Raw genomic sequence first — 72,089 nt, forward strand, 5'->3', positions numbered from 1 at the left:
TATATTGCACAATTTTATTTTTGACTAAGTTTGATTTTGATTTCTGCCCTGCAAAACAATCAAATCAATGGAGCTTTTAAGAATTTGTAAGCTTATGATCAACTTAGATGCTCTTTTTGTTTTGTGAAGTAAACACAGAGTAATGCATGATAATACTGTTCTCTCACCTACAATAAAGGATAGAGAAGATTTTGCATACATTTGTTTTAAGCAGATTTTACTCCCATATCCCACATTTTGCCATGTTACATCCACCAATTGCCCTGTATTTAATTTAGTAGATTATATACCAAATACAAGTTTTGGTTTTATAAGGGAGAAGAAAATAATAAATGGATTTAAAATTATTTTGCAAACTATTACAAAGTGTATCTTTATATAAACTTTGATAAATCTTAACACAAACCTGTGATTTTATTATAATCACTATAAAAATAAGTTTGATGAGATAGTTAAAAATAATATTTAAATGTATTAAACCTAATAAAGAATCATATTAGATTTAAGTACATAATCTTCCAAACTGAGTAAATCTAGACCATAAAAGCTACTTTGGTTTGGTAGCAAAGTCAGTTTTATTGATAGAAATAATGTAAAAAAAAAAAAAAAAAACTGATCAGCTCAGAATCATATCAGCTTAATCAAAGTATTTTTTAAATAAATTTGGAGACTCTGATTTATTTTTATAAAGCTGTCTTTCAAAGAACAAACAGAAGCTTGGAAGTAAGTTTGCTTGAATGAAAACAGAGGCTTATACTGGTATCATGTGTTATTATCATATTGCTGTCTTTTCTGTGTATTACTCCAGAAGTTGGGTGATGAAAATTAACAGAATCATCAAATAAAATCCAAAAAGATTAAGAAGTAGTTAAAAAGAAGTAGTTAAATACCATTCCATTTCAACTGGTGCTATATGTCGAATTATGTGCAAATTATGAGTGCAGCTAAGCTTGAAAGGTCAAGTCTTTTAATTAAAAAATGCTTGTTAGAGGAAAAAAAAATGAAGTTTGTATTCAGCTTTGGCTACTTTAGCAGGCTCTAATCCTGATGTCAAATTTGCTAACAGGCGGAAACCAGAGGCTGTTGTCCAAGTTATTAGCTGTGGTTAAGATAATAAAGATTGAAATACTTTTGTATAAACTGTTCTTTAAGCTGTTAAACTCATATTATCAGCTCATTAACATTAGATCTAAAGGCTATATTGTATTTTTTTTTTTTTTTACGATTAAGTAGAAATGTCAAAAGCAGCATTACAGATATTCTGTGACAGTCTCAGGGTTTTTTTGTTGATAGACTTCAGGAGAACAAATATGACTAAGACCTAGCAGCAGGACAAACTGTGACCAGGTTCACGCTTCCATATACCTCATTACAGTGACTAATTTACAATAAAAGGTATGCACTGTGGGATGGAAAAGCTGAAGCAATTAATCTCAATGGCCCTCCAGTGGCTCTAGTTTATTCTAGATTTATTTAGACGACAGTTAAATATTGTCTGTTCTCCCCTTTTTTCCTGCAAAGAGATAGCCAATTTCACATTCTATGTTAAGATATAATACAACTTATAGCTCTGTGTCAGCAGTAGAAATGCTCTATTCGCTGCAGGCACTTTTATATGTTTGAATTATCAGCCCATTACAGCTACAAACTTGCACATAAGCTGCCAGTATACCTACAGGCAGCTGCGTTCCACTGAAAAGTGAAAATGTCAACATGCACAGTCCCTGCTGCTAACACTATATTTAATGGCAAGTCTGGCTTTCAAGGAGTCTTGAATCAAAGTATTGACAATTTTGACATGTGAAAAGCGCTAAAGCTTTTTTTTTTTAACTAAATGAACAGAAACTGAAATTTTATTTAATCTTTGAAATGAAAATGACGGAACTGTTCAGTGGATCAATATTTGTTAGGTTTTTACACTGAAGCTGATGAGAATCCGCACACCCACATCTCTGTATTCGGAGTAAGAATATTTTAATTCTAAACACGCCCTATGCATTTATGGGGAAAGGGAGAGCAGAAATGTTGCAGCAGATTTAGCGAGACTCGTCATAGAGTCAGCAGTCAAAAGCAATTTGTCTGTTTCCTTGTGCTCACACATTCTGTCAGACCTCTTCCTGCCTGCCTTTTTACAGCTCCCATCATTCCCAGCATGTGCCTTTTAAAATGGATGTGCTTTTATTTCCTGTTTCTGCATTGCAATTACTGCTAAACCAAACCACCAGAAATGGAAACGGAATCTCTCAGGGTTAGATGTTGGATATTTAAATAACTTGGGAGAGAAATAAAAAAAGAAATTTTTTCTCCCCTAACTTTAAAGTAGATGGATTTGTAATCTTCAAATTACTAATTGATGTTAATTAGATAACATTTGTTTAATGGAATGTTTTAAATATATATTGTAGGGATGTACCATTTAAGCCTTTAGATATCTTTAGATATTCATGTCTTCTGTAAAAAAAAAAAAAAACTGTGTAATGTTTGAAAAGTTCATAAAAGTGGAGCTTTTCATAAACTATGATCATTTTTGTGTTGTTGTAACAGTTTAAATTCGTTGAATTCCACTTTATTTGTTCTTGGTCTCTCTGAGAACCCATTAGGGCTTGTTCACACATCAAGATAATTAGCACGATTCTTTCCCAGATCTGCTCCCTCCAAAAATTGTGAGAAGGCCCTGGTCATCATAACGCCACTTAAAATAATCTTTAAGAAAATCCTGCTTGATGTGATGTGTTAAGAGTGATATTGTCTGCCCAGAAGGACGCCCTAACTTCTTGGATTAAGATATCAAATGTGCTGGATGGCCTTGGCTCCATGTCATACAATATGTGGTGTCCCCTGAGCAGAGACAAGGATGCAACTTATTCAATGTGACATTACAGTAAGCCAATCAGAAAGCGTTCCCAAGTTTTTACTGGAATAGCAAGCCTGTATTTCTATTAAACAAAGATGCTAGTTAGATTGATGCTAAGGTATTATATGACTTCCAGATACCTTTCCACACAATTTGACTTTAAAAATGTAGATTTTTAAACAACTTAACATTTTCCGCAGCCTACTTTCTCAGTATGGGATTTCAGAATTTTTTTTTGTAAAATATCAACAGATTAAGTCTATAATAAAAAGACAGAATCCAGATTAATGAAGCAGGTTTTCAAATTCCATCAAATGTAAAGGGATTTACTTATTGGACAGTGCACAGTCTTTTGGGGATGTGCCTCCGTGGACATGGGTTACTGGCCTGGCAGCTGTCATACCACTGTGAATCTGGGGTGGGCCTGGAGGGACCAGGGGTCTATGGAGTGGCATGCCTTTGGGCGGGGTCCCTACTGGGGGTTGGGGACTTGGTCCCAGACCAATGTGCTGCCTGGTTTGTGGACCAGTGCCTGCCTTTTTGCTTGGCCTTCTCTGGGGTCTATTTACGCCTCTGCAGGGTCTGAGGCAATTGAACTGGCAATGAACATCCTTTATACATCGTCCTGCCGGTGCTCTTCCCTAGAGGGGACACACTGTTTAAGGAGATCGAGGGAGGGTGGAAGATTGCGAAAGCAACGCAACCCAAGTGCCCTAGTGACGTTGTTGGTGGAAGCTGCAGCATGGGAGCGGGCATTACTTTGGATATTTCAGCTCTAGGGTTGGCTCTGTTCCCCTACTGCCAGGTCGGGATGCGGCCACCTGGCGGGAGGGCTTTGGGCTATGTGCAGAAGTAAGTTTGCTGCTATGATAAAATCCGGAGGAGGAGACGCTATGGCCTGTGGTTAGGGCCCTTGGTGGTCGGACCCCACAGCTCTCATTCTGCTGTTCTCTGGTAGGTGTGACTGTCCTCATTTCTGCCCTCCTTATGTGCCAGTGATCTGGGGTGCCATTAGATATCTGGGGCTCCTGTCTTGATTGATCCTCGGCCCTGTAGGGCAAGTCTGGGGCCCTCCTACACCTGCTATTGATGATATTTTTCTTCAGAAGAAGCTTTGTTAATCCTTTATACATCAGCATGCACATGCATACATACCATGGGAGTTTTGTTGCAGACGTTTCTGGATACACACTAATACTGAATACTAAGCTGCAGCTTAGTACCCTTAATAATATTGTGTAGTCACCACAGGTTTTTCCTTCCACACACGGATATCTAAAGGATACCTGCTGCTCTTAAAGGTTTTTTGGTATGGAAGCAGACTTGCAGGATGTTGCTATAAATCTACTTTGTTGTCTATGAGGGTTGGGTCGAGAGGAGTGAAAACCTATTCAAAAGGTCAGAAAACAATTTGAACAAATAGGGCAACAGAAATCAGAGTAGATGGATACTGAATGTGGAGTGCCACAGGGCTCAGTATTTTGTCTTTTTTTATTTATAATCTAGTATCAAAATTAAGTTATGAGCTATAAGTTATTTTATTTGTAGATTATATTTTAATGTGGTATATTCTGTTCTGGGGGTAATTTGCAGCAGAATTTGTAGGAGATAAAATAAAAAAACAAACTAAAACTGTGGTTCAATAAGAACAAATTATCTTTAAATCTGAGTAACCAAAGATTTTTGGAGGCAGATTCAAAGAATCACATGATGAATTGATGACTGAAAAGGCACAAATAGAGAAAGTAAATCAAATACATTTCTTGGTATAAATCTAGACCATAAAATCAATGGGAAACTGCATTTAAGTTAACTAACATTAAAACTGGCAAAATGCGCTGCATTTTTTAGAAAATGAGTTACATGTTGGATCAAAAATCTCTACATATTCTTTATTCTTTCTGTTTTTACCATACAGTATCTTTCTTACTGTGTAGAAGTCGGGAAATACCTATAGAAGCCCTCTGTAGCCGACATGCGCACTTAAAACAACAAGTGAAAAAAGCAATAAAGGCAACAAGCAAAACAGGATTCAGGGAACATTGTAACCAACTGTTTTATAAAATCTTGTATATTGAAATTTATGGATTTAGTAAAATGTAAAGCAGCTCAAACACTGTCTAAAGCCAGAAAAAATGTACTACCAAGAAAGGTCCTTTGTAGATTTAACGACAGAGAAGGAGGGTAAAATCTAAGGTGAAATTTAAAAAGAAAAAAAGGAAAAACAACAATGAAAAGCATTTGCACATCAATATGTGGTGGGACTTTATGGAACAGTGTAGTTTACTTGAAAAGTATATGGAAAAGGAGGAAACAAATAGCTCTACATAAGGAAACTGCTAAATACGAGTGTGTGTTTGTGTGTATATATATATATGTTTATTTATTTACACATGTTATAAATGGCCAACAAAACATGATGTGTAGTAAGGGGTAGGAACACCTAAAAAGTTTAATCCTCTTCCCACTACTTTTTAAAGTTGTTAATATTATTATTTCACTATACAATATTATCGATTTATTCATTTTTTCTTCTGGGTCTTTTAAATCATGTTTTTGGTTATATACGTTTCCTTTTTACAATTTTCATTCATTTTCTCTTTTTATGTGCTCTGTGTCCCCTTAGTTTTTAATTCTCTCTTTATTTCTCACCTCCCTATCAGTCTCCAACTATTTTGTATACTAAACAACTCCATAAATCATTTTCAATTAATTTTCATACACAATTACAAAATGGATCCTTATGCCAACAACCATAATGGTCTGCCTTTGAAAGCAAATCTGTTGGAGATCAGATCTAGCCCTGGGACAACGGTTCCCAGAGCTTTATTAGCAAAACAGGATATAAAAATAGAAAAAAAATTGTTGATCTTCCCCTCCCTGCCATAATTAAAATTATGCTCCTTTTTCTCATTTAAATTTACCTAAAAATATATGCTTATTTTTAATTTCATAATTATTAAGTTAGTTATATTTCTCCCAGTTTTCAAACACAAATCCATTTGTCTTTACCTACTTGCTCAAACAGTCGGTAAGGGGTCTGTTATCCAGAGGTCAATGAAGAGGAGCCATCAAACATCCAGGAAAGGTCGCTTGTCAACTGCAGCAAGGCAAACACAACAAACAACCATTTTAACACAATTTAAAGCATAAAATCCTCCTAGCATTCTTGTCTTTGGACACGGTCTGATTTTGAACCTCATATGTTCTAGCTGCTTGCTAACCATAAGAAGTACATAGACCTAATAAGTATGTTTTGTCAGAGTTAGGATTGCTTTCTGGTAAAACACCTATAAAAGATAGATACCCAATTAACTCAAGCTGGATCTACCACACTGCTGAGGATTTAACATTTTACGTAGCTTATATTTCAATATTTGGTTCTAAATTTTTTAAAAATCCATATGTGATTAAGGCAACAAGAACTAAAACAAACATTTCTCAATTTTTATATATATACTGTATGCTTAATCTATACATCTTTAGTGTTATGTATTGAAAAATAAATAAATGTTAAATTTGATTCTAATAACCTTTTTTTGGTAACAGTAGTTGCCATTTTTGTCAGACCTTGTTACAGAAGATTAGTGCCAAATATTTTTAAGTAACATTTGGGTCAACCCTCTATGTTTAGATCTTAATAGTGCAGCATTTTCTTTTTCCGAGTAATCAGTTCAGTGCTTATGTACCCAAGTAATCTGTAAGTATTTAGATATTTATGTAAAAGATGATGCTTTAGGATGTGTAATTAGAACTTAAAGTTTAATTGAAGTCAGGATGAAATACCCTTTTATATTGGTTTGAATTCGCTACTATTGAAACAAAAAAAATCTCTTTTATTATTGTATTTCCCCTTTAAAAATTATTTAGTTATGTTATATTATTTTCTTTTACGTGAAACTAGGAGTGGCTGAGAATATTATGCCTCCTCTACAGAGAGCCTTTGCACTAATTGGAAGAGCCTTTTTCCCTAAATAGATGATTGGTTTCCTGGACTGATTGATTACTGCCCCCCTTTGTCTCGCTACAGTTTCCTCTATGAAGAAGACATGCCGTTTGTGCTTGGGGTGGATCAATGTAGGGACTAATGATATATTCCGATGCATGTGGTCATTTTGAAGATGGATTGAGGGCCAATATGGAAGGCAGAAAGAAAATCGTTCATCAAAAAAAGCAAACATGTTAAAGCACGAAGGGACATCGTTTTATCTTAGGTGAGCTTTGCAAAGTATGTTATGCCTCATAACCATATGTGCTGTCACTCCTATTAGATTCATTAGCACTACAGAGGCCATCAATATTCACGTTAGCCTTCATTAATCACTACCAAACATTAAAGTCCTGCTGCAAAATGGTGGAAGTGCCACCTACAGTGATGGACCCAGCATAAGAGCAGGCTTTTTCACTAAAGGCACGTTAACATAATATTTCACTTAGCTCCACCTGTAAAAAGGACCTCCTGTAGATGTTGCTCTCCATTAGGCAGATAGAAGGTCTGAAGGGGAGAAGCTTAATAGTTTTTCATGCTAGTTATGGCACATCTTTGAAGTAAAGCATGCTGCTTTCCATGCATCTGTAATTTATGTAATGAATACCTACTGAACTGCTATTTTCCAAAGCATGTATAAAAGCCAATTAACTCAGTGGTAATTATGCACTGGCCAAATGGATTGAGCATCCACGGCAAATGTCACAATCTATCATCTAACCAGGGTAGCGTTTGAAGGTGGGAGATGGAAATGATGGGGGTTTCGGAAACTTTAACCTCAATGAGCTAAACTTTCCTGTGTGTGGGAGATCTGGCCTTTTGGGAAAGCAGCAAGAAAATGAAAAATGCTCAAAGAAGTGCCAGAGGAAACATAAAAGACATGACAAAGAGTTTCTCTGATTTAATTAAACCAAAATCCAACATTTTAGCCCACAGGTGAAAGGCTATATATCGGCTCTGGTAAAACTCGGCAGTGGCAGCATTATGCAGTGGCAAAGTTTCTGTTGCAGATCAGGGGATGGAGATAAATACAGGGCAGATACAGGAAGATAATACAGTAAGCTATTGGCAGCAACAGAAGAAAAGTGGTCAAAGTTTACCCTCCACGGACTGCAACCCTAAAGATAAAGCTAGGTTTTGATAATGATTTTGATCATCTGGTAGAATTGTACAAAGTTTGGATCTGAATCCAGTTAAGATTTTCTAATAGAGAAAACCCCAAAAAAGTGATATGTAATATTTACAGATATTCTTTATCCTGTCGGATTAGGCTTAATGTATTTCATAAGTAACATTAAGCATAAATTCATTCTTGGTGTGCAAAGCTGGTAGAGATATAGTTCCTACCCGACTTGCAGCCGGTATTACAGAGTTATTTCGTTTTATACATGCAATTTCACTGGTTCTACGCATTGATGGCTGGCCTGATACACATTTCATTCACCTGCCTTGATTCGGCCAGTTAAGGTCGTCATTACAGTTCTTCTGATTCACCTGCTCCAGTCTCTATTTAACCAACTTTCAACCAGTCATCAGGGCCAGATTATTCAAGCCTTTGATGAGAGTTCTCCAGCAAACCCGAGTGTTTCTGATTGCCTGATCATGACCCGTTTTGCCTCTGGACCTCTTAGCCTGCCTGTCCCCATTATGATCGGTTTTCACAATGTGTCTTCAGACTCCTGCTGGATTACGCTGTGTACCGAACCGGGTCCTGACTCTTGAGCCCGTCCTCGACACAGGCTTTGTCCTCTGGATTTTACCATCTACCTTTGTCTGCTTGGTTTTAATCTCCTACCTGTCCCCCGACCTAAGAGACTTCAGTGTCTGCAACTCTCTGGGCGGCTCCCGCCGTGTCTTGTTAGCAGCCAACAAGCTGGAACTAACCTCGTTCTCTGGGCACGAACTGAGTTTAAGACCTGGTTACATTCATTATCATCATCTGCCAGATAGACATGGTCACTAACCTGTGCTTTCTTCCTGCAGAGGTTCCTTTTTTTTGACAACGGCGCTATTCTCTACAGCTCCGTCTTAAATTAACATTTTGTGTAACCTAACTATCTTTCTGCCTCTAAAACTGGGTGCTTTATATATATATATATATATATATATATATATATATATATATATATATATATGCTTAAGGTTAAAAAAAAAAAAAAACAACAACTCTGTATTAAAATAATAAATGACATATTTCCGGTTGGGTTAAACCAACTAAATTTAATCGTCTAAACAATGGCGAAAGTGAATTTATACATTAGAGCACGGGTGTCAAACTGGTTCAAGAAAGGGGCGTGTGGCTGCAGGTTTTTATTTTCCAACCAAGCACGAAAAGTCGCCATAAAAATAAGTAGTAAAGTAAAAATATCAGAACAATGTACTTGAGTACAGTAAAGGAGTATTTGTATTTCGTCGCTTCCCATCTCTGGTAATAGCACACCAGACTCCAGTCATCTCATCATGTGAGTCCAATCTGAACATGATGACTTGATGAGATGACTGCAGTCTGGTGTGCTATTACCAGAGATGGGAAGCAACGAAATACAAATACTTCTTTACTGTACTCAAGTACATTTTTCTGATATTTTTACTTTACTACTTATTTTTATGGTGACTTTTTACTTCTACTCCTTACATTTTTACACAAATATCTGTACTTTCTATTCCTTACATTTTAAAACTTTAGTTTTGAATCATTTCAATGGAGTTACCGTTATTATTTCTCACGTCATCAATACCAAATTCAATCTAATTGGATGGGAATCTACGTTGCATTTGACACACTACTACAAGATGAATCGTTAGATTCAGCGGTATTCATTCGCGGCAAATCATTGCAGCTTGGTGGCGGTGGCGTTAGCATAGTAGCATGGACGACGAGATGATTGAAAATGAACACAACGGAGATCTAGTCCTATTGGCAGACATCCATTTAAAATGTAGGCAACGGCATGAAAAAAGTGGTTTCTACTTTTACTTTTATACTATAAGTAAATTTACAAGCCTGTACTTTGTTACTTTTACTTGAGTAAAGAAGTTTAATTAGTACTTCCACTTTTACCAGAGTATTTTTTAACTCAAGTATCTGTACTTTTACTCAAGTACGGAAAGTGAGTACTTTTGCCATCTCTGGCTATCGGTTGGTTGGAAAGAAAACCTGCAGCCACACGGCCCTTTCTTGAACCAGTTTGACACCCCTGCTTTAGAGGAAAAGTGATCTTGTAGTATAGATTTCCATATTGAGCTCATAATATTGTTATAGGAGCAGTACATTCTTTGGAGCTCCAAAGCACTCAAGGAAATAGTTATAAACACACGGAAGGCTTTAGTTGTTCTGATCAATTAATCAGTCAGTTAAGTAATTAATCAACCGTCAAAGAAGTTTTAGAAAGATTTGAGGAAAAAAATAATAACAGCAAAAAATACTTTCTTCACCTAAATTTAATTTCTCTCCTTTTGTTATTGTTGGCAGGAGGTATTCAAGCTGTGTTTATCAATAAACAGAAGCACAAAATCAAAAAAGTGGCCTTTTAAAAAACTAAGCAATTAGTTTAATCTTGTTTTTTTCTTCCGACTCTACAGCTCTGCTCGGCAACATTCATGTTTTTTGTTTTCTCTGGTCAGGTCTTTATACTTTTTGTAATCAAAATGTCTAATTTAATTGTTTTGCTCTTAAAATCTACAATTTGAGACTCCTTAACAGTTTTTGTATTTCTGTGATTGTCGTGGAAAGAGATTAAACTAAAAAAACTGAGTGAAGTAAAAAAAAGTGTGGTAGGAAAATTCTCTGGCAACCAAGATAACAGCAGCTTTGCTAGGTTAAGCAAAATCTAGTTTCGAATTTAAGAGCTCCAAGCTTAAAGATCAAATAGAAAGGAGTGTAACTAGAACAGTTTTATCGTGTGTGATGTTAGATGATCCTTTCTTTTCTCCATATGGCTGGTCTAAATCGCACAAAAAAAAATGCCCTAATTACTAAATATTGAGGGAATTTTACAGTATGCTGGGTGCCTCTAGCGCCTCTAGATTAGTGATGTGACAAAACACAGCTGTGACGTCATTGTAGTCAAACGTCCTCCGAAGGGTGTATAGAAACACTACTTCAAGCATTGTTAAGCACTCTGAAATGACCGTTAAAACATCATTACAATGATCTATTGTAATGCTGCCAATTGTAGGAATGGCTTTCAGTCGGTAAGAAGAATGTTTAATTAACTGAAGGATCCGGTTTTGCTTCAAATTTCGATCTGAAAAGTAAGTAGATTAGACAAAAATAAACCTGACAATCTGTGGTGTCCAAGCTGATACAGCAAACTATGTTCGGATCACTTCACGGCGGATTATTTTATCATCATTTCTGCTGTCACAGCATGAGTTGGGTTCAATATACAAAAGTATAGACGGCTTGTTTTCTCTGTTGTATAGCTTTGATAAATTGCCTGATGGCAATAAAGCTGGTTCAAAGCATTGTTTATTTTTTTATGAAATATTTTATTTCATAAAATAATGAACCCTAGTTAGTTGCACAGTTGAGTATAGCCGCAGCTCCAGGTGGATTTCCATATTATTATGGTCCGGGCTGCAGAGCATCAAGAACAGCGATGGATAACAGTCAGTTACTGCAGGTGCGAACCCACAGCTTGATCCCCACCAGCCCAGAGGCATGAGCCAAAACGGGTAAAAACCAAATCTGAAGGGCAATGTTTCCCACCTGGACAGCACAAAAGACCCAGTGCTTGGACCGCTCGCTGCAATCGGGTTACCGAGGGACCACTTTCACCATCCAGGCTCAGAAGCAGAGCATAGCATCCAGAACTGCCAGCACTGCACACAGGGCTCCAACACTGACCGCCATCCTTCACGTCTGGAGCAGCAGCATGCTGCCAACTGAACCAAAGTCAGCCACAGAACCAATCCAAAGCTGTGGTTCCCTCTTCAAATAAAAGGTTAGACTCTGGTTTAAACTAATTAAAATACAGCAACATCTGGAAAATGCGTTATCTGTATACATCCAGATGGATTACACCGCATTCCTTCGCCTGTCTGGTCATGATCTCCTGCCTTTCCTCCAACCTCCGGGACTTCAGCGTCTGCGCCTCTCTGGGCAGTGTCCGAGAGGCCTAATTGTCAGTCTTTCTGGTAATATGTTTACATAAGGCCATCCGTCTCACTTACTGGTGGTGAAAGTGACATGGTGGAAAAAGTGCGAATCTTTTGGAAAGTAAGCTTGTATGAGTGATGCAAACAGCCATTTATAAACGGTGCATGCACAAGGAGGAATGGGCTTGTTTTCTTTGTGTAAAAGTATTTGCTTTAGAACTGCTGTAGTCTACTGGTTAAAAAAAGACACTTTTTTAAAACAGTCAAACCAATCCGTAAATGGCTATCAGAAGTGGCATCTCTTTTGGGCTTTATAGTGATCTAATAAGAAATAGTGTGGTAAAAAGCTAACCCACCCCCGTAGGTTTCAGTAAGGCAATAGGGGCTTTTTAATTAACATCTTCTTCCTCCTCGCACTCTTATTTCAATCATTTTTGTTTTCTTTCCCTTTGTCCTTGTGGACTTTAAAATACCTGTTTTAAATAATTGCTTTTTTTTTTTTTTTAGCTCACACGGTCTCTCATCATCAGCTTCTTTTAAAAAAAAAAGAAAAATAACAAATTGAAACTACAGTTCTATCGTCATGATTGTGAATACGAATATTAATATGAACAATCCAACCAGGTCGGCTATTTGTATTTTATCTGAATTTGTCAAAAAAATCTAAGAAAACCTCTTATCTTCTTTTTTCCATGTGGTAAGTCTGTTACCTAAAAGCAATCAAAGTTGGAGGTTTGTTGTAGAAAAAGTTAAAGTGATCCTTAAAGTGCTGTATTTAAAGATGACTAAGTCTCATAGGAGCCACTGAGCTGTGGAGCACCTCCAGTGTCTATGCCAGCACTCAGCCATGCATGCTTCAAATTACTCTTCATTCTTCCACTCGGTGAGAGCATAGCAAGCAGATTTATACCCAATACTCATCAGTTTAGTTCTGTGTTCAAGTCTTAATGCTGATGAAGCAAGTGAAAGGAAAAGACAGTGTGACTGCCTGCTGCCTGCCAGGGTTGTTTACACCAGCGGTTTTTTAACTTGCTCCCAAAATGAATACACAAACTACTGCAGTCTACCATCAATCATCCTCACCAGCCTCCTGGTATGCGTCGGATGGCAGCTCTGTGTGATCCCATACACTGTGGAGCGGCACGCGGGCCCCACCGTAATGTTATGCAAAAACAACCATATTCCTTCAGTTCATTACACGCTTCCCTGGAAACTGGAACAACAATAACCAAGGCTGCGCGTTTGATCTTCATTATCGCTTTGATGAATCCCCTTTACTCTTCCTCTTGTTTGTCACTGATATTTGTCGTTTTTTTTCCCTCCGCTCTCCAGCATGTTTGCTCTCATCTGCAGATAAGACAAATCCACCAGTTTGGATTAGTCCACCACAATGTCAGATGACCATTTCACATTGATGATAATTGTGTGCTACATCAATTATCCGTCTAGATTGTATGAGGAGCGAGAGAATACAGTCCCTCAATCTACTTTTGACCGTAATAAATTCATCCAGCGTGATGTTTCCAGTGAATGAAAGCTGTTCATCTGTGAAATAATAGGAACTTAAGGGACCTATTAAATTGTCTTATGTTAATCTGGGAATTAGCAGCAGGCTTTGCAATGCCATCACATCCATTATTGTCACAGTAGCCAATTATTCTTTCTGGAAGGCATTTAGATGCCTTTGACTCTCTTGACTCCTTACTGTATTTTGGGGAAAAAGTTAGTTTTTGTTGTTGAAATCAGTAAAATCGCAAAGGAAAAATAGTGTCTGGCAAAAATTTAAGTGACTAAAATATATAATTTAATGATGATTCACATGTGTTGGCATTTTAAAAAAGCTTTAAAATTAGACAGCCTTGCAAGTGTGTCAAAATAATTTGGATGGTAACTAAGAGTCAAGCAGGGTCTCTTGATTCTTGCAAGCCATTTGTCAAAAAGGGTGCTCTAGATTTCGATTTAATGACAGAAAAAGTTTTTAATTGCTTTTTCATTGAAGCTTTGGTTTCTGATGATGCATAAGCAAAACAGGAAAAGCTACAAGGTATGCAACTGAACCAGGTCAAATTCACAAAAAAAAGAATTTTATAATATGTTTTTAATCAAAGTAGAGGGTTCGCTTATTGAACGAGGTGTAAAGCCAAGTTTAGAGACAGTCATTATATTGCAACTCTAGCAACACCAACTTAATATGGTAATCAGAAGACTCTTCTTTGAGGTGAAGAAAACTCTTCTCAAAGCTAACTTTCTAAGTATTACATGAAAGAAGTCAGGAAAAATGTAAGGCAACAAAGATTTCAGAGAATAAAGCCTAAACATACTGTACATTTCAGATGTCAGTTCGAAGAAGAACATTTTATTCTTATTTTCCTGTATTTTAATGCGGCTCTGGCAGCTGAGTCAGAGCATTTCCTGGTAAAGGATAAACAAAGTGTGGAAAAGCATAAGACAGTTTTATTTCAAGAAATTTGTAAAGGTTATAAGCAAGAGTCATCACAGGAAAAACCATGGAATGAAAGATAAGAATATTCCTAGTAACCCTCGCAAAACATTTAAGATCTTAAAGGCCAAGGTGTGTTTACCCATAGTACCAAAGAAAGAAAAAACATTCTTCAAAATATGGACTAACCTGCATGGATTTGCAGTTTCACCTTAAAAAAAAAAGAGCTTTTCAATCTCTTCAGTCTACCGTATCACTGGGAAACAGCACAGTTCAAACACAAAGGCTCTCTAAGATCTTTATTTGTGTTTAACTGGTGCCTGATGTAGCATACGCAAGTGGTTAAAAGCATGAGAAACATGTTTGTTGAATCGTCTCCAATTCATAAAGGGGTGAAGTTAATGAGAAAGATTTAATCAAAGGAAAAGGGTCAATTGTAGAACAAAGTGGCATTTCAGAAATTAAAGAGGAAACTGACTAAAAACAAGTACAACAACGCAGATTAATAGGAATCAGTACACTCTGAAGCTCAGTTAAAGACCAGAGAAATCCAATGTTTTGGCGTTTTATTAGGACTTTGGTGGCTGATTCTATTCCATTTCATGGCATCACCCTACAGCCACAGCAGTACATATCACACCATTTCTGACCATCAGGCTCCTCTTTACAATGCATTAACTAAGTCTAAAGTATCTCACAGCTAATTAAGACATTTTCCTGTTAAAAGCATTGGATTGAGAAAAACACTCTTGCTCATAAGCAGCAGATAAGGTGCACAAACACTGCCCCCAGATCAGAGAAGGTGGGCATGTTGTTTGCTTGGCAGGCGCACCAGATTCAAGGTGCTTCCTAGAGTTGATGTGTAATGACAACTTTATGTAGAACTGTCTTGGCCAATCATTTCTCCTGGAAGGGGATAGGCAGCTGCTGAGAAAACAATTTTCATGAGGATTACTCAGCATAAATCAAGAGAAATACCTGTCTACGCATATTTTTTAATTAAGGACTAGCATCATAACATTGTTAGAAGCCCAAAAATGGGGATTGTGAGTGATATAGGACCCTTAAACAAAAATATGGAATGTGTAAAGTAAATTACAACATGTGCCAAGACATTGAATAATCTCCTTACTAAAAAGACAACCACAAAAACAATCATCTCATCAGACCAAAGTACATTAGTTAAGCCAAATAACTTTTTCAAATGATGATTTCACTTTATATGGAAAAGTGTATCCAAAACAACCTGATCCTATATGAGGAAAGAAACTGCCATAATTCTAATATGTTATAACCCCCCAGTAATCCTTTACATTACTGTAGAGGAATCCTGGCCCACCTTTCTTTATAGAATAGTATCAACAAGGCTAAACGGAAGAGACTCTCAATGAAAAGTTTATTTAAAGCATCTCAATTCGATTAATGTATGTCTTTAACTTGACCTCTCCAAAAATTGTCAAATAACAGGAAAATGCATCCAAGGTCGCAAAAGAAATTCTAGAAAAAAACGTTTCCACACAAAGACAACTAGCAAAGAACCTCAAACAATAAAACAACAAATATTCCAGAAAATGTACCTCAGACTAGTGCTTCTACTGGTGCCTCGTACAGCAGGTTGATTTGTTGTCATCTCTCACCCTATCCAGCAGCAGCATATTTTCAAACTTCAATCGTCCAAATTGGATATTGTTTACGATGCACGATATTGAAAGCTGGCAGACTCTGCGGGGAATTGTGACAGTCTCGACAACTGAGTGAATGAGCTAACAAACAGTTCCAAGTGACTTTCTGTTGATGCTCCAAGACATGCGGCTCCTCACGGCACAACAAAGGGACATTCATTCTATATTTATTCCCACCACTGAAGTGTCAGAAATATTGATGACCCTGGGCAGAAATTAGCCTGCTTGTCAAAGCAGAATAGTGCAAATGCAAGAAGATTTTTTTCCTTGCTTCCCCTCCCTCCTTTTCATCCAGTGCAGCACTTTCAGCCTCTCATCAAGGAAGCAGAAATTGTGACTGAACGAGCACAAAGCCCTGAAACACTGAATCATTGTCAGGCTAAATTTAAACTGAGAACGTCTACCACTTTTTCTAACTGATGCGCCATAATGCTCATAGGTTATGCAAGTTACTTTCTGAATTTAAGTGTGAAAACTTTTACTTTATTGCCTTTAGTAAATTATGATTATTGCATCTGTTGGTTTAACATCATCCAACCACGTCTTCTAAAGGAGAAGGTGGAGAGGTCAGAAGTGGAGCACCAGTTCTTGCAGGAGATACTGGATTACCTTAGTGGTCAACCGCCGTATGTTACTGTAGGACATTGTCCTGTGTTTCTCACAGGTTGGTCTGCTGCACAATTGCTCCACAAGGAACTGTGCTTCCGATGTATTTGTCTAACCTCCATACTCAGACCCCTATATATGACTTTAAGGCGCAGGTCATCTTGCTTCCTCTACTTCTGTTCCATTGTTAAAAATATAGAGGAGAATGTTCTTTTTTGGGGTGGATCATCAAAATAAGTGGTTCTCCTTATTGTCAGTTATTCTGGTGATATGTTTCTGCACATGCACACTGATAGGCATATATGTTTGGTGAGCTACGGTTTCAGACAGTCATTGAAGCTCGCCTTTCTCACTGCGATCATTTAAAAATGGCCGAGGGTCATAAGAGAAAAAGTATCTCTGAAGTGAGAAGAAGAGAAAGGTCTCAGATGAGGGAAACAAGATCAGAGTGCTTTTGGGAGATTCTTTCACGCAATGGTGTACACTGAAATCACAGGTCGGCCTTCCAACTGATGTGTCGGTTGCAAAGTTTCTACTCGACAGGTAAAGTTTGGCATGCTATTTGGAGAAATCCATTTCACATCACTGCTAGTAAGATGAGGAGAAATGGGCTTGTGCATGCTCTCGCACATGTTTAATGGGCGTTTCCTCTCAGGAGCAGGTAAAGGGTTGTGCATGTTTATTTTTTCTAAGTGGAGAGGGCAGTTCCTTTAAAAAAACTCTATGCCTTTAACATTGAATTCTATTGCAGCTGCTGTATTCCCATTTTGTATCATATTACTTATAGCCTAGATCATGAAGTCACCTCATAACTGTTAACAGATGCCATTTTAGGGTCTTTATACACACTAATATTAGGATGCAGCACAGTATATATAACTCTGCAACATTCCTTACTACAATAGCCGTGTGACCACTTTGCAGCCACTTTGTGGCTTTGTAGTTTACCAAAGTCATACTAAAAGATTTTGGCAGAGCTTGCGTACCTCACAAAATCACTTTGAGGCCAGAAGCACAACCAAAATGAATCCATGAAAGAGGCTCTTCGGATTATAAGATGCAATGTCGATGTTGATCAAATTGAAGCCTTAAAGTTGAACTTTACAGTGCAGAAAATTCAGTACATAATATGGTGGCTGCAGTGAGACACTCATTGAAAATTCCATTTTGTAAAGCCCTGATTTGTAAGTAACAGATAAAAACAATCGATTCCCATTTTGAGCGATTCTTTCATTTCCTCTAGTCAAAGTTTACCATAAAATTCCTAACCACAGACAGCTGAGCCAGGTGGAGAAAACAATCAAAAAATAAACAACGAAAAACATGGGAGCTCACAAAAGACAATGGCAATTGATCAGGCATTCGGTAAGAGAGGTGCCATCTCTCCTATCAGATTCATTAGTTTCCCGGCCGCTCTGACATTTCCATTTGCACACTCCAATTGACAAAATAAAATACCCGCTCTGCTCTCATCCCTCAGCTCCACAGCGGGTAATCACTCCTACCCCCCCCACAGCACCATGCAACCCCCACCCTCCAACACATGCATTCCACCAGTGAGGACTCATCATTTTATAAAAATATTAAATATATACTGGAAACACATTTCTTTTTCGCAGAGGAGTTTGATGGTCAAGAGGTTTTTCTTTAAATCTGGAGTCACGAGTACAAATCAAATCAGGAAAGGATTACCCTTCAGTTTCCTATGTTCTTCTCATCACCACCTCTTTTGGTACTTTCCCTTTCTGCACCAGACTATCTTGGCCTTCCTGCATACCTAAACAAGGAAGCCATCTCCTAGGATCACCGTCAGCAGGCTATTGACTGGCTGCACACTCTAAAAGGGAGTCTCTCGGCCATTCACTTCAGTTAGACATAACTTTGTGACTCCTTCACATGAGAGGTCAAACAGGCTCTTCTTAAAAGAGACTTAGAACACAGGTAAATTATACAAATTGAGTGGCAGGAGGGAAGGGAGTGTGGCTAATCCCCAGCTGCTCCATGAACCCAGATGACCTTGAGATTTCTTAATGATGTCTTTGCCAAGCTAGACGGAGACACATTGGGTGATTATGCAGCAGATCTTTCTTTCTCCACCCGTGCCCTTCCAACCTTTCACAGCCCATCTTTTTCTACTGCTTGTTGCCTTCTGTCTACCAGCTTTCTGTCTTCCGCCAAGCACGTATCTCTCTCTATCTCTCCAAATATCATTTTCCTGCTCTCCAACTTCCTGAGAGCTCGACTCATTTGGAGCAGAGACAACATGCTGAGAGACATAGGTAAAATAGGTTCATGCTCCCTTCCAACGTTGGCATTTAATCAATGTAAATCTTATTTTGGTGATGAGCAAGGAGGAAGTTGTTTTTTTTTCATGAGCGGCTCCATAATAGAATAACGCAGCAAGAAGGCTGGAGACCCCATCAGTGAGGACTCTGTAGATTCAGGTGATGAAATTGTTTCGGCATTAATGTTGAATACAGACAATGTTTCCTACATAGCAGAGAAGATATGCTCCCTTATAAATATATATATATATATATATATATATATATATATATATATATATATATATATAAACAGAAAAATGAATATTAGAGATCATGAAGCAAATCATATAATTTGCTAAAACAAATCATAAAATTTGCTTTAGGGAAATGTATTGTTTTAACTACATTTTTAACCAATATATTTGGGTAAAAAGTAGTTCTGTCAAAGATTTGCGTACCTAAAACTTAAAAAATACCATAACAAACACATTTAAAGCCCAAACTAATAAAATTATAAAGAATATCTTAATTAACTGCAGCTATTGGGGGGAAAAAAACGAGCTTGCTTGTGATAGCAGATGTTAGTGAAGGTATTTCATGTTTGTACTTTAGATCATATTTTACAGTTAAAGGGGGACTATTTAAAGCACGATCAATAAATCACTTGTACTGTATCCGCTTGTCTATGAGCACTTAGATTAAGTTTGCTAACTCTTAGCTTTAAGTGCTCTTAATGAATCAGGTGGTTTATTGGTTTAACTTGACATGTTAGTTCAGGACTGGAGGACAAAGCATCTTTATCTTCAATTGAAAAGACTATTCAGTAAATTCTGAGGGTGGTGACGGTAATAGAATTATTCTTCAATTGGCAGAGGCATGGCCAATTCTCCAGCTGAGAAAATAAAAAGGAAAGTGATTTTTTTTTTTTGCAGAAAAACAGACAAAACAGTCCCCTCAGCCACACAATAATGTGTCCTTAAGCAGTGGAAGTTTAAAATCACCATCCATTCATCTATCCATAAATGTTTCTTCTATCCTTGAATAAACAATTGATATTTTGTCTTTGCTATGCAGTGACACTAATTCCGTAAAAACCACTCACTCAGGCACTGATTCAAAATTTTCATATAAGAGCAGAAGTGTTTGTAGCACTAATTACCTATTGATCGAAGACTATATTGATTTGACATATACACAGTTCATTAAAGCTTCGACATTAGCTTAAACTCTTAAACATGCAGAGTCAGGTTTCTATCCTTCCGGGTTCAATAACATACAATGTGATATTTGTCTGGAAGATGAGCAATCATTAGAAAATTATGTATCTGATTTTATTTCAAGCATATAAAGTCAATATAGAGGAGATATATGGTTTGCTAGTACTCATAAATGTTGCCTTCAATTGTAAAACATTCATGGATTTAAAAATGAGGAGAAGACATTTTAATGATTTCTCACCGATTCGAGTTATGGATCCGGGAGGTTTCAGGCTGTGGGTTTTGAGCTTTCCATCAGATCTGCCATCTGACAGAAGATACAGTCTGAGCCTGTGAAAGCCTCCACAACAGATGGACTGATGATCAGGTGTCATGCACGGACAATCTCAATTCTGCTCTCACAATGTCAGATTCTGTTTCATAAAAGCTGCATGGTGTGTGTGTGTATATATATATATATATATATATATATATATATATATATATATTTTTTTTTTTTTTTTTTTTTCTTATGAGTTATTTTTTCATGAGTTAATTATTTTTTAAAGGGAAAGGATTTTATTTTAAATTTTGCAGGCAAGTGAAATTCATAATATTCACCATTTTTTTCATCCCTACCCTTCTATATTACTACATACAATTATCAAAATGTTGCAAATGTATGTATATATGGATATGTATGTATGTTCAGTTTACCTCAGTAAGCTAAAAAAGAAGCTAGCTAACTTTGCCAAAAGCTAATGTTGGGTACGAACCTGATAAGTACATTTAATACTGAACTGTCTCCAAAACTGTAGTAAAAAAAAAAAAAAAAAAACTTCCCCAAGTTTTGGATCTCACAGTAAAAAAAATATTTATATACTGCAAAATAATGACAACTCTAGGTGACTTTGCATAAAGAATGTTTTGATCAAAGGCTGTTGTCCTAACAGCTGAGATTTTCCAGTTTTGTTTTACTTTAACAGACACCAAGTAACACTTTGCATAACAAACAAGCCCACAGTTGGATGAATTTATTTGATGCGAACAATGTACTTCAATCAGATAACCAATGTATCAATGTATCGTTAATATAGTATAAGATACAATACATTGGCAATTACTTGATATTTCCATAAGTAAAATCTGGTCTTTAACATTCTTTTAAACAATATACTTTTGCTTCAATACAATCCCAAAGCAAAGGGCAACAATGGAGAGAAACCGTTCATTTTGTTGGCAAACACAATTGGGTCAGATGCACGATTTTTCTCAACCTTGATTACCTACTGTAATCAATTGACGTACCTGCAGCAAACATATGAATAACACATAAGGCTACAGACCTGATTGAACCATGCTATGGAGAGGAGACCAATGCTATTGCTGAGTGTGTGACTGACTATATAACAGGTAGAACTGTTACAAAAACATATCCTTTATGGAGGGGGACAGGGAATTATTAAGGACAGAGTTAAGATAAGAGAAAGCAATGATGTATACAGGAAGGAGTTTAGGGCCAGACTTTAAGAAGAACAATATCAGAGATGTGTGGTCAGGGATAAAGAGTATGGCTTCAAGCAGGAGGAGGATCAGTCAGATAAAAGTCAGGCAGGGCCAATGAACTGAACACATTATTCAACAGGTTTAGTTCAGGAAAAAGCTCAGCCTCCTTCTCTCATGCACAAGGTCAGACAGACCATTTGCCTCTATTCCTTTTTTAATCAATACAATCAGAAGATGGTGCTGCTTCCTTTGCCTCCCTCTTCCATCTGACTAATTTAGAATACGACACAAGGTCTACTCTGTGCAAATCCCAGTGTCCTGAAGGTCTGTGGAGAGCAGGTATGTGGTTTTTACAGAACTTCTCAACCTTAGCCTGACCCAGGAGACAGCTCTAGTGCTGAGGAAGACTACCTGCCTTGTTTTGGTACCAAAGGAAGCTCAACCATTAGTCCTGAGATGACTTAGTAGTCATTGGGTGTATTGTAGATAGACAAGAAATGATAGAGGGTAAGCTTCCTTTACTTACGTGACTTCAGGACTCTGAGGAGAGCGGCAGAGACGACCACTGATCCCTCCCACCCTGGAGATAAACTCTTTCAGAGGGTCAATCTGAATTGCGAAAATTGCTAATTCCTACTCCCAATAGTGCTCTTTGCTTTTCACAATGGAAAAGGTAAAGGAAGGGGAGTTAGAAACAGGCGCAAGGAGCTACAATTTGATCAAGTCAGATGGAGTTGGACTCTGGTCTAGCTGCTGTAGCATCACAACTAAAACCTCTTACAAAGTTTCTTCTGAAACACTTTCCCTTAGCAAATAATACTAGCATCTTCACACATGTAAACACTAATTAATCTAATTTCATGTTGATTTATTTTATATTTTTCAGATTTTTCATGGATTCTTCTCTATTCTCAGACTATTACTATACTACTTGCATTTCGTTTTTCCATGCTATGCATTTCCAAATTTATCTACTGTGTGTCATTTTAAGATTTCCCTTTCAGATTTCAGTGACTTGATGTTTATATGCATGTTGCATAGAAAGGTTTGCATCTTTATATTTTCCCTCCTTTTTTGGTAATCCCTCTCACCATGAAAAGTGTTGGTTTGTAAAACAGAGTACAGGGTACAAGTTCCTTTTTGTTTCTAAGAAACATTCATGAGAAAGAGGTTATATACCCACAAATGTCATCACAATTTATATGTTTTTATTATAACTGCTTGGATGTGATATTAGAAGATGATGATATTTCAAGTGCCATACATTAAATTTTTGTTTGTCAATTATATATCTACTGTATCCAGTTGAGTGAACCTGTAGGGCTTTTTTGTATGCATCTACATCAGTTGTAATACTTGAAAGAAGACTGGTGGCAAAAACTGGATAATTAACAATTGATCTTGACATTGGCAATAAAAACAACATTAAATTGTCATAATCTGACGACTGGATTACTGGTTCATTCCTCCCACCTGCCTAGCTCCACCCAGTTTTCATTACCATTCACCAGATCAGCCTGTTCCAGCTTTTATTTAAACAGTTTGGTCCCAGCTATCAGTGCCAGATTATTCAAGCCATAAGTGAGAGCTCTCTAGCGTACCCAGTGTGTTGTTCTAAAAACCATTCCTGACTAATGTCTGCTCCCGGACCTCTGAGGTTGAGAGGACAGGTAGGAGACGGAAAACAGAAACGTGGCAGGTATAACATGTGGGAGGGAAAAAGAGAACCGACAGTAAAATTTGTAAAAGCAATGATTCTAAATAATCAATAAATGTAGGACAACATCATAAATGTCAGAGTGAAGAAAAGTGTTAAAAATCCTGAATACGACCAAGTGTAATTCCAATAAGCTCATTTTGCATATTCTGTGTAAATCTATTACCATTGTTTTTACCTCTTTAGTATTCTCTTACTTCACCTCATGTTAAGATGAGTTCATCATTAAAATAAATCATGGAGTCTACTTTTACAGTGCCATTAATGCAGCATGTTATAAAAGTGCATTTTGTTTGGCTTAATCAATTGCAGCATCTAGATCCTACAAGACAAATTTAAACAAGTCCATAATTTTAGGTTTTGAGAATATCAATGGCTAATTTAAACTATTCAAGCTGACTAATTGAAAATGTTCAGCTGTTTACTAAAAGAGATTTTCTGAATATATTTTTCATGAGAAGGGAATTAGTAAGAGATTTTAAATTAAGAGCAGCTTTTTAAGTAGATGTTTAGATGTACAGTAATTATTTTAAAACATCCATTTATTCAGGATAGATTTATCAGCTCTAAATTTGTAGTTTCAGAAAAATATATTCTGCTGCAAACGCTTTAGGGTTAGACAAAAAATGTCTACTTAGGGAGAGAGGACAGGAAATCCATCTTACAAATTTCCTATAGCTACTATAGGATTTCTCTCAAAGATTTCTAATTAGTATTCTTTACTGTAAGTAGGTTCTCTGCTGCACCCATGCATTTTCATGTTTATTTGATCTTGAGTGAGGTTTCTTTGAATATCAAAGAAGCACTCCTCTCTTACAGAGCCTTGCAACAACATTTTTACCCCTTGAACATTTGCACATGTTACAACCAGAAACTTCAGTCTATGCCGTTACAATTTTATGTAACAAAATAAAAGCAACTTTAAATATGAGGTGGAACAAAAAAAAAAAAAAGTCTTACTTTTTAATTAGATACAAATAGTCAAATACGATGTGTTGGTTTTATTACAAAAAGTACCAATAATAGGGTGGTTGTGAAAAAATGTGGAATTTTTTTTAGGATTTTATTATTAGCTTTTAGTCAAGATCAACCGAGACCAAAGAGTACAGCTAAGACCTTATATCCTCTCCGCCTCTAAAGGTCTTGCCCTTGTCTTAGTCTCTGTACTTTTTGGTTTTGGTTGGTGTTGTCTTAACTGCAACATGAAATGTTATACTGAACCTTGCTACTGCGTGCAAAATTACCTTTTTCTAAATCTGAAACTGAATAGTTAACATTGTTAAATTTATTATCAGGGTTAATAAATTTGAAAATTTGCAATCTTTCAATAAGTCCAAGTGTTTAAGAGTGGGGAAAAAACATGCATCTCTTCACAAAAGGAATTTCTTTGTTGCTTGTTTTAACAAGACATAACTGTACACAAAGCAAAATATTTTTTTATTATCTTACTTTTATGTGTAGAGTTGTGAGATTGCACTTCTTAACATTTGCGCAGCAATCTATAGATCAGCCTCAATGCGCCCACTTACTAAGAAAAATTGCTTGTGGAATTTTTTTGCCTCTTATATGGAGTCATTAAAGATCAGGGCCTCTGTCTGTACACAGGACATAAATAATAGTTTAAACTTTACTAAGGCAGTGAGCTTGAGAAAATGTACTATTCAAACCAAAGCACAAGCTTCCTCAATATCATTAACAATGAATAACTTCAAATGTAAATTACGCACAGGAAGCTTTGCGACAAACAAAGGAATTCACAGATAGGCTGATACAGGGCTGACTCATGGTGATGATGACGATAGCACTTGGCAGGTCAAAAGCACAGATGGTGGACACCTAGCAATGCCACCGGATCACTGTGGAGTGTTTGGATCCGAAGCCCTGACACTTCAGATTCCTGCTGTGTCCTTAGGATTCACAAGTTCAGAGGGAGGAGAGAGAAAAAGAGAGAACTCTCAGGCCACACAGATCAACAGAACAGATGTTCTCACCTCTTTCATCACTAACATGACAACCAAAGCGATCTGCACAGGAAAGTTGGTTTAAATCTGGTTATTGAGTGACGGCAGCACAATGGCTACAGCTATTCTGTGGCTATGTGACTCTCAGTCCTTATCTTTACACAAGCTCCTTTGAATTCAATTCAATTTAGCAATGCTCCACTTCTGCAGGGTTCTTTAATGCTGGCTCGCCTTATAAACACTAAACGGTTCTACCATTCTCACTCGTATCGTTTTAATGGGTCAAAATAAGTTGAGTAAATATATGCATGACATTACCTCCAAAAGTATGACATCTCTTACCTTTTAGTGTCATGATATGGTGCAGGGGGTTCTTTTTAGTGCGGGCATATTGTGAAGATGCAGTGCATGCAATAAAGAACGACAGGGAAAGGTTGAGCTTGGCTATGATTGGAATAGCAATGACCTTTGTTGTATTGATTTTGGATAGAACTGCTCTATGACAAGAACAGGCTTTGTATGTGTATCTGTGGTGGTAAAATTTGTGGCTTGGCATTTTCTTAAAATACAAACATTCCTTTAACAGTAATGGCCATCATGGCCCAATTAGAGTGTGCACTGTCATAACAGTAGCCTCTCAGGGCAAACCTGCTTTTATTCTGAGTCACTGCACACAGTTAAATGAAATGTGATTCTGCAGTATGTACTTACACATTTCTTTTTCCTTTATTTGAATACCACCTTTTTTAAGCTTATGATGTCCTCTGTGACATTTTACACTTCACAAATAGATATCAATACAACAAAAGTAGAGCCCAGCTATTACTTGCAACCTATCCTTCCATGATCCATCTTATTAAGCATCACTCCATCTAAGATAACATCTGCCCATAGACGCAAGGGCAATTCATCTACTAGCATCACTAAAACCATTTGAAAGAATCTTTTGTTGGAGCAGCAAAATCTTTATTTGCTGCTAAAATACACCCTCTAATTTTAGCACATTTACTTAAAAGAAAAAAATAAATCAGTCAGAAATCATTGGATTAAAGCTTAAATAATATGAATTATTACAAATATAAATACTCTACAGATATGTATGGATTTTAAGAACAATACCACATCAAAATAGGAAAGAAAATAGTTCAGTAAGTTGGAAGTAAGGCAGATTTATATTTTAGTTTATTGCTGCAGTAAAATCTTTGCTAAAATATTTATGTCTTTCTCCACGGTCGGAGTGAAGAAATATAAGATAAGCATAACAGAATTAGTTTGTCAGAAGGCTGATCACAGCCATGAAAGTATTTGGTCAAGACTTCATCAAGGACCTACCAGATTGGTTGTTTGAAAGTAACATTTGACTAATAAATGTCGTACAGCTACTGTGTTTTGTTTTTCAAACAGCCATATATTTCTAACATATATAGTGTATTAGTTTTCCACTCACACATTTATTCAACCAATATTATTCATTAAAGAAACAGAATTAGTGTCAAATTCCAACCCTTTTTACTGTGTTATTTGGGGTATTCATGCATATGTATGTATGCAGAAATGGTCTGAGTATTGTAGCATAGGTATAAAGATTATTTAGGAAAGGGGAAATATAAAGATTTTTTTAAATGATTTATCACTTTTTTACATGCATAAAACATATATGATATCTAAACTGTCTCCAGGCAAGGGACCCAGACCTTCCTTGAATTTATAACCATCTTTGCATGGTTTTTCAGAATGACAGGAGGACAGTTTATTTCTTTTTACATTCATCATAGAAAGCACTTACTCAAGAGCAGTAGATGTTGATTGGATATACTCCAGCTTTTTAAACCATATAGTAGTGGACTGCTGCATCACCCCCACTTATTAGTAGCTAATTATTTTGAAGTTGCTTACAGGAAAAAAATAAATAAATAGAAGTGAGGGATGTATTTGTGGTTATAAAAAAAAATATAGGGGCATAAACTACAAGAGAAAAACACCATCTTTCAATCTGAAGTAAGTTAGCATGTCCATACTGCTGCTAAATGCAGGCTCTGTCCAATCAAAAAGCCAAGCAGTTTAACCAACTAATTATACCTGCTATTATACTTGTGGAAAATATAATAATATATAATAAAATCAAAATTTATATATAAAAAAAAAAAATCAAGAAGGTTTAAACAAGATGTATGATTTTAATGTACAAATACTGCTAAATGGGTTTTAATTTTTATGAATAAAATAAAATAAAAAGATGAACTAAGTTTGACATATTTTTAGTGTCATCTTAGTGTATTTTTATCATAATAAGTCCTTAGATGTAGTTATGCTCCAATGAGGCTTTAAAGCTTAAATCAGCAGGAATATAATAAACAAATTCGTTCAACATTCTACAATATCAGAGTTTAATAAAGTTTGTGTTGCATCCCATTCAACTTTTAGACATTTACAAAGAATACGAGCAAAATATGTCAAATTTGGATAATGTTAAGGTTGTGCCTTCTGTTAAAAATTAACATGAGCAACAAAGTTAAGAGAGAGAAGTGGAGTTTTTCGGATGAGTAGAGATCCCAGGCATTTGGCTGCTAATTAGTTTGATTCACCAAGCATGCTTGAAGCACTCTGGCTTGTTTTTTCCTATTATTATTATTTCCTATCTCGTGTTGGCGTCCACTCTGAGGCTCTGATTAGCGTGCCATCTGAGGAGAAAAAAGCCTGTGAGAAGGCTGCCCTAGAGTTGCAAAAAAAGGGAATAAAAGTTGTTTTCTTGTTTTCATGGTGTAAAGGGGTTCCAGAAATCAGAGCAGCCTGAAATTAACTTCAACACAGAGGGGAGAAGTGAACTCGCTTGAAAGGGGTAAACAAAGTTTGCCACCAGTCTCCAGACAAGTGGAGTGTTGCAGTATAGAGTAATCATTGAGGGACTTTCCAAGCAGAGATATTACTCTCAACGAAAATTTGAGCAAAACGAAGAATCAAGTATCTTCCATATCTTTTTCTAATGAGTTTTTATAGCTGCTTTATCAGTTTCTGGCTTTAAGAGACCTAGTTCTAATTTAAGCAGCTAAATAATAAGAAAACAGATCAATTAACAGTTTGGTGTTATGAGTGCCACCATGAATATATGCAGAGTAAGAGTTTTTTTAGATCACCAGATTACCTAAAAGGCTCGTTTTTTTCCTGAGTGCAGTGGAAACCTTACAAACAGAAATACTTCTGGCATGGCCACATGTTAAACGGACACCGTGTAGCATTTGGCCGCTAGGGGCTGTGGGGTGTTATCAGCTTTTGTTTGCTGAATACTATATTTCTCTGCTTCTGCTAAACATTGAAATAACCGAGATATATGACTGTATACTAGGAGCTAACTGTTAATTTACTGGTCTAATAATAAAGTTCAGGAAATAATCTGTTTTACATCCAACTTCTTTCAACCTGTGCCAACAAAGAAACTCCTTTGAAAGATCTGCTAGTTTTTACTCGCGCACAATCCCTTTCACGTTTTCTGTTTATTAGCCTCCTCGGAAGGTTTCAATTTTTCCTTGCCTCAGCCATGACCAGTAATCGACCAGAAGGGAAAATAGTAGAGGAAAAGCCTCAGCCTCAAGAACTACATATCAGCCTGAAAAAAATAATTTACAATATCTCATTTGCGCCAACTCTTTAGGTCACAACGTCTGTTATGTGTCTTTAAATCTCATCAGACAATTAGCAATATCATCGAATATACTGCCTTAAGTTATTACTAGAAAAGTATGTTTATGGCACTGTCATTACTTTTCTGTCTTTCAGGTGAATAGCACCAGGTTCACTGCAACCCTCTTGATTTTCTTAAGCTGTCAAAAGATCAGATGAGTGTTTCCACACCATGCCACAAAGCGGTTCACCAGCTCTCTGAACTCAGCTTCTTGTTCATTGATGCACCCAATGATTGCAGAGTCATCCGTGTGTTTCTGCAGATGGCAATACTCTGTCTGGTACTGTACAGTAAGTCAGATGTGTAAAGAGTAAAATAGACCGGAGAGAGTACCGTCCCCTGTGGTGCTCCTGTACTGCTTACTACTTGATTAAACAGCTGACCCTTCAGTCTAACAAACTGTGGTGTTTATCAGGTTGTCTTTGATCCAGGTGAAGGTTGATGTCTTCGAGTCTTCTGAAGTTTCCCACTAGGTAAGTCAGGCTGAATTGCATTAAATGCACTGGAGAAATCAAATGACATCCTCATAGTGCTGTCTGCCTGCTTGCTGAGGTGAACTAACAGAAGTCTTTCTAGGACCTTCATGATGTGGGATGTCAGGGAAACAGGCCTATATTAATTAAGGATTGTTTCCACTGGAACTGTCTCCAGGGTCAGATTAAGGGTGAATAGTTGCTGTAAACTCCCATGAGCTGCTCTGCACAGACATTCAAGACTCTGGGGCTGACACCATCAGGACCTAGTGACTTATTATGATTCACTCTCTCCAGTTGCCTCTTTACTTGACTTCTAGAGATAGACGGTTGAAAGGCAGAGGGAGGAGCACTATCTACTGATATGGCTGATAGCAAACTAATAGAACCAAGAGAGTCAATGCCAGAGGAAAGCAGGATGTCCATGTGACTGTGGGCAGGAGAGAAAGATGTTGAGCTTCTTCCTGGACTAAATCTGTTAAAGAATGTATTCAGTTCATTGGCTCTGTATATTTTTGCATCCTTAATTTTTTTATTTTTTTTTCTAGCAAAGTTGTACTTTAGGATGTCTATATTTACAGTTCTGACTAGTAACAATATAGGTTTGACAAGGAAGGCTATATTTTAGTAAGAAGGATATATTTTCATATAGTGGACAGCACTTCTAATAAATATAGAATGCTATTATTAAAAATGTATAACATTCAATGATATGCCACAATATCTCAAAATGCAATGACTGGATAAACAGTGTTAAGTGGTTTGAAGTCAAAGTTCAACATCTTGCCCTACCAATTTTATTGATATCTTTCAGAGTTTCAAACAGCTAAACTAACAGTTTTTGTGTATTCAGCAGCATCTGTTTCTAGAGCTTTTCTCTTGTTAACTCTGGCTTTCTCTGCCCCTGCTCTTTTACATTTTTCAAACACCACTGACCAACTGAGTGCACTGACGAGTTACGTCATGGTGGGGAGAGAAACATCCCTGGGAGGCAGCCCAGGGATAGCACTAGCAGTACATTTGATCGACTCATGGCTGAACGGCATTAAAAAAATAAAAATAAAATGATCATTTTTAAAAAAATCAACGTCCCAAAAATAAGACTGGCCCACCGGGTCCAGTTCTTCCCGATTAGCAGCTCCAGGCGTCTTTTCAAACATTTTTATTTGATCGTCTTTGTGTACATGTAGCTTAATTTAGTTGAGTTACACTAGTTTAGTCAAGAGTTTTTAATTGAAATAAATTCCTCTTGGAATTGAATGATTTTTGTTAAGAAATGATTATATTTCGAATGGAGGCTGTGGTGAATCTATTCCATATGTGTGCAGACTTCACTGTGAGTTAATGATTCACAGAACATCACAGAAAAATTATTTGAATAAAATAATACACCCCCATCCCCCAACAGGGTGGGCATTGAATATAAAGTTATTGCATAAGATCAGAAAACAATGTCCTGTGGATAATGGGCCTCTCCATGCATATAGTTATTCAGTATGGCATTAGCACCCATGGATTATTTCTTTTTGATTGTATGTTGGATGTTTACCAATTTCTGGTTTTTGAGCCTAATTTTTATAATATTTAGGCTTTTATCTTTATATTAAATCTCTTTTTCTACAAATGTCAACAAAGACTTGCCTTTTGGAAAGATTGCCTCTATTTGACCTCATTGCTGTTCAATAAAACATTTTTTACTTTTATTATTTTGCTATAATTTATGCTGGTTCTGGGTTCTTTATGTGTCATCTCCCAGACTGTCTATTCATATTCTTAGGAGCTTGTCTACTTCCTACTTTGCTTTCAGTAGATTGTGAATCATTCTTTTCACTAGCTTTTTAAAAGAAAACTTCCAGGTCAAAGCTGTAACAATTATGATTCCAGCAGATAAAATTTTTGTATTTTGCAAATTGACAACATGGTATTTTATTAGGTCCTCCATTTGTGACATTTTATAAGGCAACCGGATATTTCTTTTTTAACAGACAAATGTAATTTACTTACATTTTTGCTGAATTTCAAATTTCTTTCAGCAACCCTCTCATGAAAAAAAACAAAAACATGGCACACTGTGCCCCAGGTTGCGATGAGTGGTTGCAAAATATGTAAAGAACCTCTCCAGTAATGCAATGACATTAAGTAACACATTCAGGACGACATTCTAAAGCTGCACATATTTTGAATGCACTGCATGAGTGAGGTTATTAACAGCAACAGGCATAAAGAAGTCAAAGCCATTCTGAGAAGTTGTTTAGATTTAGCTAAGCATTTTAAGGGGAGTAAATTTATGTTTTTCATTTAATACCACTTTTAAAGAGTTGATGCATGAAGCTGAAGCTATGATAGGCAGGAAAAAAGTCAAACAAGAAATTAAATGTACTGCTCCCCCGAGGGTTTTAGGGATATGAAAGGCAGATTGGTGCTGTTCCTGCAGTGAAGGGTCACTGTACTGTTCTATCATGGTGATGAGATCAGAGCTTTCATCCTCTGACATGGGAGCTGGCTCGGAGATCATCTGCCTGGCTGTGTGTTTCCTGGACGGGGCAACTTGCGGAGCTGGTTGACAGTTGCCTTTTGTATCTCTGCCTCTTTCTGTACGTCTGCTTCTGTCTCCTTGAGCTCCAGTCGGCCTCGGCAGATGGACGCTCAAGATGGCACACTGAGCCTGGTCCTGCTGCAGGTTTCTTCCTGTTGAAAGGGAGTTTTTCCTCTCCACTGTTCCCACAAGCATGCTTGATGTGAGAATTCGCCTTTGAGTCAATGAGTCAATGCAATCAACTAGTTTTCCTTAGATGGAAAACCTTGAACCATCTGATTGCATGATCTGGTTGAATTGTATCTGTAAAGTGCCTTGAGATCACATGTGTTATGAATTGGCATTATATAAATAAATAAACTAAACTGTAAAGGTCAAGCTCTCGATTTACCGGTCAACCTACATTCCAACTTCTTACCTAGGCTCTTGAGTTTTGGGTTATGACTAAAAGAACAACATTGAAGATACCAGCGGCTGGAATTTCTCTTCAGTCTATCTTGGATCTTCCCTAGAATTCCGATGTCAATGTGGTGATACTTTAATGTTCATGAAACATTACGAGCAAACACTGCTATGAAAATTTTTATGTTTTAAGAGGGATGAAGAGTTTCTTTTGTGTAGCTATTGCTTTGGGCTCCAAAGCCCACACATTCAGGCACTATTCCTTTACTTATCTAGTTAGAAGAAAACCGCTTTTAAAGGGTAATTATAAAATAATTAACTGTAAATGTATTTCTATTGTTCCTTTTTTAGCTGTGTATGGATAAACTTTGAGTGAAACTAATTATGAGTTCAGTAGCAAGTTCTGAAATGAGGTAATTCTTAGAGGTCTATTTTCAAGCATAATTTAACAGGATGTCTATGAACACTGTGACAATGCAGTTCAGGCAGGGAAAATGTTCCACAGATGAACAGCCAATAGAGATGTTTCAACAGTGAAAATTAGATATGATACTGAAGACAGCAGAATGGCACGACTCAAATGATTAGAACACCCTCGACGACAGAATAAAGAACCGAGAAACTGTAATATGTGTTTCAAATATTTTTACAAGCTCAGGCTTGTTGCATTAGAGATTGCTAAGGTAACACATTTGGTCTTCAGATATTACTTCCTTTCCTTCCATTAATGAATTGATATTTGTGCAAGGTCTAAATGTTTTTTTTTGTCTATTTTTTTACATTTTCTCTACTCATTTCAGCCCCCCCAATAGCCTTGCAGATGTAAGATTCATCTTTCTCCTCCTTATCTTCCCTCTCCTCTCCACAGTTGTATCACTCTAACCTGAACATCCATCTTCCTCCTTCTCCCTCCATCGTTGCATGTGTGTCTCCTCGTCTGCATGTGTGCTGGACCTTGAACTGCCCAGGCCACATTTCATTTTCAGTCTCTAACGCTCCATGGTTCTCCTCCAGGCAAGTTCTGAGAAACTGACTTAAGTGGCTGGAGATTTCTTGCCCAGAAACGTCTATTACTGAGTGGTGAGAGTTTGGATTCAGAGAAGTCCACTTCTCTTTTCATTGGGTTTGATGGATTTGAAGACAACATTCACCAGCTTTGCACCCTCTTTGAAATACACATCAAAGGATGACAAAACAGGGGGGCACAGCAAGGCAATTTGATCAATTGAAACGGGCTGCAGACATCAAATGTGTGTTTTTTTTAGGTTGCAGTAAAGCCTCCTTTCCCATTGCATTAAAATGCTATATTATCTCCAATTGCCAATATGATTTTAAGCAGAAGTTTACTTAACTGGCACCAAACACACACTAAAATAGCTTGATGCCAGGCTGTCCTACTTATCAGCTGGTGCCTGGATTGTTGGATCTTATGTCTTATGGTTTTAAACTTGCTGCATGCTTGTGATAAAATCCTTTTGGATCTACTTTTTAAAAGCCTGCCCAGTGCTGCAGGATAAATGAATTGGTGCCAGGGACGTTAATTTTCTAGTAGCATTTTCTAGTTGGACAGCATTTTTTTTTTTGCAAAGTCAAGCATCAGATGTTTACTTATTACTTATCCTAATTCATTAAGAGGCAGATAAATTAACATCATCTAATGTGCGCTAAGACGAAGAGCTGAAAAAACAACAACATACATGTTAAAAGGTCATATCACTGGCTCCATGTCAGCAGGGTGTGGTTGTTTTAACTTATCTTGTGATAAATTGTCCCCAAGCTGATACAAGCAGCCCTTTTTATCCGGTAGACATCTGAGCTGATCCCAAACATTGTCCATTTACCTGGTGGCAACACCAGGCTTTAACCAAGATCCAGGAAACAAAGCCCACGCAGGCAGTGGCTCACTATGCTATCTTAGAGCTTACATTGGTTAAGGTTGGACATGTTATAAAACGTGAATTGAGGTCCCATAGTTTATACCAGAGGTTACCTTAAGTTATACCTTGTAGCTCTCCACTCTATGATGACAGAAGTAATACAGAGTGTGTCGCTTCATAGCACTGATCGTCTCTGATAATGCAGAATGGAACCTTATCAAAGAATATATGTTACAATTCACTTGGAGGCAGTCTATCATAGCCAGATGAGACACCACACTAAATGCTACTGTCTGTGCTTCAGTGATAATCACAGTCTAGTCATGACACTTTAAGCCAAGAATACAGCTACATCAAGAAGTGGTGCAAAATGAGATGAGGTGTTACAGAAAGTCTAATACATGTGATCGGATGGCAACATAGATGATGATACCGGAGCTGCTTTATGCTTTTCTTACATGTTATGATACATATAGCGAACACACTGAAAAATAAAGTAAGAATATGTTGAAGTAGTGCTACTGGAGTACAGTTTTTGGTACTCTTCCCACCTTCTCTTGTAAACGGTTATTCACTACTTGAATAAACGATAAGTGGCAATAATAAAACAAGAGGACAAGGCACCTGTTCAAGTGGCTTTTAATGCTTATTATTTTGACTAAGAGCTTCATCATGACTGTTGCTTTTAAATAAAAGCCTAAAGGGACATATTCTAGTTATAATGTATTTTTTCTATTTAGTTACACTATTGTATATGTAAATAAAGACAAATACTAGTTGCATTTTATGAAAATAATTAATTTCCATTCAATTTTACTTCAGAAAAGCACCTAATAACACACCTAGTCACTTTTATCTGCTACATGAGACTTTGGCGACAACATATAAAAGGGTTGAACTCTCCAGAGCGAGTAGATTTGTAACCCCGCCTCCTGCTCTCCTCCCTCGTCTGCTGTCATAATTCATGCAGGGCAGGCTGCCTACACGCTGTGCCTCAGCACAGAAAGACAGAGAACCTTTAAACTTTGAATCCATATTGCAAATGAAATGCACAGGTTTAAAGCTCTTACTATTATCACTCAAGGTTACAAAATAATTTATAAAACCCTTTTTATAAAAATGAACCGGTGCTTTTTAAGATTTCTCCCCGTTTCTGCTCCTCCTGACTCTACACCGCTTTTTGTTTCTTACTGAGGTTTTTTTCATTGGTTGCCAAACAAATAATGGTCAATAACTGACAGTAAGTGGAATGGAGTGTGGAACTTGATTGCTCAATTATATGCATTTTATTCACTTACTTCTCTCTATAAAAGCTAATACTCTTAAAATTCCCACAAGTTTTCCTTTCCAGCTATCTTTCTGCACTGCTTTGACAAACCCAAAAAAAAAAAAATAATTCTGGATCTCCTACAGCTGGATGATATGAAATATGCAAATTGGGTGATGACATAATCTAGCGCCTTATAGCACCTTTTAGGACAGCTGATAGCGGCCTTTCTTGCTGCGGAGTTGGCGAAGAGACGAGAGGAGCAGAGAAATTGAAGAAAAATTCTAAATTTTGACTATAAAGTTTTTAAAAATATCAAAAAACTTATAACTTAATTGAAATGGGTGTGCCTCATTTATATAATCAAGTAGCAGGGTTTACCCTTTGTTTTAGTTGGTCATGAGACAAGGGATTTATTCTTATTTCTCAAGAAGGCTTAGTTCGGAATTTATTGATGGTCCCTAAAATAACCACCGCCGGTAAGAAGAGGGAGTATTCATGACAGATTTCTCAAGCAGTCTTTGAGTTCACAAAGTTCTTGTTTTCCACACTCCCACACTGCTGAGTTCTTTCTATATTGTCGTATTTTGAAACAACTTTGTCAATATGAGCCAGCACCACTGCAGCCAGGCAAACTTCTGCAGGCAAACAGTACAGCTCAGTGACACCACAAGGGGGATATTTCATTATTCATATATCAAATATACAGTAGTTTTGACTAGTCCAAATTATCCAAAATATCTTGATTATGATTGTAGATGTGTGACTCTTTAAATGACAAATCAGATGGCATCATTTGAGATATTTCAAAAGGCATTTTGAACCTCCAAAATGAGATTAAAGATATCTTGAATTGTTATTTTTCCCTAGACATAATATATAAAAATATAAAACATCATTAAGGAGAGTAAATTTAGTAAATAATGTTTGTCTATTCTTAAAAAAGTTCTGTTTCTCTATAATGGGTCTGTATTATGAGTTGTCTTCTGAATTCAGGGGGTCTTTGGCTAGGGCCCCCTATTTCCTAAATCCGCCCCTGTCTGCTTAGTAGAAACAAATTTTCATAACTCTGTTTTTGCCTCTGAGCCTGATACTAAAGTGTTTTTTTTTTATATTTAATCGGAAGTAGAACAAGCTTAAATTATGTTCATATCCTGTTTCTGTTTAATGTCCAGCATCCCAGCTTCGCTGTTGTTGAAAATGTGGCTTCTATGTATACTTTTTGCATGTGCCTAAAAAATAAGTATTTTTAGAAAGGTCATGTAGATTTGGTATTTGCTTAGAATATGTGTGCTGAGATGTAAATAATACATTTCTCTATGCCTTTTTTTTTTTTTAAAGGAATTAATTGACAGCTGTCACATCTAAAACCTGGTCATAATGGTTTGTATCGATCAGTCTGACTTTCTGTATTTCAGGCCGTCAACTCGCAGCCTCTTTCTGACTGATCTTGTGAAACTCAAGAGAGTCACGCCGTCTTGCAAAGCAGGGTTTTATCTGGGAGTAGAAGATAAATCCCTTGCAGGTAAAAAATGACTTAAAAGCATCTCCTGATGTTGTAACTCCAAGAGTTGGCTGGGGATTGAATCAGTCAGCTTGCAGAATGACATGAGCTGAAAAAGGCAGTGGAAAAATGCCAACAAAGAAAACCTTTATGCTATGTTCACTCCCAAGAACGTGACAGGCGAGACTGTGAAAATTAGACCAGGACAGGAGCTGTGCTAGTGCATTTTGTCATAATGAATGGTTGTTTCCACTAATAAAGAAAGCAAAAAACTACATATTTAGATTTTTTTTATTCTGTTAAATTTATTTTTGCAAAGAAAAAACTAATTTCACAGAAAAATCAAATGGAATCTTAGGGAATACTCTTTCACCAGAGATGGGAATAACTGAGGTGTTGATACATGTAAAATGGTGGCAACAATATAAGAAAGGAAAGAGATAAAGGACTAGAGAAAATGTGGCTTGAGGTAGTCTAAGGATTTCTTCATCATGAATTAACAATGGTATAGTTATTAAACACTTTCCCAATATCCTGTGACCCTACATGAAACTGCCATGCCTGTTAATATGAGTGTATAGACACATTAGCATAAAATGTCTGGATTCCATAATGTTCTGCAGGACATCCCAGTCTCATTCTGTGTCGCATAAATATCAACTAATCATCTGGGTTTTACATGTTAATGTTCTCTGGCTGCACATAAATGGTTAAATCCATGATATTGTAAGACAGTAGATCCTGCATTTAGCTACAGGAAGAGCATAAGAGGAGAGTAAAACATCAGCACAGACGGCATTGCTTAGCATGAGATTAAATTAGGTTAATCTTGGGTCATTGCTGAATTTTTAGTCTTATTTATGTTCCTCTGGTAGTTGCATTGCTCAAATGCAATTCTTATTCTAGCTAGCGGATTAAGTCTTTTGATATGCAAAAAATCAGAGGTAAACTTGGCTTATCTTGTGATCAATTTTTGCCTGCTAACTTGTCAAGCGGATTATAACGTGATGCTGAAGTGTTATCTCCCTAAAACATAGTGTGCTTCTATATGCCTGAAAGGAGAGTCAGACAAGCAATGGTAGAGTATAAGGAGGGTTTATAATGATTTGGCCAGAGTGAAAACTTGTCTTATCAATTTAAAAATTTGCTTTGTATTCTTTGAAACGTCCCTCATTGACTGCATTTGGGATCACATGAATGTTAATTAATATTCTGCCCCATATAGTCCATGCTCAGCATGGCAAGTCGCATAAACATGCCACACCATATCTCACTTTGTTAATGGCAAAGTCAAGCGTACAACTCAGTAAACCAAGCTACATTACTTGCAGTGGCGTAGCCTCCAGCTACATTCATTTGTGTTTTGCTGCAGCGCATACAGTGAAGCTGAAGAGAAAGTAATTAGGAGGAAACACTGTCTGCATGTTCGCTACCCTCTTTGTTATTTTTTCTGGATGGTCTGTGTGTACTTGCATGAGTGTCCCTGGGGATGTGGACTGTCTCTTTTTTGTGGGTAATTATGGGTAATGTAGGATGACAGAAGAGCAAGTATACATTAACAGCAAAGAAGTCACAACTCTGACTTGTAGCATCTTGGGAAACAGAACAGGTATATTGTCTTGCTAAAGATAGCATATGTTCAGAAATGGATATTTGCATCCATGTAAACACTCAGATCAGGTTAGAACAGGGGTATATAAAACATTCTGCATTGCATCAGTCAGGATCATTTACTGACAATGCAGTTATGTTACTGTGGGGTTTTTGGAAGGGCACATTAAATTAAACAGCACAGCATGTGTGTTTATCAGAATCCATTACTGCATGAGAGCACAGATTCAGAAAATGTCATGGGCTTGTGCATCTAGCTCTGTGCAAAATATCACTGCTATCTTAGGCTGGGGTTGTGTTTTTATCCAGAAATATGGGATATATAAGCTTGATCCATTCTGTGTATGCATTTGCAAACATACAGTGAGTAATGCCGGGAAACAGCAGTGGTAAGCCCTTTGTTATTTAACTTCACAATAATCAGAGAATTTACTCAACAAGATTATGAGTATTACACCTATAACAGAAGACATAATTAGATTTTTTTACAAGTAAAATTAGCATGGTGTGTGTTTGTTTGCATGTAACTTTGTGGCAAAAACACACTGAATGATTCTAATACTCTTTGTTAAAACAAAATATATGCACAGTTATGTTTGAAGTACACCTACTTCACTATGTGAGTGTCCGGTATTGATTTTCTTATTGTTATATTTCCTGTTTTATTTTAGATAATTTTGTCTTGTAGGTAATTTGTTTTCTTAAAAATGTCGAATATTTCAGAAAAACAAAATAAATTAACATTACAAAAAATGTATTTTTGATTTACTCAGAATGAGCTATGAACACTGCAATCGTTGATTTTATGTAGTAGCAGAGACTCTAATTTACTTAGTGCAGTGAAGCTGCTTTTTTATATTTTAAGAGTTGTTCTTCCCTTATGTATAATGTCTCACAAACATAATAACTCTTAAAATATCAAAAAGGACTTATTTTATCCCTTCAAGATGTTTTTGAGGTAGAAGTACCAAGTTAGTCAAAAAAGCAGTCAGATTTATGCTTACAGACACTCTGCCAATTTAGGTTCTTGTATAGAAGAATGAGAATAAAATTGACTGGTATAAATTGGTCAAAATTTCAAATATACACCAAATATTTTAGATTTCTCTGAAAAGTTTAGTTGGAATAACAGTGTATAATTTTCTTTTTTCTTTCTACTTCATTTCATCCATAGATCCAAATTTCAATAAAGGGCACTTAAATAAAATGTTGTAAATATTTTTGCAAGGCTTCTGTGGGTTAAATTTTTTTTTTTTTTTTTCTGCTGTCATTATGTTAAATATTCTGTGGAATAAAAATAAAGGAATCGTCTGTGGCACTACAGGCTATAAATTACAGAAGGTAATGGTGAGTGAATGAAAGTAATTCTATATGGATAAATATGACTATTAAGAGAAGCTATGTTGCCTCTTGGACATATATCATTAGGATTTCTTGGACAGAAATCAGCGTACCCAACAATAATTTACTGTACTGTGTGATCAAAGCGGATCAACATCAAATTAGCAAATAGTGTGGCATAAGTCCCATGCTGCAACATCTGGTCGTATTAAGATCCTTCCATTTTTTGGAGGAGTTAAAAACCCAGCAAAGATCATGCCAATCAGTTAATTACAGGAACTGAAACACATTTTCAAGATTTTAAATAGCCTTTTAAAAAATAAGATGGTTCTGTGGTTGTTTGGAGTAGAGGGAGACAAACTGACGAGTTTTATACACGCTCAGCTGCTTCTAAACTCTTTTCCTGGTTTCTTAGTACCGTATAGGTGCTATACAGAGGAAGGATCATAATCCTCCCTTCATTCCGCCTCTCAGGTTAAGGAATCAGCAGGCAGTCTCACAGGGCTCCCCAGGCATAAATCACACACTAACCACACTTTCCATCCTGCCTTCCCCTCTTTCAAAAATCACTCTCTTATCCATCCTCTGTTTCTTCTTTCACCAATCTCATTTGCTCCTCCGGCTTTCCTATGTTTTGTTGTTTTCATCATGCTGCCGCAACTCCCTTTATGGCCTCTGTGTCTTTTTTTTTTCTAGGTTTTCCCTCTACTTTATTTTCCCTTTCCCATGGCTCCAAATTTACATCTCACAATCTTTTGTCTCAAACTGCAAGTGGATGTGTAGCTGCTGGCTGAGTGCAGCATGGGTGTTAAAAAATTATATTTAAAGGATTATTCATTGTTAATAAGACTTTGAGGCAAAGAATTTAAAGGGTGACAAAATGGAGGGAGCAGAGGAAAGGGAATGAATAAACTCATTTTCAATCGTTGTACTTTATCATAGTTGCACACAATTGTTAAGAATAAATGAGCACAAACTGTCTGTTTTTTACTTTATCTGTGCATTTGCACACTGTGTGTGGTTGGTGCAGATTTTTTTAATATGCTCATGTGGGACCTTAATTTCAGCCTCGCCATCTAATTACTTAAATTGTGCTTACAGGTCTTACAGTACTGTACAATTTTCCTCGGAGAGCAATGGCCTGTCCTCCTTCATGTCTGCTGCATTAGCAATAGAAATAAGCACATTAGGCAATTCTGGGCTCCATAATAAGTTCTGCTCCGGTGGGATTTTATTTTAGAGGAAAAAAACAATTCTGGACAGAAAGGGAAAACAGCTTTTTCTCTCTCAGTGTTTTGTTTGGTTTATTCCTCTTACTCTGCCACCACTCCCTGCTTGCACCAGGAGAGATGAGAGTTTTGGTTATTTTTATTTCTATACTTTTTCCAGTGATTGCCATGGGATTTTTCAATTATGAGTAGACAGGAATATTTAACCTTACAGAGAACCAGTTCTCTTATGTGTCTCAACAGTCAACACCTTGAATTGCTCCCCCCAAAAAAGCGATGACTTCAAGGAATACTGCAAGAATTTGAAGCACAGCTAAAATTATAAATGGACTGATATTTTACAATTCAATTAAAAAACAACTGTCAGCAGAGTCTGTTTGACCTAAAATCTTTCCCTACATCATCTTGAGCATCACAGGCACAACAGACATCTTCACTGCACTAATAACATTGGGTGATGCAACTTTTGCTACTATACAATAAAAATGGTAATGATTGCAATTAATCATAGTTTGAAACATAAACGCATCATTTACTAGAACTCCCTACAACAGTGGAAAGACAAAAGAAAATAGCTTGACAAGCAAAACTAACAATTCGAACAGTAATTAGTAGTTGAGGTTTGAAAACTTTAATTGGAGTTGTCTTTGATAATTTAGGCAGAATTAATATTGGGAGGGAAGGGTTGTTTTGGCCACAACTGTGGAAGAGTGGACCAGTTCCACACCATCCATAGACTTTTTTAAAGGCTCACGTGGGTTTTCCCAATGGGCCTACATGTGCATTATGGATCTGCAGAGGGCTTTCAAGTTTTTCCCTTGTGGTGCATAGCATGGGGGGCTCCTGAAGTATGAAGTTGGTTGCCCTTTCCTAGGGGCCATCCACCTTGTTACAAGCATAGCAGGACTCTGGTCCACAATGCTGGTGCTGAATCTTTCAAGTCCTATACAATGATTCTTGACCAGAAAAAGGTGGCTTGCCCTCTTCATTATGGAGGAGAGCTTTTGCCTCAAGTCCACACTTGATTCTTGAGTTCAAGTATTTTTGGGGTCATGTTTTGGAGTGAAGAGAGAATGAAGTCAAAAATTGACGGATGGAATCAACGAGACTGCCGCTGTATTGCAGACGATGCACCATTCTGTTGTTTTAAAGAGATATCTAAATCAAAAGCGAAGCTCTAGATTTACGGGTAGGTCTACATTCTTGCATTCAACTTTGGTTGTGAAATCTGGGTCATGACCAAAAGAACGAGATCCTGGATACAATTGGCTAAAGTTAGCTTCCTCCACTGGGGGACTGGGACCTCCCCTAGAGATAGGGCGAGGAGCTTGGCCATCTGGAAAGGAGCTGCTTTTCCTCCCAGGTGGCTTAGACATCTGTTTCGGATGTTCCCTAGATATCTCCTTCTGGAGATGTTCCATCCATGCCCTACTGGGAGGAAGCCCAGGGGAAGACCCTGGACACACAGACTTTTTCTTTAGCCAAGACCTAGAAAGCTTAGTTTTTCCTCAAGAGGAGCTAAAGGAGGTGGGAAAGGGAAGTCTCAGCATCTCTACTGAGACATGTACCTCTGCAACCCAGTCCTTGATAAGCAGTAAATGGCAATGCCAAATTTCAGATACATTACACCAAAGTAATCATGGTTTTTATACTGCAGAAAATAAATATCCAGTTACAGAGACCTATCATTTTATTTTATTGTAATTCCTGTATCTTTATGAGGTTAACCCCAAATTTATTCAGTTCAATTCAGTTTATTTGTATAGCGCCAATTCACAACACAAGCCATCTCAAGGCACTTGACAGTTCAACCAGATCATACAGTCAAATTGATTCAATAGCCTTTGTAAATTAGTATTGCTACCAGCAGATTTATGTTTTAATGCAGAGATTGCCAAACTTTAATTACTACGATTCTCTTTGTTTTACAAGAAAATGTTGATGCCCCAAACCCTAATACTCCCACCTGAACCTATTTAACAGGTGAAGAAGGAAATGTCAATCTCAGTAAATTACATATTGCAAAATAATAAACTATAATTTTCTTCAAATCATAAAACTCCCATCCTTAAACTTTAAATATTTTTAAAATTTAACATGTTTTTAATGTATTGTACCATGTAACCAAATGAAACATACCTCTCCCCCATCCCTCATACAGGGTGCTGTCTCCCCACAAAACCATTGTTTTAATATGATACGTTTGTTTTGCAGAGACAATTTTTTACATGTCGTTTTTTCACGGTCTGAATCCCAACTTTTCTAGAGCATTGGCAAATTACAGAAAACAATAAATGATGGAGTTAATTAGGGGAAGAATTTATTTTGGTGTTAGGAGAATGGAGTGCAATTAGGAAAAAAAACTGTTCATAGAAACAGAGAATGCATCAAAGAAACACACAACGGAAAAAAGACGGTGTTGAATCTGAATAGATCAAAAGCTAATGCTAAAATAAATATCTAATCAAGTGCACTTAAAGCAAAACAAAACAGAATACTATATGCAGTTTGACTGGAAAAAAATTTTTTTTGTGGAACAGGCTCAGTGCCAATAATCTATCACGAGGAACACTTTAAACTTAAAACTAAGTGATAACCAAATGACAAAGAGTAACAGATGGTGACAACCTAAAGATTAGGGTTATGGCACAGGGGCTTTCGAACCATAAAAAGTCAGATCTCCATCACAAGATAAACTGTGAAAATATCAGAAGAAACAAAAAAAAGGGAACTACAGTATTTAGCAGCTAAAAGATAGTTGGATGTAATGCCAAAAAAAGAGTTTGTTTCATAAAAAAAGTATTTATTTTTGACATTTTCTATTTTTTTTAATCTATCTGAGGGTAGTTCTTTTTAAAATGATTGGTCCTTGGTTACACTATTTATTGAATTAGAGATGGCTGTCTTACTTCATATCTGAACCCAACTTCTTAGTTCAGTAAAAATATTTATTTTGCTGTTACTGTATCTAAACCCTTCTTCCTTTTTATTAATAGATGAAATAATTCAAAGAAATGGACATGGTATGACAGGCTAAAAAGAAATAAAAAAATCCAAATGCTGCTCTACACTCTGAGGTAACCCAGGAAACGGCAGGAAACCGTAACTCTGAGGAAACATGTTCATGAGCAACATATTAGCAGAGGGACTTCCATTTCATTAACCTTATGAGGACAAAGGTTTTATATTGGTTGAGGCAAGACAATGTGCACCAGTGTAAGCTATGAGGTGAGATAAAAGATGTGAACCTTTTTAATACTCATTGAAATCTGCTTGCAACCTTTTTCCCCCGGTGTGTTGCTTCTGTTAAATATGCTCAGTGAGAGAATTGCTTTTGTCAGGTGTTTTATCCATCTTCAAAGACATCTTAAAATGAAATCTGGAAATGATCTTAGCTAACCTTCTGATTTTTTTGTTTTTTTTTGTTTGGTAGAGTCTTCAGGAGTCATACCGTCCCAAAGAATTTGACAATCCAAGCTGCAACTGAAACAGGGGACAAATATGCAGTCTGAATGCTAGTTTCTGAATTGAGAAAAAAAAAAAAAAAGACTGGCATCAGCTGAATGGAAAAAATTCCTTGGGGTTTCTCTGCTTGGTGCTTTGCTGGAGGAAAGCCTGGAGCATCTTTTCAAAATCATCCTGAGAGAGGAAGAGCATTCAGGAAGGGATTAAACAAATTGTCACCCCTTTTTCCTCTTCGCCCTCACCACCAATAAAATGGCACTGGCATGGTGCCCCATGAGTGCAATATGGTATACGTAGAGGCCTGGTCAATCAGCTGTGTGTAACCTGTGAATGTACAGTAAATGCCAGCTCTGGTTTAGATGAAACAGGATTCTAACAAGTGGGCACAACGCCACCAAACAAAACACACATATTTCACACTGCAAATCAACCTGATAATAAATACATTTTTTCCATTATTTAAAAAAATCAATTCACCAATTAATGTATCAAAACTGAAAAAAACGCTTTCTCCTACAGCATTGGTTTTTTCGGGGTTTTTTTGGCCATAATTACAAAACAAATATTTAAATATCAGAACTTAAAAATGAGAACACGCATTTGCTAATACGTTCGCTAATACGTCTGTCTCCTAACCACCGAGTCGGACAGATGACATGCTAGCAGTGTTTTTTGGGGTGGGATATGTAGGAATGAAGACCGTCAGAAGGGTCTTGCAGGAGCATAACAAACATGGCTAAGCTGGAGGACTCATCTGTTAATACCACAGTTGACTAGTCTTTTGCTAAAATAGTGACATTTTCTTGTTTAAAAAAGGAGAAAGAAAAGCACTTTGTGCATTCGTAGATAGAAAAGATGTCTGTGCTTTTCTTCCAACAGGATTTTAAAAAAGTTTGATTTATCAGCTTACAAAACGTGACGATTCGCTGCTACAATTGGCTGACAGCGTATTATGGAAGGCGGGTACTAGCTGAGACGTCAGCCAATTAGCTCAAAGTATTTTACAAAACGTCCCTCCTTTTTACGGACAGACAGCAGCCATCCCAGATTGATGAGGTAAACCTCAACTCAGTTCTACATATATCAATCTGGCAACTACCAGGCTAGACTCATGCAACACCGGGGAGAAGGTCTGGCCCACTCATCTTTACAATACTGTTGTGCTTTAGTAGCTCTCTAATATACATCTATATTTATTTCTAGCTTTATTGGCCCATGCCACTGTTACTTGGTTAGATACAAGTCTAAATGCTAGGGTGCAATCACACCTGACACATTTGGACCACTTTTCAACAGCCCAGAGTTTTTATTTTTCCTCTTTATGTCCATACCTTTTGTCCAGGTGTGAAAAAAGATCAGTAAAATCTATGTGGACTGAGCATCTGGACTGACAACTAGTTTTTCAGGTGGTCTTGGTCCACTTCCAAAGATTCTGGTGGGGGTTTCAGGTATGAATACAAAACTGTCTTGGTCAGACCCAAATGCAGAAAGCATACTGTACATGTCTTTGCACTTAAAAAGTCACCGTATTAGGATGTATAGTGTCAAAAAAAATTCAACTTGCTTCACCATCTGTTTTTTAGGTCTCCACTGCAACCATGCTGTAAATCTTCCTAGATTTAAGAGAAGGCATTTCCCAAAACTCACAAAATAAAAAATAATAAAAAAAAGTGCTCAGTGGCGCACGCCCCCCCAGGCGTCTTTCCTCATGGAGTTTGTATGTTCTCCCTGAGTATGTGTGTATTCTCTCCTGGTTCTCCAGCTTCCTCCCACAGTCCAAAACATGCCTGTTAGGTAAATTGGCTTCTCCAAAACTGTGTGTGAATGGTTGCTTGTCCTGCTTGTCTCTGTGTTGCCCTGCGATAGACTGACGATCTGTCCAGGGTGTACCCCGCCTCTCGCACGTAGACAACTGGAGATAGGCACCAGCACCTATCACCATCAGCACCATCACCCTTGACATGCTCAAGGATTTTATAGCTTAAAACTGGATTGCTGTTATCTTATCCAGACTGAATAACCTTATTCCTGTAAATCTTGAATTTCCTTACACTGGTGGACTTTTGCTTTCAAAAATATTTCAGCCATCTTCATGTTGTCAGACAGGTTTTTTCTAGTCAATGTATTTAGTTGTTTTATTCTCATGTGCATCCACCCATCAGGCTTGAGGGCGACTAATGTAATAAACTCAACTTAAAAAAAAAAAGATCAATCCGTTATTCTCCTTATATGTAGGGCTTATATGACGTGTCAATCTTTGACCTAATTGTTTAGCTAAGTCAGGCTGTATTTATTCCTCAAATTTAAAGCATGATAGTCCTAGGTATTTTTGCAATATTTTTCAAATTTGTAGTCTTCTGACTTTATTATCTTACTACTCTCTTTGTCTCCCCTGATCAGGATTCTCTACTGATGTCTAAATATCTTTTCCTTTTCTTGCAGTCAGCCAAAAGACACATTGAACATGTGTACAGTTCACTTAAATAAAACAAAAACATGACACATTTTTTTCACCTCTTACCTTATTTTTAGGTTTTACACCGACATTTTGGGACACAATCTGTTCTGACACATTTCAATTAGTAAAAGTTTACTGTAGGTCAAACCAAATAACCTATTATTTATTTTGAAAACGTCTGCTTTGATGATGTCCTGATATGCAGTACACCTCGAGGGTACCAGTATCTTACCTGGATGCAACTGAACCCTCTATACCAATTCAATTCAATTAAGTTTATTTATATTGCGCCAACTCCCAACACATGTCTACCTTTAATCACTCTACTCTACTGAAGCTGCTTCCTTTGTCCCATTTTCTCTCGTCAACGAAAAGACACAAAATATTCATCCATTCCAAGCATGATCATTATTTTATTACAGAACAAAGAAAAACAAGGATATCTAATTTACAAGAAAGTGAAAATTCATATCGTAACACGATAACTTGCATCAGAGTCTGTTATTGAGTAATATTTAATATGACTTTTGGCATAGGACCTCTCTATGATGCCTATAGCACATTCTATTCACTTTAGAGTACATAAACCTTACATGCTTTAATATCTATCACATCCGTTACTGCTTAACACTAACTACCTTGAAACAAAAACTCACAATTAATAATATGGCTTTACACTTTTCAGAAAATGTATACTATTTGTTTCCATAAGCATGTTGTGCATTAATATTTTCTGGTAAATTTGTGCAGGGCTGAAACTGGCAATTATTTTGCAAATCCATTAATCTCTCAATTACTTTTTCAATTGTTAATGATTGCAAAGGGTTCCTTAAAGAGTTTTTACAATTTTTTTTCCATTTGAGGAATTCTAGTGAGAGTGTATTGATAGACAAAAAGTTTTTTGTTTTATCTTAAATGCAAAATGTTTATATATTTCTTTACAATTTTGATTTAATTACTGCTCTAAGCAGGTTGCTTTGTGAGCTAAATGCATGTTTTAGAGTCTCTTTACTCCAGTTAACGATTAATCGAGTACTAAATTAGTTGACGACTATTTCAATAATCGATTAATCACGATTCATCTGATTAATTGTTTCATCCCTAATTTTGTGCTCTAATTCTGAGATACTAACACTCAGACCTGTATATGCAAATTGGTGTAAGAGAGTGGCACAATGAGTTAATAATAGTATACAGAATATTCTATCTAGTTTAATGTAGCTCTTATTTTAAGTGTTTACTGCTTGGTTGCTGATTAGATGGTTTTACAGCAGAGAAGTGGGAGAAGTGGTCACTATTACGTGTGGGTTTATCCAAGATCCAAAGCCCCTGTCACACCTTGACGATTTAGAGCAGCGTATGCCTGACGTACGAAAAATCCTGCAAAAGTGCTGGCATACATTGGATAAGTTATGGCTACATTTTGTATAAGTTATGAGCACGCTGACGCAACATGAAAGACCCTGGCACATGTCCACATAAGGCGAGTACTGCCAGCGTATGCCATACATGGGCCATAAGTTACAGGTAAGTTATCTGATCATTGAAATGCGTTTGTAAGTTACTTAAAAGTGTAAGTTTCTTAAAAGTTCTGGTGTCTAGCTTATCCAAAACCTACAGTATGAGTAACTTATGCATGACTTATGTGTAACTTATCAAGAACTTATCTCCAACATAATTCATGTATTTGACGTGTTCCAGATGACCGCTGAACCCGTTTCTAACTTATAGGTGCTGTATAATGGCGTATTGGCAGCATTTTGGTATAAAAGGGGGTTTACAGGAGGAAACAGTCAATACTCCTCCAGACTTCATCTCCATCATAGAGTGAGCGAGAAGGTGAGTGCAATGGATCCTCCCTGCATTCATGCCCACAATCATCAAACTTCCTAGCAGACATGATGCTTAATCTGCTGCGAATGCAAACTTTGTTTCTTTCTTTGTCTTTTTTCTTTTCATTTATTCCTGTTTTTTGGAACGGGTGTTAAAAGGCCGCTAGGTTACTACCGCGATCAAAGAAATCTTATGAAAACCGGGCACTTCCAGGCGCATTGCTGCCTCCCTCAGGACACTGGCTTGTGCATCATTTCATTGGCATTACGCTGCCATGTGTTATGCATAAGTTAGGCTGTTGCTGGACCTAAGTTCTGGACTCATTATGTATATGCTATGTATAAGCCCAGAAATGCAAAAATACATAGAAAGTTCATGATATGCCAGCGTTTTGGAAGATTGTGGAATGTCGGGCATACGCTGGCTAAATCGGCAAGTGATATGGCCTTCAGATGGCAAAAGTTTTAAACACTTCAGTCTTACATCTCATCATGCACTCATTTAGTGAAAAGTTTAGCATTTGCAAATGGAGTAAAATAAAACCTCACAAGTTGCATCAGCAGCCTTCTTTACATCAAGATAGACGACAATCTGTCAGTATAGTGTAACTGCATCAAAAATGTGACAGTGGCTTAGATTGTCACTGCGCTGGGTTTCCTGCAAGCCTAGTCACACGTGAACAGAGATTAGAATGTGCATGAGCTTAATGGATTGAACCATTTACTAGAAAAAAAGAGCGGTTGGCCTTATTATCATGTTCTTGTGATTCAATTTGTATTAGGTTGTATAGCAAATACAAATATTTAACTTTACCCCATTTTTTTAGGGGTGCTTGAAGCTTTAACCCCCTAAAATGTGCAAGCAATGCAACTGGAAATTTAAAACTTGCCTTTTATCAGTTATCACCTAGTTCATCAGCCTCACACTAAAATGGGTTTTGTGATCTCAAACATTTTAATGTCAAAAATCAGCTCAATAACATGACAAATGCTTTGTCACAGCACAATAGATACACTTCAGTTGATATTGTTTTGATTTGCTTTATTTCATTACAGTAAGATTTAAATTAAAAACTCATTACAAGAACACAGTCAAATCCCTAACTGGTATCATCAGCTCTGACAAGCTGTTATGCTTCAAATGAATACACGTTTTAATCAAGTCAAGATACAAAGAACAATTTGGGAAAATATAAACTGTTCATACTTCCTTAAATTTAATCTCCATGACTAAAACAAATCAGGATTTTTTTTGTGCAACATTTCATAAGATTTAGTTAATTATATCACGCCTTAACATTACTGTTCATTTTGTGCAGCAGGGGAAGGGTGGGCTAGTGGTTAGAGCAGTGAGCTTGTGCTCTGAGAAGGTTGCAATCCCCCCCTGTTCAATCCCCATAGCATCGACTCTAGGTCCCTGAGCAAGGCCCTTAACCCCCGATTGCTCCCGAGGGGTTGCACAATGGCAGCCCACTGGGGATGGGTTTAAATGCAAAGGTGAATTTCTCCATTGTGAGATCAATTATGTTCAATTATTATAATTATCATTAATACAAAAGAAATAAAATAAAGTAAACATCTGTATCTGTTAATTTATATAACAAACTAAAACCAAAAATGCAAAAGATGTATTGCGTTGCTGTTGTTCCTCAAAAAACTTTGCATTAAAAAAAAAAAATACAGAAAACAAACAAATTGGGAGTGCTGCATCAACACAGAGGATAACATTTTTATTTCTCCTGAAATCATTTTCCCAAATTAAAAATAGCGACCAGATGGCTTTGGCTTGAAGCTGGAGACCTGCTTTTTCTAATCAGTGCCGAAAGTTGGATGCTGAGCCACTCCCCGTTGTGTGGTTAATTACACAGTGATACAAAAGACTGAGACCTGCTGATGACACAGGCAGGAAGAGGAGGAGGTGGAGTGAAGGGAGGCAGCAATAACGACGGCTGTAAAGCCATCAAAGCCCCAGTAAATGTTGACTGAATGTCCTTGAGATCAGCAGTAGAAGAGAGGAGTGCGCTCTTTATGTGTTTGTGGCAATCTGTGCTAAACCACGTGGACAGACAGGGCTGAGTATAAGACACCAGACACCTGGGAGTTTATCCCAGGATGGATATGCGAGTGCTGTCGGTGTGAGCCCAATGTGCTTTAGTCTTTTATCATAAATTAAAGTAATACATCAACAAAATCAGCCTACCTATTGACACGTTCACCCTTATATTCAAAGGCTATGGAAGTGACATCTATAGCCCAACAGAAATTCTTTATTTGTTGTAATTTATGTTTTATACATATTCAGCTTTACAGTAATTTACAGCTCCTTGCAAAAACATTCTCTCAGCTTTGCCTACTCCATACTTTGTCTTAATAAAAAGCATACATTCTGATGTTTTTAATTTGGATTTTTTTTGTGCAGATGAACACTAAAGACCCCAACTTGCGTAGACGTGTGTTTGTGAATGTGTGCACTGACTCAGTTTTGATGTTAGTGTATATATAAAATTTTTTCTGTCCTGATTGGTTTAGTGGAGTTGCGGGCATATATGTAAGGAGGCTTTAGTCCTTAATATAGCTGCCCTGGGTTTGATTTCTGACCCTGGGCCATCTAGTGTAATGTAATGCAATGCAATGCCATGCCCTGCCATGCCATGCCAGGCTCACCTTCCTATCTTTCCTTCTTTCTAGCTATGCATAAATAAAAGCCACTAGGTGCCACAAGATCTAAAGCAAACTACCTATCATTTCTCAGTTCAGTGCATGTGTCATTTCATCGTGTAAATAACCCAATTCTGTAGAGACCTCTGCAAGTCGTTGGAATTTGTGTCCATGTAGATTTAATTTAATACTTCTAAATAAAATTATTATATTATAGCTTACATGAACAACAGTTTCTAATAGGAAGCTTCACTCTATACACACAATTCCCATCATCAACCAATAATTCGCTGGCAAGATCAACTGGAGATGCTTTCTTTCTGAAGGAACAAGAAAGTTGGATATAAGGTACCTCAGCATCATGCTGCCCCTCTAACATGTTTTACAGTGAGATTCCTTGTGTGATAGTGCAGAGACGCTTAACGATTCTTCACCTACTCTGTTTTCAAAGATAAAAAAACAAAATACTCTCAGACAGCTGGAAAGTCTTAAATTGACCTTTAAGGTTTCTCAACCAAAATCCAAACAGATATGTCCTTTCAATATTTAAGCTTATTTCAAAGTTATTTTAGATATTTTTTTTGCATCAGTCATATTTTAAACATTTTAAACACAACATTTTATTTATTTTAAACACGTTTTAATGTTGTGGACTTGTACCCAAACCACTGAGTTTTTACATAAACTACTGGAGGGTAGCAGATACACCAAAGCAGCCTCTCATGGCAACTGTAATCTATTTTATTAAAAATACTCTCTCTGTAGGAGGTAACGGATTTGAAAAGTTTTCAATCAGATTTAACTTTAAAGAAAAACACAAATAATAAATCTTGTCACAAACGAGAGCTGTAATCATGTCCAGCATGTTTTAGTGATATGTTTTAGTCCTTCTGCTGTACTGGTCTGTATTGTCAATTCTTTAAACATCATGTTATTAACTGCTTTAAACAGAAAATGTATCTTTATATTGACAAATTATTAAAATGAGCTTGTACACGGAACTGCTGCTTTTTTGTCAGTTATATCAATCTGTGCCGATAAAATTTTATCATGAATAAATCAGTATCACAAAACATTCATTATATATTTATCAAAGTCTTTAGTTGTGTTGTGGGCTGCAAGCTGAAGTAGTGGGTAGCACTGTTTCATTGCATGAAAATGTTCTGGGTTCGATTCCTGTCCCAGGGTCTTTTTGCATGGAGTTTTCATGTTCTCCCAGTGCATGTGTGGGTTCCCTCCGGGTACTCCGGCTTCCTCTCACAGTCCAAAAACATGATTTTTAGGTTAACTGGCTTCTCTATATTGTCTTTAAGTGTGGGTTGTGTGCCTTTGTGTGTCTCTGTGTTTCCCTGCAACAGACTGGCAACCTTTCAAGGGTGTACCCCGCCTGTCGCCCGTTGACTGCCAGAGATAGGCACTGGCCCCACCGTGACTCTAACAAGGACTTAACAGGAGAAAATGGATGGATGACTATTTTTAAAGCTCTTTTTTCAGAACAACTTAAAAAAAACATTTTTTCTCCTATTTCAACTTGTTCCATTCATTTATCTCTCCAACATATGCAGCTAACATTGCACATTAAAGGCTTTATTCTAAAGCTGATCTCACACTAAGTAATGCAAACAATGTAAGTGAGGATTGTTTGTACAGAAGTTCAAAAGGTAACATAACAAAAAAAGCTTGCACTCCACAACATCGGGACTGCAAGCTGTAAAATGCTACAAACCGACTAATCAGACAGTCAGCACATGTGCTCTTGCAGATAAATGAGCATGAGCGTTCCCTGTCTTAGCTGATCACCTCCTCATAAATGCCCTATAGTAGTCTGCAGGAGTACCTGCAGGTAGTCTGCAGACATATAGTGTGACAGCAGCCTGCCACCATGTTTATCCCATAATCCGCCCTCTGAGGGCACGTCTGCTGAACACAGATTGCGCTCTGCGTGTAATCTACAAGGGCATCATCGCCAGCATAAGAGCGGGCACATATGAAGACACTCTGAGGTGGCACACACATACACTGGGTGGCCTTTGCTGACATATGACAACAATAACTCTCCTGTGTGCACAATGGAGTAAAAGAAATGTATAGGTTTATAGCTATGAGATATGAAATGTATAAAGAGAAGCAGCCCCTACTAGGTACCCCATGCAAGCTGACATTTACACACACCCAAAAACACACGTACCGGGTGGCCTTCAGCAGCATCTGATAATTTCATTCAGCCAATCAATGCTCATCAGACCACTCGCTGGGGGCATATTGTGGAGGTTCTTTGAAAACATGTGTTCCTGACAAGAAGCACAGGCACACATTCTCTGCTCAGCTGCATCCACACACACGCAGACATCTCATCTCAAAGAACAAGGATAATGAGGGATTTATATGCAACTTCCTATCCATAGGAAAATTGTCTACAGTGAGAGTCAGACTTAAGGAGAAGAAAATGTACAAGGATGTTAACGGTGTACAGACATTACCCTGTTATCTCCGGATTCTCTGCTCAGTTTTAGCAGTATAGAATTTGCTCATAAACCTGAAAGTATGTGTCACAAATGAATGAATTCCTTGTTAACTTTTTAAAACCTTTAGTCTTGCTTTATGTTAACAACCTCAAATCTACATGCATATATTTGTCTTAATGGTATTGTGTAGTAATTTCGCAAATTTTTAAAAGACCCACCCTCTCCACTTAAAAAAAATGCACATGCACAACCCTGTACACACTCCCGAGTGCAATTTTTTCACTATGTCAGACACACCACTGGTAAGTGAAAATGGGGACGAGCACAAAGGACAGCCTTACGTAAACATATCACCAGAATGATTGACTTATTTAGATGATACACATGAAAAATAAAAGATTGTACGCTATACCTTTAAACCCCCCCTCCCCAACATTTTTGTTTGACTATAGGTATTAAGGACCATGTGTTGGCTCCCACTTTCTATGCCTTACCCCTAACAATAACTAAATCTAAACATTACAGTAAAAGATACCTCACCCTAACCCAATTCACACCTAAGAGAGAAAAATACAGTATGTTGATAGGAATGGCCAAACTGTCCTCACTTTGTAGAAATGTCCTCACTCCAAAGAAAAATTGAACTGGTCCTCACTCTTATTCAAAAACAGGAGAACAAAAACAAATACAGCTGCAAAGTCTGAAAAAATTTACCAAAAAAATGAAATTTTGCCTAATCTATGTAAAGCTTAACCTATCCCCCATTTAGCTCCACCCATCTCTAAATCACCTCTGAACACCATGATGCTACAAACTGTTTCATTATGGGCATACTGTATGATGTTTTATTTTGGTTAAACCATCATAATGTCTCTGATGTTGAAAAATTGTGAAAACTCTTTACAATCTTAACTTTTTCTCCCTGAACTGACTGTTGTGTTCCTCATTCTTTGTGAAGTTTGTTGTTTTTTAAGTTCTCAAACAACTATTTAATTAGTCACCAATTTGAGGACTTCCAAAGATAACTGGCATCTAAGTAATGAGGGCCATGCACACATGCATGTAACAACTAGAGATGCACAGATCCATTTTTTTCCCCCCAATCTGATTTAATACAGATGCCTGCACAGAGTGTAACGGCCGATATCCGATACCGATCCAATTCAACTACTAAATTAATAAACCATATATCTTACCATCTAAGTGAACGCTTTAGCCTCGACATAAGCATTGTTAAGAAAATGCATGTGGCACATATGAGGCTCTAAGGTTAATGAAAGAGCTTCAATCCAAAACAGTTTATATTCCAAGTGGAGTCTACACACATTCATGCATGCACACAAAAAGCATGATGATTAGTAACTGTTCCTGCTCATTAGAGCATCCCTGTCCTCAGGTCCTGCAGCAACAGAACAAATAAGCTGAGACTGAAAGGAAGTCCCTTTCCATCTCCCTTCATCTTCTTTTGGGCTTAGTATTTTTTTTCTCAGAGCCTTAAAAGCTTAGTCCCTTTTCCCTTAAAGCCTTCCTTTTTATGTCTGCATATCCCCTCTCTTTCATCTGTTTGTTTCTCTCTCTGCCTCATCTTATTCTCTTTATCATCCTGTCTTGATACGTCAACTCTCTGCTGTAAGACGCATGTTCCACTGGAGCAAACTGTCTTTTCCTTTGTCTGTAGGCTTTCATCTTTGTCCTCACTGGAGGGCCTTGGCGAGCCCACAATGGTTTAAACATTTAGAGATCCTGGTGGTCCCAATTAAGCCCAATGGAGAACGATGAGGGAACATGAGAAGGGAAGCTTTATTTGCTGTCCATTAGGATTCTTCATTATCTCAGTGAAAGTCACTAGCAATATCACCCAAGGCTTCTTTACTGAAAAGGCCTTTACAAGTTTGTAGCACTTTTCATTTTCAACTGGAAATGAGGTGCGGAAAGAATAAAATGACTAGCATTCCATATAGTAATTATCATGTATAACACGTGTTTTGAATTTGTATCATTAAAGGTATAGGGGAGGAGTTTCTTCTACTGAATGAATCACCAAAATAAGTGATCCTCCTAATTGTTAATCATTCTGGTAATATATTTATGTAAAGCCATTCTACGTGCTCGTCCCCAGTTAGCTATCTAGGCATCAGTGGGAAGCCTGACCTCTGCTTTCAGTGTACGCCATCGCGTGAAAGAATCTCCCCAATACACGCTGGTCTTTTTCTCTCTTCTGAGGCCTTTCTTTTCTTCTCATACAGTTTGTAGACACTTTTTCTGTTACGACCCTTTGGCCATTTTCAAAGAACCGCGATGAGAAAGGTGAGCTTGAATGACTGAAACCATAGCTCACCACAGATATATGCCTGAAAGTGTACATGCACAGATAAAGATAGCTAACAGGACGAGCATGTAAGACGGACTTTTGTAAACATATCACCAGAATGATTGACGATTAGGAGGACCACTTATTTAAATGATCCACTCTGAAATAAAAGTTCGTCCTCTATACTTTTAAGTCTGAGTATAAATGTTCCACTACAATAGTATTACCCTGTAATGGTCAAAGATTCACAGTGCTTTCATTCACTGACATGTGGCGATGCACACAAATCCTTAGTTTTAAAGAAATTGATGAAACTGATAGATAAACAAAGTACTTTATGCCAGTAAATCGTGAATACAATTTATTATAAGTCTCAAAGCACACCATTTACAGCTGTAAGCCCTGTTTTATTTATTTATCAAGTTTTCATTGTGTTTGAACTAATGCTTGTAGCTGAGAACATTTCAATAATTTAAGTACCTAAAGACCTAATGTTTATCAGACTATTGTAAACTAAATGATGTGTGTGACTGGAATGTGTAAATCTATGTCCAATAACGTAACTTCTTAAAGGTAGCACAATAGACACTGTACCAAAAGACTTGAAGACCTTTCTTTATCATTCAATTTTGATTTCTTGAAACATCAGTTTTTCTTCCTACCCAAGTATTGATAGAGATTCAAAAAGGATGGATCAAAGCCTTATATCAGTATCCTCCAATCAGAAGAAGGTATGAAGCTACTAGCCTAGTAAACTAGCCCCACCCACAAGTGGCCAAAATAATTTTCGCCTGCGAGTGGTCTAGCCTCGATCAATGCCCCAGGTCCTCGAAATGGCGGAACAATGACAACGCAGAGATGTGTTTTTGGATGCAAAGCGGGCGGGGTTTTGAAGGCGGGACAAAAAGCTGTGTGACGCTGGAGAAAGCAGAACAAGGAAGATGGCAACAACTATTGAACAGTTCTCGTTTGACTCAGCTGTGGAATCAGTTTTGGAAGGATTACTGTAGACTTGGGGTTTTCATTGAAACGTGAGCAGGAAGAGGCTCTACGCTCACTCATTTTTAAGAAGGACGTATTCGCCGTTTTACCGACAGGCTGTTTGTTTACACCACCAGCTTTCTGTCGTGCCTACTACGTCACAGTCAGTTGCGCTCATTGGTCAGAGCGTTGGCCAATAGGCACAGACAGCGGTTTAAAAGACAACAGTTTGTTCTCATCAACAATCTTCCAATGTCTCATTCATCGGGGGCAGACAAAATTACACATTTAATCTCACATTTAGTCTGGTTTATCAGGCTATGCAGCTGCACCTTCATCAAACTGAATTACTCACTCGATAATAAACATAAATGGTGAGAAGAGAAAATAAAGGAAGAGGGTACACCAAGCCACAGGTGGCACCCAGAACAACTTTTTCTACTTACTTAGGGTTGTACACATACCAAACCTAAAGTCTTAATGGCAATAGACATCCAGCCATGCACCAGTGCGAAAAACATTGATTTAAAAAGGCAAAGTAATAGAGCTACAGTATTAAGCAGCATTTAAACCATTAGAAAAAGGAATCTTTATATGATTAAGTCAAACATACAGCAGTCCATGGCTTATCTAAACCCTCTGCTATGTGATCAGCATTCACCAGGTACATTACGTGTTGTTAATTAAGCAGTAATAGTTTACTTATTTTTTTTTAACATTATTTCTTAAAAAATACATATTATTCAAATAAATTATTTCAGTTTCATGATCATACATGAAGTAGAAAAGAAACTATGAATGTTGGTTCCTCTATTTTTAACATGTATAGGGGCTCCCAAAGTGCAAATGGATACATGTCTATCAGTAAAGGTAATGTTTTTTTTGTACACAAAGCTGAAGACAAAAGGATGGACTTTAGTCTACTTATATTGTCAGGTTTTCCTACTTTGTCAGTTTGAATTTATAAAAAATAAATATTCTAAATAAAAACTAGTGTCCTACGTGGTTGATTGAAATGCAATCATTTAGGTTAAAATAACCCAGTTAAACATTCCTCCATCCATCATAATATATATACTGGTTCCACAACTATATTTATAATATTTACAATTTTAGATATTTAAATAAACAGCGCTTTTTTCCCCATTTTTGATTTTTAAAGCTTAAGCAGTCAAAATGACAAATTCCTCAGTAAAAGATTAGACCCTTCTATTTTGTCTTTTGTCAAAAAAGAGCTTGTCTAGGGTTTTGTATTAAAAAAAATTTCTTGGCAAAAATTATTAAAACGAGGTCAGTGATAAGACATAAGTGATGGCCCTTTAAAAGAGCACACTTTTGTCATTCACTATGGCTTTACCCACAAACCAGCACAGACTTGTTCAAGTTTCAGAAATTTATTTGAAAAAGAGAAACACTTTGTTGCATACATGCATCACACAGGCTGTTTTCCGGCATGTATAATTATCTCATGACAACAAGTGCTGCTTCACTGATCAAATTAGACCCATTCACCATCATGGGCACAGATGCACCTGCTTCTTTTTCAAACTGCCAACTGCACCCCTTCATAATACACAAAAAACAAAGTCAAAGCATGACGCTTTCAGCCCTTTAAAGTATCCTGCATATGTTATCATAGTCCATATACAGTTTCCCTCCCCATTAAAAATGATACTCTGAAATAAAGGCTAAGAATCCTTCTAAAGACTCAATTCATAAATAGGTAAAAATGATAAGTTATTTAATCTCAGAATGAATGTTGTTGTTTTATTAGAGTTTTTTTAGAGAACAGAAGAAAAAAAATATAATCAGAGCTGACAAGTCAGGGATTAACCTGAACAGAAGTTTAAATCATAATAATGTTTGACTTAGATAATAAGAAAAAAGGTATGACAATTTCAAATAATAGTAATAAGCCAGTCAAGGGGGACATTTCGCAAAAAGCTGCAGTGATCACTGGGAGAATGACGGGAAAAACTGTCTTCTGTCATTTTAAAATTACACCCAATACACAAATGTCTAGAAATCCAAATTACGCTTAATTATCATTCAGAATATCTCAGCCAAACAAATTTAAAATATGAATCTAATGAAGGCAGCTTCAATTTTGTTTGACTTTCAAAGGTTTATGATGCTGCACATAATGTAGAAGAAAACCTACTGTAAAACCACACCAACCACCATACATTTGCCCAACTTTAAAAAGTGAAAGAAAAAAAAGAATTACTTTTTTACACCTCAGTTAAGTTACAGAACCTTATAACACTTCCATTTCTATTATTTGCAAGAGATGCAGGCGAGCTGGCAGCAGCCCCCTCTATGGTTTCTTTGCCTTTGTAGATTTTTTTCCCCCATCCCTAATGGAGCACGGCGGTATGCCACCTGCCAAAATGTGGCAATGGAGAATATTTACAACATGTGTGTGTGGGGGGGAGTTTGCAAGTAAGGGGAAGGTGTGTTTGGGCTTGTGTGCATGTGTCAATGGGAGAGAACACTGTGGACCTTCACTGTAGTTGAATAAGCTAGAAAAAGCAAGGAAGAGGCCATGGCATTTGTGGCTGTTAGGTAAATTGAAAGAAGAACAAAGCAGGGTCTCATCTTGTGGGACCAGCCAAGCCTTGCGTCTTAAAAAGCGATTGATTATAACTTGAGTGTGGCTAAATTGGCCGAAACGATCAATTAAAACCATCATTGGGTCGGCCTGCTTGTTTATAAAACAGCTCTGAGAATACAATCCTGTGTGCTCAATAACAATAAGGATGACATTTACAGAGAAAAGCAAAAGAGAGATGTACTAAGAGATTTTTGTTAAGAAAAGCTGAAAAACTCAAAAACCTGATGCGCAGAAAATCAAAAGCCTGCAAAACAAATCCCTTTAATTTGGCCTCTTCATGCTGCTCTCATGGTCTGCCATTACACAGAGTGTTTTCATGGCCATCACCTTTTATAAGCACCCACCTTCCTGACGGCCACTGCAAACTGGATAGCCTCTTCACTGAAGGAGGGTAAATAGAGGCAGGAATCATTTATTTCATTTGTTCTCTTTGAATTTCAACAGCTGCTGAAAATAAACTGCAACAGCTTTAAACCATATTTTAATGTTTACATTTAATACACAGTGACCAAAAGCAATGTTTTATTTGAAAGCTTTTTTTAAAAGTACATACAGCCTCTGGTGCCAATATCAATGAGCTCAAAATGACTCTGGTAATTGTGACATTCCTATCAAGCTCGGAAAGAAAACAAGACCACATTGCTAAATTAAATTATCATACGGTCCTCATTTTACTTATTATCTCTTCACATCACAGTAGAAAGGGAGAAGTCTATTGAGTGGAACGAAATAAAAGTGACTTCTTCCACTACAAAAAGCTCTTTGAATGTTGTCATATTCAAAGAGGTGAAATGATGATGCAGGCTCATTACAGCACACCTGGGACAAAGGCAATCTAAAAACACAGTCAGCCAGCTTCCCTGTGTGTCTCTGTAACTATTGGTGTGTATTTTTCTTTTGAAAAGGCAGTAATAGAAGAGTATAACATAACACAAGTCTCTTCTTGCTCTAATGTACTTTTTTAGGAATGCTATTATTTGCTATTTGTATTATGCTGTTGTATTAGGCTTTACTCTGTGACCAAGTAGATTTCCTTCAATCTATAGAGAAAGTACTGAAGTTATTTTATAAACCTAAAAATATTGATCAAACACTCCGAAAAAATATGGAGCCAACCATTTCCTGGTATTGCTTTCATCACAAATGAAAGAATATTGCTTAAACCAAGTGGTATCTTAATTAAATGCTTGTCAAGGAAGCTACTACAGTATAGAAAATGCCAAACAACAAATGGCAACAATTACCCCCTACTCACACCAAGGGGGAAAAACCCAATTACTTTTTTGATACCACCTTATTCATGGTGTTTTCCAACTATGGACAATGTAGGGAACTTTTCTTAAAAAAGGAACTAGTCATAGTTACATCTCGCAAAAAGGAACACAGTTAGTTACTGAGTTACTGCTTAGAGATTAGCCAAAATAGTTACTGTATGCAGTTACTTTTTCATGTTTTAAGAATTTGGAAAACTTTATTTGAATTTTAAATACAAATAGAGGTTTTATTATTGAATATATGGTGTTTTCATTAATACATTTGATCATTTAAAGGTCTACACATCTGAAAACATTGAAAACCAATCTGCACTATTTTGGTGAATTCAATGAAGGTGTGCAAAGGTTTGCCAAGTGAGCTGCAATATAATTATGTATATCTGATGATTTTTCTTGTTTATGATCAAAGAAAATAAGATTTTTTAGAGCTTTATGTTTTTTTTTTTTTTACATTGACAGCTATTAACTGGCTATAACATAGGTACAGTAGAATACATTCCTGGTTGGCCTACTGTCTGTTTTGATCAGCCTCACACCCAACTAGCCATGAAGCCGCTTTTCGTGACGTAAAATAAAAATAGTACTTCAACCAATCATGCACTTTAACAAAAATAAAATATACTTTATAATAGAATTAAACAAGGGTTACACTATTCCAGAAAAAAGCCCAAGCAGGGATGTATGATCCTAGGATTTTTTTGAGTGAAAAAATGTAAACCGTGCAAGTAAAATCATTATAGCCCTGAGAAAGTAAAGAGCATGTTTTAATTGGAGGCAGCAAGCTCTTAGTCAGTGTTAAGATGAAGATGGTGTTTAGATGATTTCTATAGATTACAGCTGCAAACCAATGTCTTAAAAGACTGTTACCACAAATACTGGTAAAATTACAGAAACATTTAGCTTTCAGTGAGGACTAGACTTTAGGAACGCTGTCATTGAACAAGGGATTTTGCGCCATTGTCTCTTCTCTGTGTTCGGAACAAAGTTGCAGGTCACTTTTATGTGCACTCCCACAAACACACACATGTCCACTTTGCTGTCATGTGCGCTTACATCAGGAAACTGTAGCTGTTATTTATACATTTTATGTAAGAAATTATTTATCTGTTTAAAGCGCATCAATGACCTACGAGATATTGTCTTTTACAAAGTAATTAATTACATTGCTAGTTACTGGGAAAGCAATGTAGTTACTGCAAAGAGTTATTTAATAATCTCTTAAAGTCTCTAAACCTCAATATTGGTTTCAACACTGATTACAGGTGTCCTGATCTAATTATTATTAATAATTCTAAAATAAACTAAGAATGATCAATATATGAATCAGTGACATATTTACATTCCCTGTTGATCTACTGTCTGTTTTCATCAGGCTGGCACCCAAGTACTCATGAAGCCACAGCGAAGTAAAATAAAAACAAAGACAAAAAGAAAAACATTGCATTGTGTTTTTGTAAAACATTAAATGGATATTTTGCAACCCTTGCAAAGAAAACTACTATTAAAAGAGTGACTGTGTTGGCTGCTGCAGATTCTCGTCCACTTTGTGGTATGAACCTAATTTTGCAAATATAGCGATATAGAAAACAGCAGTTGAACAACTCTTCTAGAAGTGCAATCTGCACAAGATTAATTGGACTTTCAATGACATCACCTGCCAGATTATTAACAAGATAAAGCAAAACAGGCTAGTCATAAAAACATAAGACTTTTGTGGGAAAAAGGTACAGTATTCAACTATACAGTCCAGCTAAATCGAACTCTATGGATATCACTCAGGCTGCATTTTATTTTACTTTTTTGCAAAGAAAAAAGAGAAAAATATATCAACAGCCCTTAAAGTATGATGTTCAGCCCCGTTCTGACCTAGGCAGGGCTTGTCTCCTTCATACTTCCATACTGATGGAAATGCTGTGAAGGTTGCGACAGAGAAAAAAATTACAGACACTTTGGTTAAACTTTGAGAAAGAGCTTGGCTTGTTAGTGGAATAGTATTTCTTGTCCCAAACATTCTCTAATAAGATAAAAATAAAAAACCTTTTAACTCACCAAGTGTCCCCTTGGCCTTGCAGCTCTGAGGCCTGAATGAATGAAACTCAGCACTAATACTCAATATACAAAAAAAGGAGTTAATAGGAGATAGATTTTTTTCTAACCACAACCCAGTTCTTAAAAAAATACTCTAAGCATAATTGGCAAGAACAAAATAGAGGCTCAATTATGGAAATGAAAAGTCCTGAATCATGATGTAATTTACAGTTCTCTGGAAAAATATCAGTTCTGAGGTAAATGTTCAGGTCTCAGGAAAAAAATCTAGTCAGTTCTTAGAAAAAATTGTTGTTCTCAGGAAAAACAATTTCTCAGTTTTCAGAAAAAAATATTCTTAGTTTTTAGGAAAAGTTTGTCAGTTCTTAAGTAATACGAAAAAGTTATCAGTCTTAGAGAAACGCTTTAAGTTCTCAGGTATTATGAAAAACTGCACTAAACAGTACAATGAAAGGCACTGGGATGGGTGAAATCATATAAGTCAGATTTCAGTTTGTTTATGTTAATGATACATCAATCAATCAGGCTCAAGAATTACCTTTGGAGAACCACAGGGATCAGTGCTAGGGTCAATTCTGTTTACTAAATATAGAGTAGGCTCCCAATTGGTAGGATTATCAGACAACATGGCACGGCAGGGCTCAGAGAAAAAAAAAAAAATCCAATACCTAATCCATCACCTTCCGTTTCCCAAGGTATAATCGGGGAATAACATATGACAACAATATCACTTGGGTAAAATAAAGAAGATGCCATTCAAATGTTTTCTTCACTTAGCCGAAAAATGTGTTAAAATGTTTTAAACATCCAATAATGAGTATGTGGAGAAGCAGTTGATGCCTGTTGCTTTGACTTACTGTGGAATGCTCTAGCAACATTGTTAAAATACAGGACGATTTAATTAAAAATGTATTTTTGATTTAGCTAAATTTTTCATGGCCATGTGCCTTTCACGGTACAAAACATATGGCCAAAATAACAAAATCTGTTCGAGACAAAAATCTGTCTTGTTTTAAGCCCATCCCAGTCTCCAGACGCAAATTCTGTACAGAACCTGTTGGTTGGGCTAAATGGTTTCATCTTATCTGTCTTTTAGAGAAAAAGGTATCAGATTGGTTGTTTTCTCTGAGCCTTGCGGTGCCATCAGATAATGCTGTAGCAGACCAGCAGCAAAGGTCATTCAATAATGGTGGTGAGAGTAATAGCTGTGTTAGTCCTTTAGATGGTAAGAAAAATTATGAGGGGTCAGGGTTGAGTAAGAAATGGAAAAATAAGAAATATGTGGAAAAAACTAAATTATTTGTTTAAGAAAATATTTTTGATATACGTCTATCTTCAAGTTTCATCTCATAATCTCAATATATTGTTGAAAGGTCAGGGAAGTTGCAATTGGAGCCTGTCTAAACGCAGCCTGAATGTCTTTGTCAAGTTAATTCCAACGCACACATTGTTATGCGTCGCTGCTCAGCTCAAATGACTTAAAAGAAAGCAGAGAGAGGGAACATTAGAAGCAGTTGGATAGGCTGGATGTATGAAAATATTAGAGTGATTTATGGTCCGTGTCGTTAGTTTCAGACAAACAGCGCTGTGTAAGCAAAGGCCCTCCTGGAGTCTTTATTGACAATTCTGGAGACAGGAAAAGACGGTAATTTTTCATTTTCAAAGCAACATAAAGTGTATACCCATGAGACTTCAACATTAAACTTTGCTTTGAAGTTTAATTTGTATCTTGATTTCAAATTAGTTTGCACAAACTTTAGAAGCATAAGCATTTTTAGAGCTATTCTCACCAGTTGTGTGGCTGGTAGGGGTGTTGTTTTACTCCTGTGTCTCAGTAAAATTTAAACCCAAATTATTTCACTGTTTTTCTAAGGAAAAACAGTGAAATTTTAATTTCACTGACGCAGTTTAATTACACGTCCTTTTATCTTTGCTCACAAAAGAGGAGAAGAAAATTGGGAAAAGAAAATAGTAAAACTTTCCATTTAGCCTGAAATTCAACATTTAATTTCGCTTTAATTATTTTAAGTGCAGGGATAATTTCAATGATGAATAGCGTACAAGAGGTTTTTACTCAAGTGAAAGTGGTTGTTTCACTAAACATTCTTATTTGTATTGAAATATTTGCCAGTTAGATAGTTTTGCACAGATAGACAAGAACAAATATGAAAAAATAATTTAAGACATATAGGCACATCTTAATAAATACATAGATCATTGAAATGTTAATTTCAGTAATTCAACAAAAAAGGAAAACTCAGATTGCATAGAGTCAATAAAGCCAGAAATATTTCAAAAACGTATTTCTCTGTGAATGTTGATGAATATGGCAGACAGTTAATGACAACTTAAGTTCAGTTTCTTGAAACAAAAACCTAAATCTAAACAAAAGGCAAAAAATTATATTATTTAAAAAGCTAGGCATCATCCCATATGCAAACATTTAAATGGAAAGTTGAGTGAGAGAAAAAGTGTTACAAAAATATGTACAGGCAGCAGGGCTTTTAGCCTAAGCTGTAATGTGAAGCATTAGCCATTGAAGAGTTTTAGTGTCTACATTTAAAATCTCTACCAGGGGTTTGCGACTTGTAACTTCAGAGCACCATTTGACTGTTTAGACCGTTCAATGCAGTTAGTAACTTCTGCAAAACTAGATTCAGCAAAAAGCTATATTTTCAAAACATATCAGGCAACAAAAAATGCTGTGTTTTCAATTTGATTGAAACAATTTGTTTTAGAATTACGCTTTCTCTAAAAGGACTCATCTTTTAGTCAAGGCTTTTAATGAGTAAGAACCAAAAATGGCTTTGATTGTAAAGGTGTGGAATAACTGTCATGTACTAATTTGTAATCTTAATCCCTATTTGGGTTTATTCTTTCAGAAAAATCGCATACACTGTATTTGAATTCTTTTAATATCATATTCATTTTTGCAATCTTACTTTCATAGCAAGATCTCCAGCTCCCAAGCTGCTTGATTTTTAATTGAAAAATATAAAATACAAGGAGTATTATCACAAGAAAGGTTGGAGACACTTAAGTCAACAATAGAGTTGAAAGACTCTATTAAAGCAGGATGGGCCTTCATTACACCTCAGTGGTGCTATGAGCTGATCACAACCATGCCGCCATACTGCACTGAGCCCTGAACTTGTATAGAGTGTACAAACAGAACAGCGCATGGACATAACTGAAATTTGAAAAGTTGAAATTATAAGTGCTTGTAAATGCTAGGCAAGTACGTTTGGTGTTTTCGTGACTGAATAAATCATCAACTTAAACAAGTGAAAAAACTATTACAGATATATCAATCAGAGCTAGACTGTTAAGACACAGCTTGGAATGAATAGATCCACCTAAGACACTGAAATAATGTTGGATTCAAAGTAAAGTTTCTTGTGTGTGTATTCCAGTTCTACATATGGAGATACATGTTACACTGTGAAACTCATCCTGCCCAGATATGGTGTATGACCCTGGAATAGAGTAAACTGACATAATGAAAGTGTGTTTTGAGTGTCGGTAGTGAGCTTTTGATCAGTGACTGGAAAAATACATGCAAGGGTTCCTAAAGTCTCCATCCTGGGCCCCCTCCTATTCAACATCCACATGCTCTCTTTAGCTCAGATTATGGCAAACAGCAAGATCAGATACCATAACTATGCAGATGACACAGCTTTACATTACAATGTCACTAGGTGACTATTAACCCAACAGAGCAATGGCTTGATGCTTAGAACAGATTAATATGTGGCATTATTTTCTTGCACTGAATAAAAATTCAAATGAGGTAATAATTATCAGACCAAATGAGGAGAGATACAGTTAGCACACAGCTTCAGCTACTACAGTTAGATACCACTTATTATGTAGCAGAAATCTTGGTGTCATGATGGACTACGAACCTTCAAAGGCACATTAAGTTAGTTACATAAAGAACAATCTCCAAGCATGATCTAGAAAAACTAATTTATACATTTATCTTTAGTATTATTTATTATGCAACGGTGTCTTCACAGGTTTGCCTAAAAAGTCCATCAGATAGCTGCAACTGATCCAAAACACTGCTGCCAGTGTTCTCACTAGAACCAAGAAAGTAGAGCACATCAGCATGGTTCTGAAGTCATTACATCGTCTCCCTGTAGTTCAGAGAATAGACTTTAAAATCCTCCTGTTAGTCTATAAATCACTGACTTGATCAGGACCCTAATATATATATATAAGCCTATTCTGTACACCTAGAACTAGAAACAAACATGGTGGAAAGTATCTAGTTACTATGTTGGACTTATCTGAAACGTTGTCCAAGAAGACTGAATAATGGCTGAAAGCCTATGTGCTATTAAGTCAAAGTTAAAAGAAAAAACGCCATTTGGTTAGAACTGCCTTTGACCACACAATTTAAACAGTCACTGAATTCATTTAAGTTTGTGATCCAACTGTTTTTTGTTTTGTTTTACTATTGTTTTTATCTCTACTCCCCTTTTTCTGTTTTTATCGTCATTCGATTTATTGTTTAATTCATGTAAAACATTTTGGATTGTCTCTGTACTAATTTGCGATACACAAAAAAGCTTGTCTTCCCTTGCCTTACAGGGAAAATACAATAATGGATTGAGCAACAGACTCAAGGACAAACTTGTATAATCATATTTTCCAATTCCTAGCAAGTTTTGGCGGAGGCAGTGTGACGATGTGGGTTGGGATCCATCTTACTTGTAAAAATAGGCTAGTCAGCACTGTGGTAAAGCTATATGCAAAGATATATTGCGATCATGTTCTTAAACCAGTAGCAATCTTATTTCTCCTCTCTTTGTGACCAAAGACTATGTTCTAAAATAAAAATATAATAAAAATAATAATATCCATATAGTTCATGTAAAAAAAGCTGTCAACTGTTCAAAAATTAAAACACCAAATGTTATTGCTAAGAGACAAACTAATGTACTGTATATTAACTCCTAAAGCTGTTGTAACACACAGTAAAAAAGCTCTTTTTTTTATCTGTACCACTTATGAAAGGTTAGATTGACTTTAATTTGATTTAGCTTTTTTTTTTTCTTTCACATCTTTTCTTTTAATGGAATTGCATAACTTACTGAAATGGCTGAAGGAATGAATCAAAAATAAAAACAGATCAAGTCTCTTATCCATTACAGTAGCACTGATCTTACCAAAAAAGGATAATCAGAATTCTTCTATAAAAGTCATGTTTGCAATGTCAAGCACAGAAATATATATATATAATTTATACAAAGAGGTCCAGGTGTTTTGGTTCTGATGTTAACATTTTACATAGGACTTCAGTTGCACTGGATGACAAGGTCCCTGAAGCACTTCATGTTGTACCTCAGGGGTAAAAGCCAGAGGCTGGTGAGCCACAGTCAACCTTAGCTCAGCAGAAGTGGGCGGATAATTTTCCTTTGGACAGATTTCAGGTTGGTGTGAGCCCTCTGGCCCACCACTGCCCTCGGGTTGTTTTGGCCAGTTTCTTTTTTTAAAACCAATGTGTTTGTTCTGCTTCTCTGCCATAACACCATGGTGCTTCACAGCTCAGTGAAGACAAGTCACCAGCTAATACGATTCAGTAGGATGTAATTTTGTTATAGTAGTTAGATTACAGCACCTTGAAAAAGCAATAATAGATTTTTAAAGTCTTTGTTTTTATGTTACACCCACAGACAAATGCATTTTACTGCGATTTTATGTAACAGATAAAAAAGCTGAAGTCTTTTACTCTAATTACCTTGAAAAAAGCCTTTAATTTGTCTTGAAACAGTCTCAATTACACAAAGGTCTACAATTTGACTTAGAGTTCTTAATATATAAATGTTCTTCAATCCAAACCTGTATAATCATTTTGCCGTCCCATAGTAAAAAAAAATGTAAAATCTGCATCTTCTAACATTCCCATCCAGGATTAATCTGTTTTTGACTTGGTACAAAAACATGGGCATCCTGAAGAAGTTGAAGCTAGTTGCTAGATCACAGGGGCATCACAGACAAAAAAATGAAAAAAAAAAAAAAAAAATATAGAATAAAATAAACACAAGAACACAATTTGAAACAACATTCCCTGTCCCTGCTGAGAGAAATGATCCCCAGAGCAGGCTGTTGCCATCACTATTTTTCAAATAAACACATTCCTAATTGGTTTATTTTATTTTTTTTTCTTCAGGGATATGAAATAAGATTGGCTAAAACATACAGAGCTTTACTTTGTGTTAGTCCATTATAATCATGATAACATATGTTAAAGTCTGTGGTTGAAGGTAAACATGTTTAGAAAAATCTGTCAGGATGGATAATTTTCATGTTTCTGTATTTGGGAGGATACCATATCAGGACACAAACACAAAGGAGAGTTGTGCAATATATATACATATATGTATATATATTAGGGGTGGAACGGTTCACAAAATCCACGGTTCGGTTCACGGTTTCGTGGTCACGGTTTTCGGTTCGGTTCGGTATATGTTGATTATTAAACCGAAAAATAAAAAAAAATAAAATTATAAAAATTAATGAATTATTTTTTTTAATGAAAAAAAAAAAAATTAATGAATTGTAATTATTTTTAATGATTCGCGGAAACCATGGATCATTTCCGCATGTTTTGCTGCTTTGAATTTAATCATCTCGCGCATGCTCTCTACCATCTCCAAGGGACTCAGAGCGGAGCGGACGGGAGCCACAGTGGAGGCTGTAGGCTTTGCTTTGTGCAGGCGGTCTGGAGCGCTGCGGGGCGGAGCGCTGACGGAGTATGTGGGATTTCGGGGTTAGCATGACATGTTGGTCATGTTGCTGTTACCATAAACAAAACGTGTTGCACAATGCTTGCACACTGTTGCACTTTTATCCACAACTTTCTTTCCGCCGTCATCGTAGGTCACTCTAAATGCAAATTGGTCCCATACAGCAGGCCTATAAAGTGCTGCTGGCGCGTCTTCCAACTCCTGTTCTTTCCCACTCGCCATACCTCCACAACAACTGATTTTTTCCTGCTAAACCCGGCTATGCTGTTTCGCTTCTTCTTCTTCTTTTATACTACTGGTGGTTGGCTTTGGTCGCAGTACAGCAAACCTTCTGCTCTGGAGTGTAAACGCTTCGCCTATGAGAAAATGGAGCAGCGCATGAACCGAACGCAACACACGCGAATCGAACCAAGACAGTCGAACCGAACGGTTCGGACAGTTTTCAAAAACCGTTCCATCCCTAATATATATATAAATATATATATATATTTTAGGCTCCATTTGTCAGTCCATGAAAGATCAATTCAGGTCATATTCTCTGGGCATCCCAGTGGGCGTGGCATATTTCACGCTCTTGTTCACCTGGCAAATTTGTTGGATAACTTGAATATTTTTAACTTTCTCATTTCAAAAGAAGCTATGTCTCTAAACTAAAATACATGTCCAGTCAGTGTCTAATGCTTTTCCTCTTCATATGCATAACACTGCAGTCATTTCAACTTGTTGACAGAACGTGGGGGTGAGGGTATTGGCAAAACTTGAGAACTGGCGGAATACTATATTATTTCACACTAAGGTATATAAGATATATATATAGTATTTTTGAGGTCATACTATAAGTCCCACACATTACTTTGCTGCTTGCAGCAGCATTAAAAGTGCATTAAGGTATCTACACAATAAGTTACACACATCACACAGCAGCACATACTTTGACTCCAGATGAGTGAACTGATACAGTAACCACAGGCTTATGTAAACAAGTTTAATACATTTGCTTTACAATATCTAACAGGATGGTTTGCCTGTAAAGGGAAGTGTTATACAGTTCATTTAATGTGAATACAAAACATTGGTATATATTGTCTTCAATTCTGTGTTACTATGGCAACAATCTGAGGCTTTCCCACAAGCATCCTTGTATTTTCTGACCCTTTCTCTGTAATTGTGTATCTTCAGCAGCCCTGGATCTGTCTTGGTGAATGTTCTGTAATGAGACTAGTAAGTGAGAATAACTGTCATTCATCTTACCTTATAGCCCTGGTCCTATAAATAATTATATAAAAAAAAGCCCTGTTCATGCACACCTTAATGATTCCAGTGAAGACATCTACAGCACAAGGAAACATGTACCTTTGCACCCTCACTGATAAAGAACAGGACATGTTTCTAAGAAGCACTGAGTATAGAGGAGACATTTGCAACTCAGGATCACCGCAAGGTCACTACCTGCAGGCAGCAACGACAGAAATAACAGCTCTCCATCTCCTGGCCCCATTTAACTGACTGATGCTTCTTGACATGGTGGAGCAATCCAGCCAGTTAGCCTCTAGGAGGCTTCAATTAGGCCCAGGATTTAATGCAGCAAAGCCCTGATATGAGGTTACAGAACACTTGGATCAATAAAGAGAACATGGTTAAATGCAGCAGCGGTGGGATGCTCTAATGCAGTGACAGGAAAGTTGCTGGTGAAAGCAGATGCATTCCTAAAGTGAGGAGAAATGTCCAAAGGATGTCCTCTGAGTCAGATCTAAACTCTCAAAGGCAATTAAAGGTTTCTAAGTGACGTGACTGTTGAAGTGTTTCAATCTTAAAGGGTTGTGCAACAATCTTCATATCCATTTAAGTTTTTCACAATTTCTCTCGTTACAGCCACAGAACTTGATGGAAAAACATAGCTCATAATCATAATGGAAAGAAAAATATTTTAGCTTAAGCTCAGTCAGAAGGAAAGGAGAACATCACCTTCAAAACTTTTCACAGACTCAGACCAA

The sequence above is a fragment of the Cyprinodon variegatus genome, unplaced genomic scaffold (assembly GCF_000732505.1).
Source record: "Cyprinodon variegatus isolate N-32 unplaced genomic scaffold, C_variegatus-1.0 Scaffold601, whole genome shotgun sequence".
Taxonomy (NCBI): domain Eukaryota; kingdom Metazoa; phylum Chordata; class Actinopteri; order Cyprinodontiformes; family Cyprinodontidae; genus Cyprinodon; species Cyprinodon variegatus.